Source organism: Hoplias malabaricus, chromosome 4, assembly GCF_029633855.1.
Source record: "Hoplias malabaricus isolate fHopMal1 chromosome 4, fHopMal1.hap1, whole genome shotgun sequence".
NCBI classification, from domain to species: domain Eukaryota; kingdom Metazoa; phylum Chordata; class Actinopteri; order Characiformes; family Erythrinidae; genus Hoplias; species Hoplias malabaricus.
This window is the reverse complement of record NC_089803.1, coordinates 18,341,276-18,403,088: the sequence shown is the minus strand read 5'-3', so window position 1 is coordinate 18,403,088 and position 61,813 is coordinate 18,341,276. Positions and strand designations below refer to the sequence as shown.

At 39.6% G+C, this 61,813-nt stretch overlaps 1 protein-coding gene across 1 annotated transcript; it reads left to right on the top strand.

Annotated features, from left to right (window-relative positions):
• The first annotated feature begins 13,859 nt into the window (after positions 1 to 13,859).
• On the top strand, positions 13,860 to 44,747 carry nr3c1 (nuclear receptor subfamily 3, group C, member 1 (glucocorticoid receptor)). The gene is made up of 9 exons (XM_066667882.1): positions 13,860 to 14,181; positions 17,183 to 18,375; positions 32,961 to 33,115; positions 35,769 to 35,885; positions 36,754 to 37,035; positions 37,279 to 37,423; positions 41,296 to 41,426; positions 41,543 to 41,700; positions 42,628 to 44,747. The coding sequence occupies exons 1-9, from the start codon at positions 14,179 to 14,181 to the stop codon at positions 42,778 to 42,780; spliced, it is 2,337 nt and encodes a 778-aa protein (XP_066523979.1). The 5' UTR covers positions 13,860 to 14,178; the 3' UTR covers positions 42,781 to 44,747.
• The last annotated feature ends 17,066 nt before the right edge of the window (positions 44,748 to 61,813 follow it).

Below are 61,813 nucleotides of genomic sequence, written 5' to 3'. Positions count from 1 at the left end.
ATAATGTAGGTGCTCTCCACTGAAATATTCATCCTCACCTGTCCAGATGATCATAGCAATCCACAGAGTTCAGCAGAGCAGAGAGGAGAAACACCATCCCTAAAAAGTAGAGGAAATGTTCTGAAAACAGAAAGTAATGCATATTCTGTCACAGAAGTTCACGCGGAAATTAACTGTTTACAGGTGAGAAGAACAAAGAAAGCATAAGAAGAAAATCTGGCTGTTGAAAAAAAAAATAAAACTTTACCTTTACTTAGAGTTGGTACTGACAACAACATCATCAATAATGATTTACTGGGTCCAGCTGTGTGGTATACTCCTTCAACACAGATTACAGTTTGGCAGAGGTGAGTAGAGTAACGTTAACCCTCTGTCCATTGAAAACATGGTTGTCTCATAGCTCTGGCTGAATACATGTATTCCATGCAAAAACAACAACTGTAGAAGCAAGAGTACAATTCTGGGCTGACTTTCAGAGGCTTTGAACAGGACCTTTAGGACCTTTAGAACATAATCTTTAGGACCTTTAGAACAGGACATTTAGGACCTTTAGAACATAATCTTTTGGACCTTTAGAAGATAATCTTTTGGACCTTTAGAAGATAATCTTTTGGACCTTTAGAAGATAATCTTTAGGACCTTTAGAACATAATCTTTAGGACCTTTAGAACATAATCTTTTGGACCTTTAGAAGATAATCTTTAGGACCTTTAGAACATAATCTTTTGGACCTTTAGAACATAATCTTTAGGACCTTTAGAACATAATCTTTAGGACCTTTAGAACATAATCTTTTGGACCTTTAGAAGATAATCTTTAGGACCTTTAGAACATAATCTTTAGGACCTTTAGAACATAATCTTTTGGACCTTTAGAACAGGACATTTAGGACCTTTAGAACATAATCTTTTGGACCTTTAGAAGATAATCTTTTGGACCTTTAGAAGATAATCTTTAGGACCTTTAGAACATAATCTTTAGGACCTTTAGAACATAATCTTTTGGACCTTTAGAAGATAATCTTTAGGACCTTTAGAACATAATCTTTTGGACCTTTAGAAGATAATCTTTAGGACCTTTAGAACATAATCTTTAGGACCTTTAGAACATAATCTTTTGGACCTTTAGAAGATAATTTTAGGACCTTTAGAACATAATCTTTAGGACCTTTAGAACATAATCTTTTGGACCTTTAGAACATAATCTTTAGGACCTTTAGAACATAATCTTTAGGACCTTTAGAAGATAATCTTTAGGACCTTTAGAACAGGACATTTAGGACCTTTAGAACATAATATTTCGGACCTTTAGAAGATAATCTTTAGGACCTTTAGAAGATAATTTTTTAGGACCTTTAGAACAGGACATTTAGGGCCTTTAGAACATAATCTTTAGGACCTTTAGAAGATCATCTTTAGGGCCTTTAGAACATTATCTTTAGGACCTTTAGAACAGGACATTTAGGACCTTTAGAACATTATCTTTAGGACCTTTAGAACAGGACATTTAGGACCTTTAGAACATAATATTTAGGACCTTTAGAACATGATGTTTTGGAAAGAAAGAGCAAACGTTATTACACTACTTTTGAGATATAAATAAAGAGATATAATTATCTGACACCAGCCGAACCATATCAAACCCACTGAAATTAAGTCACCAATTGTTTAAATGGTTCCATAAACACAGTTTAAACAAATCCTCTTCCAAGTAAAAGGGTGAAGATATTGACAGTCCTTCAGCATGGTCAGATCATTATTTTTGACAAGAGGCTTTGTTGTTGTTTCAGCCACATACAAGTACACAGCCAAGCGAGACAGCGTTCCTCCAAGACCATGGTGCAACATAAAGCAACACAAGAGAGGAGCAGATGAAGTGAAAAAGTACAAATACAATAACACTACAAAAACAATAAAATAAATCAGATAAATATGAAAAGACAAGGCACAATGGGTGGACAAGGCAGAACAGCACTGACATGACAAACAGCACAGTGTAGTGGATGAAAAATGGGCAAAGATGTGTATCATACTTTCAGCAGTCAGCTCATGACATACATCTCAGCATTTATTGAAGTATGAATACAGTATTCCTTTATCCAAGGGTACTTATGATATTACTGAGAAAATGTGCAAGAAAAGGCAAGTTTGATATCTTTGATCATCATATCTACAGCTTTAGGCATACATACTGATGTCTTCATCACATAGTGGGTGCAACTGGTTTATTAATATTGAGAAGTTATGCTTTAATAAAAAATAATTTATTATGAATATGTGAAGAGAGTGTTATATGACAGGGTCTTCATTAATTGTGAATTTACCCCATTATCCCCCTAATTAATAATTAATTTGTCCTGTAGTAGTATACCAAATTACAAATCTTCTTTAAGAAATAATATGTAAGAAGTGGCTTTTTTGTCTCCTGAGCCCCCCCTACCTGTTGCTGAGTGTAATTCACCAAACATCAAGCCTTACACACACAACACACAAGCCCTCTTCTCTCTCTCTCTCTCTCTCTCTCTCTCTCTCTCTCTCTCTCTCTCTCTCTCCTATGCCATAATGTCCATATTGGGATAATCAAGCTAGGTTCTTCTTGTTGCAAGCTACATTAAAAATATTGCATAGTGTTCTTTAGGTACAGTAGGTAAAGGAGATGTCTAGAATTGTGGGGAAACACTGTTCTCTGATTTGTTTATGTTTGGAAGCTCCATGAAGCAGGTTTTTCTGTTTCTGTAATGTTTCAAATGTGACTACAGCACTAACAAGCTCTTGGTGTTTATTGATGTCAGAGTTGTTCCTTCTTCTGTAGGCACATGTCAATTCAGGGGCTGCATCCTTCGAAGGACATGGTCTAAGGAGGCTGCTGTGTGTTCTTCAAGAGCCAAATTGAAATGGGACAACCTACTCTATGGCAGATTTCCTGTTTGACTGCTGTTGCCGTCACTAAATAATGCTCCTGTTTGCCCCTGCGCCTTAAAAGCGGAGCCAGCAATGTTCCACAATTCAGACCCTGTTTTCACTACACATTAGAGGTATATGTTGTTTTGGTTTAGAATGAAATCAGTCATCATTTGAAACAGATACAACTCTTTTGATTGAAAGCTCTCTTGCATATATTTACTGTTATGACAATTTCTGACAGTAAAATGATCTTATATTAAGCGTGTTGACTTGGCTAAACTTCCTGAATAAGATGGTAGACATTGTTATATTCAGATATTGTGGATCTTTTCAAATCCACAACCATTTAAAACTATTTCCTGTAATCTAGCACATAGATATAATAACAAAGTTCAAAGTGAAATTTAAAAAAATCCCTGACAATAAACATTTGTGATACCAAGTGTGTTGACTTGGCTGCCCTTCCTGAACAACACAGTGATCATTGTAGTCAGAAATTGTGGATGTTTTGAAAACTACAGCCTACATTTAAAAGCCACAAACTACATTTATAGACAGCTAAGTGACTTTTTAGCCTCAGAGAGCTGATTGCTCTTTAGCGTCTGATAGCGATACCAAGAAAATTGAATGTCAGATGGCGTGACCGCAGTAATTAAAACCGCAGGAGATAAATGAGAGATAAAAGCATTCATTCATAGATAAACACTACATTTCCCCACAGTTTAATAAACTGCATGCTCCTTAAACTTGAAATATTTGAGCACATTTTCCTTCTTAATAATTGTATCACTACTAATTTGATGTTAAGTACGGTACGATTAAAACCCTGTTAACTCTTCTGCTGACGCACTATTCTAAAACTATTCTATCCCCACAGAATGCAATGAACCATGGGATATCTCGGCTGAAGAAGTATAGTCCTGTTGCATCCTACGCTTCTCTGGAAAAGAGGGACACATTTGTCTGCCGCATATCAAACAGCCTCCGAAATGGGACAGTCTAGTCGCACTGCTGTGACGTAATCGGCCTACAAATGCATCCTTCAAAGTATGCAGTGCCTGAACTGAGATGCATCGTGTGTCTAGCTCTGGTGTCTACCTGTTTACTTTTCTCTTTCCACATGCATTTTCTGTTTAGGTTTCCTGCATGATTGGCTTAGCTCCCACCCATGCCTCCTAGGCCTCATTATACTCTCCCAGGTGTTCCCCATGTGGCTTTGTTTAAAAGCTGTGCTTTGTCTCAGTGGGATGTCGTAAGTTGCTCCCAGAAAAAAATTAAAACGATTCGACTTCATCGTCCACAATCCTTTCCAAGTGATCTTCCACTTCTTGAAATTCTCAGGCCTCGTTTTGCCTGTGAAGCTGCTGTTGCACACCGTGCCTCCTGTTCCTGCTTGCAAATAAAACTAGTCAGGCCTAGTTTTGAAATTGTCCTGCTCTTAAACATTGCACTTGGCCAATTACATCCATTATCTCTAATGAGATCCTGGCTACCTGATTTTGACATTCTACCTGTCCAGATGCTTGTGGTCTATATGGACAGTGAATCTTCCACTTGACCTGCAGCATTTCCATCTTGAACTACTTTCCCTGTGAAATGTGTTCCCTGGTCTGAGTCTATGGCGTTGGGAAGCCCCCAATGAGGAATGAAATGTTTGACCATCACTTTAGTGGTGTGTATAACAGTCCCTTTTTTACGGGGTTATGCATCAATTCAGCGAGAGTATTTGTCCACCACATCTTGTTTACCTTGACAAGGAGGCCGTGTGATATAATCAACCTGCAGGTGATTAAATAGTCCTGAGGGACTCATTATGTGCACTGCAGGTGTTGGAACAACATTTGATGTTTTGTTGGACTAACAAAGTGCACATCTTCATACTGCGTTTTCTGTTTAGGTTTCCTGCATGATTGGCTTAGCTCCCACCCAAGCCTCCTAGGCCTCATTATACTCTCCCAGGTGTTCCCCATGTGGCTTTGTTTAAAAGCTGTGCTTTGTCTCAGTGGGATGTCGTAAATTGCTCCCAGAAAAAAATTAAAACGATTCGACTTCATCGCCCACGATCCTTTCCAAGTGATCTTCCACTTCTTGAAATTCTCAGGCCTCGTTTTGCCTGTGAAGCTGCTGTTGCACACCGTGCCTCCTGTTCCTGCTTGCAAATAAAACTAGTCAGGCCTAGTTTTCAAATTGTCCTGCTCTTCCACATTGCACTTGGCCAATTACATCCATTATCTCTAATATGATCCTGGCTACCTGCACTGCCACTTTCGGATTCCACTTCCTTCCTGCTTTTGTGACTGGTGCTGCTGCTTTTACCACTGTGTCCTTGGATCCTGATAAATTCAAGTAATCAAGCTGAATGAAATAAAATAATGTATTTGTGGATTTGGCTTTAACATTGAATATGATGCCACCATTCAGTCCCTACATAACCATCATAACCAACTAAGATATTAACTGGTTGTGGAAACACTACTCATTATAGTTGGGGAAAGGGGGTCAACACTTTGAGTTTGGCCCCAGTGGTCTACATACAATCAGATCTTCCCAAAGCTTTTTCAATGAATTTGGCCATTATCAAAGTGCCACAATTTTACAATGTGAAGAATGTGTCCATGTTTTCCAATCTTGACATAAGACTGTTGCATCTGTGATTAACAAAACCTGAAATGAACATTTCCATTTTTCTGCTAAAGGACCACTTGAATGATTTTTAATAATTACCTACTGTCTCGGTACAATTGTGTGTCCCCTCTCTGGCGATTCAGCCCACACCTTTTTCACACATTCTTGTGCAGAGTTAACAGAGTAAGAGGTTAGGTGAACATCTGCCGGTCTTAAGTCATTTGCACCAGGCAGAGACATTGGATAATGATAGGGACTCTGACCGTCTTTTCAGAGGGTGCAGCTCTAATGCTACATGGGACAGCAGGTAGTGAAAAGCCACTTTTATGTAGTTTGGCTAAACGCTGGTTTATGGTCTGGACATTCTACCTGTCCAGATGCTTGTGGTCTATATGGACAGTGAATCTTCCACTTGACCTGCAGCATTTTCATTTTGAACTACTTTCCCTGTGAAATGTGTTTCCTGGTCTGAGTCTATGGCATCGGGAAGCCCCCAATGAGGAATGAAATGTTTGACCATCACTTTAGTGGTGTGTATAGCAGTCCCTTTTTAGGGGGTTATGCATCAATTCAGCGAGAGTATTTGTCCACCACATCTTGTTTACCTTGACAAGGAGGCCGTGTGATATAATCAACCTGCAGGTGAAAAAAATAGTCTAGAGGGACTCATTATGTGCACTGCAGGTGTTGGAACAACAGTTGCTGTTTTGTTGGACTAACAAAGTGCACATCTTCATACTGCTTCTACTGCATATGCATGGAACTTTGGGTTCCACCATACAGAAGAGAAAGGTGTACCATACTGTCAGCTGGGAGCTCACAAGCTGTCATGAGTTCAGAAAGCAAAGAAGTATTCTTAAAGGGGGAACCTGCAGCTGTTAAGAAGCCACGTCTATGCCAGGTATGACCAAAGTCATGTACTACTCCATTGCTATACCTGGATTGTGTATAAATTGTTGCAGTAACATTAGATGCCAGGATTAAAGCTTTAGTAAGGGCCACTGATATTGCAGCTTGAGCTGAGAAATGGTCAGGAAGACTGCCTTGTCCTACCATTGCATAGCATGATAGCAAAAGGTAACCGCATGTGGGCAATGCACTTTGAGAGGTTGTGACAACACTACAAGGGCACAAGCAGACACTGCCAGATATGTAGTTTTAACAGCATGTAAACAGGGATCAAACTAGTGGCATTAATATAGCTTAGCTGAATAATAATATACAACACGTAACTGACCACCATGGTCCTGCGTTTTTTTTTTTTTTTTTTTTTCAATGAGCTGGCGGCGCGCGCGTCAACACGTGTGCAGCGGCCGCTCCGGAACCAAGCGGGTTTTTTGTTTGTTTGTTTGTTTAAAAAACGTTTTTTTTCATTTTATTTATAATATATGGACGCAGGAACACCTGCAGTACGTATATATCACCGCCAGACACTGCTTCAATATCGCAAACAGGAAATTTACAGTATCAGCGATGACCTCCAGGAGACGCTGCGGAACCTCCGCTTGCTTCGGAGGCCTAGCCCTGAAGCCTCGACGTTTCCTGATGCCGGCGGCCGGGGAAGGAGACGACGCAAGCGGTGTGAGAGGAGACAGAAGCGCGGCAAGCGAGGGGGGATCCGTGCTAGGCTAAGAGCTAACCCGAGCCGGCAAGCTATCCCTTCTCTCTTTCTCTCCAATGTCTGCTCGCTGGATAATAAACTGGACTATATCAAACTTCAGCGAACTACACGGCGAGAATACAGAGACTGCTGTGTTTTTGTTTTTACGGAGACATGGCTCAGCGACAGTATTCCCGACGCCGCCATTCAGCTAGATGGGCTAGCCGCATTTCGAGCCGACAGAGACCCAGCGCTATGCGGTAAGACTCGCGGTGGTGGTTTATGTGTCTATATTAACACTGAATGGTGTAAGAATTCTGTGCTAGTCTCTGCTTATTGTTCACCGTTAGTGGAGTTTGTGGCTGTGAGATGTAGACCTTTTTATTTACCTCGAGAATTCTCCGTTGTTTACTTAATCGCAACCTATATCCCTCCCGATTCAAATACAAAACAAGCGCTGTGGGAATTATACGAAGCCATAAGCGACTTCCAAAACACACACCCGGATGGTCTGTTTATTGTTACTGGAGATTTTAATCATGCAAATCTCAAGAAAGTGTTCCCTAAATTCCACCAGTATGTGAACTTTGCTACGAGAGGAGCGAACACGCTGGATCTTGTTTACACAAACGTTCCAGACGCGTACAGGGCAGAGCCCCGCCCCCACCTTGGACACTCAGATCACATGTCTGTTATGCTAATTCCTGCATACAGACCCATCATCAGGCGATCGAAACCTATCCTGAAAGAGGTGAAAATCTGGCCATCAGAAGCAATCTCTACTCTGCAGGACTGTTTCGAGTGCACTGACTGGGACATGTTCAGAGAGGCTGCAACTTACAGCGACAAAATCAACCTGGAGGAGTACGCATCATCAGTGACCAGCTACATAGAGAAGTGCATCGATGATGTGACCATCTCCAAGACCATCACCATCCGCTCCAACCAGAAGCCGTGGATGAATGCAGAGGTGCGTGTGCTGCTGAAGGCTAGAGACGTTGCTTTCAAATCAGGCGATAAGGCGGCCCTGAGAACAGCGAGGGCCAAACTCTCCAGAGCTATCAGAGAGGCAAAGCGTGCACACGGCCAGATCATCCACAGCCACTTCCAGAGCAGTAGAGACACTCGGCGCATGTGGCAGGGCATCCAGAGCATCACCAGCTACAAGACTACACCACCTGTTTGTGACGGAGATGCTTCCCTACCAGACGTGCTGAACCATTTCTACGCACGGTTTGAGGCACAGAACAATGTAACGGCGAGAAAGTCCACCCCTTCTCCCAGCGACCAGGTGCTGTCTTTTACTGTAGCCGACGTGAGGAAAACTCTATGCAGAGTCGACCCGCGGAAAGCTGCTGGACCAGACAACATTCCTGGCAGAGTGCTCAGAGAATGTGCAGCCCAGCTTGCTGATGTCTTCACTGATATCTTCAATATCTCTCTTAGCAGCGCCGTTGTTCCAACATGCTTCAAGAACACCACCATCATCCCGGTGCCTAAGAATTCTTCTGTGTCCTGCCTCAATGACTATCGTCCCGTTGCACTCACACCGGTCATCACAAAGTGCTTCGAGAGGCTCGTCATGAGGCACATCAAAACCCTACTTCCCCCCACACTGGACCCTCTACAGTTCGCGTATCGTCCTAACCGTTCAACGGACGATGCCATATCCACCACGCTGCACCTGGCACTCACCCACTTGGACAAGAAAGACACATATGCCCGAATGCTGTTCATAGACTTCAGCTCAGCATTCAACACCATCATTCCTCAGCATCTGATCGGGAAGCTGAATATACTGGGCCTCAACACTTCTCTCTGCAACTGGATCCTGGACTTCCTGACTGGGAGACCTCAGTCAGTCCGGATCGGTAGGAACACCTCCAGCACCATCACACTGAACACTGGAGCCCCCCAGGGCTGCGTGCTCAGTCCACTGCTGTTCACACTGCTGACCCATGACTGTGCAGCGATGCACAGCTCAAATCATATCATCAAGTTCGCTGATGACACGACTGTGGTGGGTCTCATCAGTAAGAACGACGAGTCAGCATACAGAGAGGAGGTGCAGCGGCTAACTGACTGGTGTGAAGTGAACAACCTGTCTCTGAACGTGGACAAAACCAAAGAGATGGTTGTAGACTTCAGAAAAACAAGGGGTGAGCACTCGCCGCTGAACATCGACAACTCTGCTGTGGAGATTGTCAGGAATACCAAATTCCTTGGTGTTCACCTAGCGGATGATTTCACCTGGTCCACTAACACCAGTAACATCAAAAAGAAAGCCCAGCAACGCCTCTACTTCCTGCGAAGGCTGAAGAAGGTTCATCTCCCCCCTCCAATTCTCACCACTTTCTACAGAGGAGTCATCGAGAGCATCATGACCAGCTGCATCACTGTCTGGTTTGGAAACTGCACTGTGGCAGATCGCAAGTCCCTCCAGCGGATCGTGAGGACAGCTGAGAAGATTATCGGTGTGTCTCTTCCCTCCATTACAGACATCTACACCACTCGCTGCACTCGCAAAGCACTCAGCATTGTGGGAGATCACACACACCCTTCACACACACTCTTCAACCTACTGCCGTCTGGAAAAAGGTATCGAAGCATTCGAGCCCTCACATCCAGACTCCGTAACAGCTTCTTCCCACATGCTATCAGACTCCTGAACACCTAGAGACTAAGACTGGACTGAAAGAAGCACACACACACACACACACACACACACACACACAAACACTGGTCTGTTGGACTGTAAATGTTTTCACATATCCGGTTTACATCATGTTTACATCCAGTTACCGTTTACAGCACAAATACACTTTAAATTGCAGTGTCTCTCTCCCTCATCCCCTCCGTACTTATGGTTTTTGCCTTGTCTTGTATTACATTGTATTGTATTGTACTGTAGGGACATTGTTTTGTATTTTTCTTAGCCATATCTTCTGCACTTTAATGTGTATGCACTGGTTTATGTTGCACTAGATTTGTACTAGTTGCACTTTAATGTTGTGTATTGTTTTGTGTTCTATGTCCTTTGCACTTTAATGCGTGTGCACTGTTTCATGTTGCACTAGCTTTACACTAGTCGCACTTTAATGTTGTGTATTGTCTTATGTAGCACCTTGGTCCTGGAGGAACGCTATTTCGTTTCACTGTGTACTGTAAACACTATATACTGCTGAAATGACAATAAACTTCTTGAACTTGAACTTGAACTTGAACTAGAAAAGCAGTCATTAAATCATAATTTTTATGAGCATTTAGAGTAAGCAGTTGTTCAAGTTGTACAAAACCTAGAGCAGGTGCAGACATCAGAGCAGCTCCTTAAAGGCAATTTCAGCTGTGTCTGTAAAATTAACCCTGTCTGTGTCTTTGGAAGATCCCTACAGCAAATCAAACAATGGCTGGGTTATTTGGGCATAATTTTCTAACCATGGGTGACATGAATTGCACAAACCCATGGAAGGATGAATTCCTTTAGTTGTTGAAGGTTTGGTAAATGAGTGCACAGCTTCAGCACGATCAGGAAGAACAGACTGTTGCCCTGTTGTCACAAACTGACCTAACAACTGTACTGAAGGTCAAGCTAACTGTGCTTTAGCCATGTAAGCTTTAGGCCCATGTGAATTAAAATGTGTCAGTAATGCTAACAATTCAGTGGTGTGCACTCCCCTATTAGGTGATACAAGCAAGATATCATCTATATATTACGGTAAAGTGGACTCTTTGACTGGACATTCTGACCGTTATGCAGTCATTGAGTGAAAAGTGTCCACTGATATTGTTCACCTTCAAACTGAAATGCTGACTATCTTGATGGAAAGGAACAGACCAAAACCTTTTAGCCATTACAGTAAGTGAAAACACAGAATGTGTTCTTGGAACACCATCCAAATGTATGTGTATGTTAACCAACTGTGGGATGCTTTTACACAGGCCAAACTGGAGAGCATGATTTACCCTGCACCTTAGTTTAAATCCCCTTATCCAACAATTAATTAATTTTAGGACATATTCCATTGATTGCTTCACTACAAAGTGGATATTGTGTAGTAGCAACAGGCAGTTTGCCTGTTAGCTGAACAGGATCAATATCCAATAAACCACAATCATCTTTTTCTTTTTTTTGACCAAATGGGATGACTTGTGATGACTGGATTTGATACCTGGGATGCAAGAACAAAAGACTTGGGTGTTTCCATCTCAAAATCCAGTTGCATATTTAACTGAGAAATAGCTTAAATTACTAATATTGGGGGTGTTTTATAGGGGTTACTTCTAAAGGCAGGGAAATAGATTTAATACCGAAGCTCAGACAAATGGCTTCTGTTGTTAAAAGACTCCCTGGCTACAGGTGATAAAAGACTCCCCAGTGATGACAGTCACAGTACTAATTAAGGGTAAACTAAGAACTATGTAACTTGTGCTCCTGTGTCTACCAAAATATCTCATTCTTGATCATTTACTAACGCCTTCACAAACAGTCTATTGTCTTGCTCATGTGTAATCATTTGTCTCACAACAGATATAAATCAGTTTAAAGGCTCATGTGTGTGAGAAGCAGTGGTTAAAATAGGGTTCTAAAATTGCATTGTGTTTATTCTTCAAAAAATCATCAACATAAAATGACTTTCTGTAAAATATAACCATATTAATATTTTTGCCATGTCACCCATCTCCACTGTATGTTACACACTTAAAACAAGATCTACAAATGATCTAAAAATTATAATATTCTACAAGGGTTCTATATGGAACCCTGGACACTTGAAGGACCTTGAGGTTAGAGAAGAGAGCTTGAGGCCAGAGGGTCGCTGGTTCAATTCCCGGGACTGGCAAGGAAAAATTAATTCACGGCTGAAGTGTCCTTGAACAAGGCACCCGAGCCCCGAGGTGGTTGGCAGCCCCCTGCTCGGGTTGTGTGTGTGTTCACTGCCCCTAGTGTGTGTGAAAAATTGCTCACTAGTGTGTGTTTGTGTGTTGACTACGACGGATGGGTCAAATGCAGAAAAGTAATTTCCCTAAGGGGCACAATAAAGATTTCTCTTCTTCTTCTTTGCATCATGAAAGGGCTCCTCAGACGGATGGAGAAGGAGAATGTGCTATAGATGGTTTTAGAAGTGGGTTCTACACAGCACCAAAAACAGTTCCTCTGTTGTTACAAGGTTTTTGAGTGTTTAGGGTTCTATATAGAACCATTTTCTTTACTAAAGGACATTTGTAGATCCATCATTTTAAAATGGTACTTAAATTCTTTTTGATCTCTGCCTTCTCAATAAATACAGTACCTGACTCTCTGTTAGTAAACAGGTTTCCTGAAAGGGTCTTTAAACACCTTTTATACCTGGGCTTTAGGAAAGAGGAACTGTAAAATCTGAGCTCAGCAATGCGCAACTACCTATAGATGCATTCAGTTTTCCAACATGTCAAATGTAATCATTTTACCTCTATAGCAACATTAGCTCTATATGTTGCTGGTTTATAATTAAGTGATTATTTTTAAGGCTTAATGTAACGTCTATAGGACAATGATGTGTTGCACAGTTAAAAGAATACCAAATGAAAGCCTGGAACCACTGAGTGTGAGAATATTTAGACTAATAATATGCGTTTTCTGTGTGTATATATAACATAACAGAAGTAGAAATTTGGGGAGTTATTCCCTTATACACTTTATGCTGAACGACGTGGATGAAATGGCAACCCACAAATTTCTCTATTTTCTGTAATCAACAAGGTATTGCCGTTAAGGTGTGTACACGCTTACATAGTCTCTTTGGTATAGAGATATTGTACTGGTATTGGTGTAAAGTGTTTGTACTTTATTGCTATCCCTGTTTAGATTGTATTGGGTGCAAGGCGGGAATACACCCTGGAGGGAGCGCCAGTCCTTCACAGGGCAACACACACACACACACACACTTTTGAGTCGCCAATCCACCTAACCGGAAACCGGAGCACCCGGAGGAAACCCACATAGACACGGGGAGAACAGACAGTCAACCGGAGCGGGAATCGAACCCACAACCTCCAGGCCTCTGGAGCTGTGTGACTGCGACAACTACCTGCCGCTCCTCACCATATCAGGTACCACTAATTCAGATAGTCAGGTTTACTGTGAGACATTATGTGGTCAGAAATCTGTGGACAACCGCTCATTCAACTGCCCTCCTGCAGTGTAGGCTGTTTGCTCCAACTCCCTTGTGGGAATGAGATATTTAAAAATCACTACTGATTCGTTATTTCATCATTACATTATATTAAATCGACCCTACGCCGCTTTAAGTCATATCCAAGTGTTAATAAATGCGTTCCCGCTCATTTTAAAGTCATCCTCGAGCACTATTAAATCGTTCCCACACCTTATTATTATTATTATTATTATTATTATTATTATTATTATAAGATTAAGACGTGCCAACCACTTACTAATGAAAGGCGGTGAATAGCAGAGTCTTCGGTTTTTGTGTTTCAGTGAAGATTACGAGTTTTGTGTGAACCGTTGAACGTCAAATATTTGTAGAGAGTCTACAAACGTGTGGACACACACACACACACACACACACACTGCTGTATGTGAAAGTAAACAGACTCGACGTTGGGGCTACCTGGGATAATGAAAGTGAGCGAGTCGCTGCTGTTGTGGCGCCGAGTCGCCGGAAGGTGGCGATGTGGCCGGTAAACAGGGCTCTCTACTGTAATCTCCATTTTGAATGTTTTTATGGCAAAGTTAGCGCCTGTTTGCTGGAGGCAGCGACGGATAGAAAGCGCCTGAATGCTCACCCTCGAGTAGCTTTTCCACTCTGAAGGCGTCAATCGGATTTTTATCGAGCCCGGAGTGGTTTCGGTGAGGGGTTGAAGCGTTTTAAACTCGGGGAAATTTGTTGAGACGACCTCACCTCGGCGCTGCGACTTTGACAGAGGAGGAGGAGGAGGAGGGAAAGTGTCTTCGTCTCGCTAAACGGCTAAAGCAGCGGAAAACACACCTTCCAAAACAAAAACAATGCAAGAAGAAGCCACAAATCAAACTGCGGACTTGAATAGCGAATGGTATGTATTTGCTCGGACGTTTAGCAGTTTAATGGGCCGTGTCTGAGGGGCAGAACGGTCGCTTTATTTGGTGAACGTAATCTCCCTCTGTATACTGACGGAGCTCGCCTCGCTGGCCTGTTCGCTAACGGCTCTGCAGTGCGTTGTCAACGGATAGACACCATTAGGACACGGCTGGCGCGTTGCCGTTGAAACGTGCTTGTCTCAAAGCCTACTTTAAGGCTTAAATATCCACATAGCGTTAACGTTTTTTTAAAAAAATCTCTGCACACGTCTCCACAAGGCTCTAAATATAGGCCTCTCTCCACACAGTCCTGCTACACCAGGCTGGTGCAGCCTGGAAGTGTTTCTCCTGGAGGTACCCTGACATTTCAGGGATTTTCCCGCCTCTCACACATGGTTCAAGCCTTCAGAGAATAAACATGACAGAACATGCCCTCACAGGGTTAGACTCGGTGTTAGTGAAGGAGAAACGCGGTCCAGTTGTGTTTATTTACACACAGGGCCATATCAGCACTAAGTTAGACTTGCCAAGCCCACAACTACAGCAAGGTCAGTTGCAGAAGTGCAAAAGTTGTCATCAAAAGCTTTGTTGCATGTTTATATTTATGCACAGACCGCAAGTGTGAGTCCCAGCACAGCTGTGCCCACCTATAACGTTAGGGGTTCCTGTAATGCCACGTATGCCCCACGTGTTTTTGTTTATGGAGATGTCCATACATGTTTATTTACTTTTTTTATAACGTCTCAGTGACTTTCAAAGAGTTCTGTGCTAAGATATTGTTTCTTTTTGTTTGTTTGTTTGTTTAACTCATTATTAATTAGCAATAATAAACAAGTAAAACAAACAGTATATAAGTGCTACTTTTAAAACACGGGTATCAATAATTTGTTAGATTCTAAAGCTTACTTTCTGTTACTTGTATAATACACTCGTTAATGTGTGCAATGGACCTGACCAACCGACAAACTGTGAGTTTTTGTCAGCTGCTCACGTCTGTACACATGGGAGAACATGAGCCAACCTGATTTTGCGCCACTTCCTACAAGTGCCCGCTGATTAGAATTATACCACCCCACCATCTGAGCATCTCCAATCACAGTCCAAGCACAGGACACATGTTCATGTGAGCAAAGGTGGGGTTAAACTGTGAAAAACACATGACCGCATTGGAGAAATGAGAAAATCGAGCAAAAAAAAAAAAGCAGTGTCGTATGAATAGAGCAAAACCTTCAGAAGTTAAGGTGGATAAGAAAGAGAACCTTACAAAACCAGCAAAAACAAGAGCAAGGAAGGAACAGAACAGAGCAAGTCTTATTATCATTTAAAGGAAAGAGCTGTAAAACGAGTCATTCTGAAAATGTTCTCAACTCCACATATTTCAGATCATCATATGTCATAGGTTTTCATGTGAATTGTTTCAGAAGGATAGCTTAGCGGCTCATTTATTTCAGGATTCATTTACTATTTTTGTATACAGTTGATTAGCATTTGGAGGCGTGGCCTTTAATGGTTGAACCTGAATCATATACTTAGAGTAGGCTTGCTTAAATTTGCACAATCATTTAGGATGTCTCATATCATTTCTTCGAACAGAACCAGTGTAATTTAGACAAATATGCTTTTTTCTGCAGACATTTTTTTTATGGGATTCAATTGAGGACATTGCAACGGTCACTCCAACAGATTCATCTTAGTGTCCTTAGCTGTTTTCTCACAACTTTGGGGAAATGCTTAAAATCACAGTCCTGCTGGAAGACCCATTTTTGGCCAGGTTTCAGCATCCTGGCTGATGCCTTGTGGGGCTGCTTCAGTATTCCTCAATAATTCTCCTTTATTATGCATCTGCTTTCTAAAGTGCACCAGTCCGGACATTAAACCAGACCCACAACATGATGCTGTCATTCCTATGCTTCACAATTGGGAAGATGTGCTTTAGATTAAAAGCCTCACCCCTTTTCTTCTTTATATAGTAACGATTAAGGCCAAACAATTCATTTTTTTGTTTGTTTGTTTCATTTGACCAGAAATCACTGCTCCAGAAAGTTAGGTCTTTGTCCTGGTAAGTTGCTTGGTGAGCATGTGCAAGCTTCAGTCTGTGAATTTTTTATTCGTTAATTTTTTTTGCATGGCAGCACTTCATGCTCTGACAGGCTAGTATTCTCTTAATGCTGGATGTAGGTACCTGATGCCTCCTTAATTCTCCTTTGAAAATTCAGTCGGCCCTGGGACTGTATTTGCCTCTCTGAATAATGCAATGTGTGTTGTCTTAATTGTTTTTATATTTTTATACAATTGTTCGTACAGTTCGTATGGTTGAGTTGTCTGGAGTGGCCCAGTGTATCAAGTGTGAAAGAAATACTGTACGGCTGTAGAAGTTAGGCACATAATTATCGCACTTGTGACTGTATTAACTGGCAGTGGGCCAAACAGATACCTCTACAAGCCATTATTTCACTTTCTGAAATCCCTCTGTTTAAAGATATATACAGCTTGGCGTTTTTAAAGGTTTGACAGAGTGAAAATTTGATACTGAAGGAAAAAAGCTGAAGTAAATGTCTTTAATCAGGTTATAAAATGACCTCTGAGGTGAATGAAATAGATTTCCTGACTGTCTTGCAAAATGAATGTATGTTGACAGGAAAGGTGTGGAGTCTAGCCTTTGTAGACTTGGTGTATTTACATTTTGCTTTTACTTCAACAGTAGTTCTTATAAACATGCTCATTTGATACTTCTTTGAACTATTTCTGTATACATTTATGCATTTTCTGCAAAACCTCTGAGCTGAGAAAAAGGTTATATTGGCAACAAAAATAAGGCAAAAGTTCAAAAATTCATAATAAGTCTCAGGCAAATACATGAAAACATAGAAATGTTTAGAAAGTGCATATTGACAGTAATGTGAGAAAGAAAGTATATGTAAATAGAGACAATGTAATAACTTTGCATATTCATGTTTTAAAATGCTTTAATTGAATTTTATCTGCATTCCACGGCAGCATCGAGAGATGGATCAAGGAGGTGTGAGGAACGGAGTGAAGAGAGATGAGCGCCTGATTAACCTGAATTACAGCGACAGCGCAGCTGAAGGAGTTTTGCACAACGGAGCTCACAGCGCCATGTCTATTGCCCCCACTTCTCTAGTCCCTCCACCAAGCCCCTTGATGCAGCCCGTGTCTGGGGACCTTCCCAATGGACTCAGCAGTTCCCCTACTTCAGAGGAGCTCATGACAACATTATCATCCCCACTGGACCTCTATATGGAGGATCCAGATCTGAAAATAGTCGGGAAGGACCTGAGGGCTCAGCAGGCCTTCCAACAGCAATCTTCTCTGGGCCTCTACAGTTTGGGGGACAACTTCTCACGGCTTGAGGCCAGCATTGCAGATCTCAACAGCTCTTCACCATCGGTGGACTCTCTAATTGGAGGAGTGGATCCCACCCTCTTTCCACTAAAAAATGAGGACTTCTCTCCCATAGGCAAAGGGGACATAGACCTGGAATCCGATCCTTTTGGGCATATGGGGAAAGACGTGGATTCAAATAACCCAAAACTGTTCAGTGAGAACACCTTGGACATCCTGCAGGAGTTTGAGTTGACGGGGTCACCTTCGGATTTTTATGTGGGAGACGACGAGTTCCCGCCATTGGGTGAGGACTCTTTGCTGGGAGTCATTGGGCCAGAGAGGGACATTAAGACCACAATTTCATTGAGCACCAACAATGCAACTAGTAACAACATCAACAACATCAGCAGCAGCAGCAACAACAACACAGGTGTCAGTAGTGTCACCAGTTGCTCTTCCACTGGCATAAGCACCACTAGCCCTGTCCCTGTGGTGAAGGTGGAGAAGGAGCATTTAATCCAGCTGTGCACTCCAGGGGCAATAAAGCAGGAAAATGTCAGTGGTCGGAGTTTCTGTCAAATGTCCGGCTCCGAACTCTCAAGTCCAATGGGTGCTACGCCAATCTCCATTTGTGGTGTCAGCACCTCCAGTGGACAAAGCTTCCGCTTTGGAGGCCCTGCCTCCAGCACCACCATCACCATGCAGCAGAAAGATCAGAAACCCATTTTTAACGTCTACACCCCACAGACCACTGCTACCGATGGCTGGGGGAGGAGTCTTGGGCTACAGCAGAGAGCCAATGACAGTTTCACCAACACCCAGAGCTATACAGCCAGCTATGCCGGGTAGGAGAACACAGAGTTACATGCACAGACATGATTCATGCCTCACTGATTATGATTTCTTCTAATAGGGATTTATGATGTTATGTAGGTTATTTTGGTGTATTTTAGGTGATGTTTTCTTTATAAAAATCTGCACTGGACAGATTTTGCTGCTATTTTAAGCCAGTATTAAAATGACGTAATTCTTGCATTCAGGAAGTGCACATTGAACCGATGATGAAATGTTCTCAGCTTATTTATTTTACTGCATTTTCAACTCTAATCAAGGTTGATGTAGCCCACGTTTATATAAACATTTATTTATCTGCATTAGTTTTATCATTTAGTATAAACCAGTGCACAGTAGTGGATTTCAGTCACAGCCTGCAATTCTCCTAATCCCTTCGCACTAATGTGCACAATGAAAATACAAGAGAGATTATAAATTGAACTCTAGCTCTTGTTGATTTCAGCAAGGTTGAAGAGACAAGTTCACGCCCACTCACACGTTTTACAGATGCAAACAGGACTAAACCGGTCACGTATGATGGCATCTGTGGTAGATGGTAGACAAATGAAAAACGCAGTGCATTTCCTCCACATGCACAGCCAGGAAATAATAGGTCATGCAACAGACAAAACCCCGGACACAGTGCAAACTAACACTGCCAACTGCATTAACTGTAAAAGCCCTTTGGCCCATCGCTTTCCAAATTCTACTCCTACGACGCAAGCTGTGATCGCTTTCATGCGGCTGTAATCTAGGTTGAGATGCTGTTATTTATGTCATTGATGGGTGCAGACTGCCTGACTCATTCTGGTCAAACAGCAGCTGTGCTGTTTGCCCTGGTATGATGATCATGCTCTCTCTAGTATGCAGATACATTGCTCATCACCTGGAAGAGGAATAAACTGAACAGACTGCTACCTGCAAACTGAGATAGTAACCACCGCTGGTATGAAAAGGCAGGGCAATGATTCTGCAATTACTTGTAAATGACTGTGGTCAGTATTTTAGAAATGCCAAGGATGGCAGCTCCTGTGGATGATTAAAAGTTATGCAACTGATGCACAGAATCATTTAGTCTTACCTAAATGCTCAGTCGTGTTACTGCTCTCAAGTTACAGTTCACTCTTTCTGAGCTGATTCATTTTATAATCTGGGGAAGACAAAAATAAGTTCACTACACTAAACACACGGTTATTCTGTATTTTAAGGAAATAGTAGTTGCATCTGGCATAAGGAAGTGTCTGTGAGCATGCATTTTGTGACACGCCCTCTTTCTGCGTTACGCTGAAAATAACATGAAAGCAGCTCTGTGAAAGTGCAGATCAGGAAGGAGACCAGGAGTTCTGTAACATTGCCAATTAGGAAACGAGTAGGACAAAAACACTGACCCGTTTGTTAATAACTCTCCAGAACTTTTTCAGGAGTTAATATGGGTCCATAAAGTCCAGTTTAACCCCTAACCTCATCCAGCTAATAGCACTCTGGTAAATATCCCAGCTGAATCAGCTGACAGCTGAATCACAACCAACACTAGCACAGCAGAAAGTGTGCCACTAGAGCAACATGTAAAGTATTCTGTGGTTTGGGGTATAAACCAGTCATTTCACATTTACAGTATTTAGCAAAACAATCAAAATTGGATTGGTGCCTGTATTTAGGTATTGTGTATGTCATAGAGTGTGTATATGCTTTCAGTCATTTCCACATGTCAGTATTTGATTTATAAAAGTCATAATTATCACCAGCCTGGTTTAATTCAGAGATGAAATATGTATATATATTACAGCTAGCATGGAAAATTTACTGGAACTGCCTTTATGATGTCCTAAATAAGCTGTAAGTGGAGAATTTCAGCCTAATCTCACAGAGCCTGGAAACTCTATAGGAGAGTTAAACTAACACAAAGCAACCAAACCTCCCTATCTTGTGTATATACACAGTGAAATCATAACAATCTGGCATGCTATGGTCAGTACTCAAGCCTGAAGGTTTCATTGTCAAAAAGAAGTTTGGACTTTAAAAGTCTCAAATATGTTATTCATGTTTCAGTCACATAATTTGGCAAATAGTACAATATTCTGTGTGTGTTGGTGTGTGTTTGCCGTTCAGAAAGTCTGCGTCCGACGCCTGCTGTAAAATCTTGAGTCACACACTAACGCTAACTCACACACACACACACTGTGCGGCTAAGGGTACAGAGTACACAAGTTGACCAGAGCTTCGTGGAGGTGGTCTGGTCTAATTCGAGGCATAAAGCTGACATAATGAACTGTAGCTTTGCCACACTTCATTGTAAGTAGATTGTTGTAGGGTGGTAGGCTCTTTTAGGCTTCATTTGGGATGTTTATGTTGACGAGGCTGAATACAGGTGGAGTGCTGGTTGAGCAGAGTGTTTTCTTTTTCTGCTGGAGAGCCTGAATAAAGATGGAGTGGAGCATTGCCTTTATCGATAGCTACATTTATCCGAAATAAAAATAACAAATACCCAAATCTCAAAAAAAAAACAAAAAAACAAATACCTACCCAATGAATGAATATCTGAACAGCTGAATATTTGCGGCCATCCCAAATACATTCACAGTTAAATGTTTGGTGCATTTCTTTTTCCAAAATGTGCGTACATGTACATTAGTTGTTTCTAATTCCAACCTTTCAGTGAATCTCCCTCAATGACACAGTTCCACCAGCATCAGAAGGGTGGAGGTGTACACTTGCCTCCTCATCCACTTTGTTTAAAACTGCTGCTGGTGCATTGTTTATTATCAGTTTAGTTCACTGTAGGAAAATGCAAATGATCCTGACCTGTTATATCAGCTGACAGACACCCATACTCACTAGAACCATGGCCAGTAATGGTTGACACCCCCCACAGAAAGAATATTATAGAATATTTTAAGTACATAAATCAAATATTGCCTTGAGTGGGTCAGATTTCATTTCTCATTTCATTAGTGCTACACAGTAAATTCACCAGTATTAAGTAACCCCTATTAGTGTTAACTTAACACAGAGTGTTAAATTATTACACTAACAGTGTTAATTTAACACTAGTACTGTTGATTTAACAACGGAGAAATTAGTGTGTAGTTAACATATATTGATAAAAGTTGTTTAGCTGATATCATCCATACCTGCTTTAGGTTACTACTACTGTAAAGGAAAGATTTAATTAAGTTTATTAAGAGTCTTTCTTTGATGGAAAGTCATTTTTGTGATGTCATAGTGTGACACTGAAGTTTATGAAGAAAGCTGTTACATCATATAAAACAAACAGTGTAATCATGTAAAACTAATTATGTAATTACTTTGGACTAATTGTGTCATATAAATTAAGTGATTTGAAACATGACAACAGCAGATTAGACAGGGATAAATGGATGAATTCTGAACTTTAGGAGGTCTTTGTAAGAGCTTTTAAAGGACTATTCAGACCTGCTGTCCACCATAAGGTCATAGTAGCTGGTAGATTGTGGAAGGAAGGGCCAGTTAGTGGCTTACAGCCAGCAGCAACAGATGGCAGAACAGAAAAGAGGGCTCATCTTAAGTTTTCATGTGGGCTCAGTTATCTGGCCTTTGTGGTGCGCAGGTTTTGAGTGGGAGTCAGGTTTAGGTTTGTTTTTGTGTTGGTGCGTCTCGGCTAGCGTGACATTTACCGTTGTGGTTGGAGCTCTCCTTCAACAGAGAGAGCAACTCTGTGGTTAACCGGGTTGGCGCCGGGTAAGCTGCCACTCAGCTCTCACGCAAACACACCCCAATCACGGCTCAACTGGTTTTTTGTGTGTGTGTGTGCGCGTATTGGTGTCGGTGCGCTCCAAGGTATTGTTTTTATCTCCTTTACAGTCTATCAGTCTGTTTCAATCAGAAACAGGCTCCAGTTTAAAGGCTTTCCTCCCCCACTTTGATGAGTTCACTCTCATACTAATATGTGACTCAAGATGGCCAGGGCCTGCCCGTGCTTCTCACACAGATGTGAATAAGTAGCTTGTTTTCATTTTTTTCCATTCCTCTCCCTCATTCTTTCCCCCTCACTCACTCCTCAGCCAAGCACACGCCCACATGTGTATTTTTAACTCTGTCTAACCAAATCCCGAATGAAGAACTTTGGGCTGGTTAAAATATAGGTTGCCTGAGAACGGAGAGCTCTGTAGCCAGGATGGTTCACCTCACACTTAAAATAAAAATGTTGAATGAATGGGTGGTATTTTTGTGTAATGTTGCAGAGATACTGAATACAAATATAAATACCGAAACTAGGACTCCAACAAACAGCTAATTTTAAAAATCCATAAAACGTTTTGGCAAATACAGCTAATTTCATTATTGAGTAGTTGGTGTATTGTATGGTTACACACAATAATTTAGTCCACAGCTGTTTGGTTGTGGTAGCCTCTGTGAGATATAAACAGACAGCATTTGCAAGATGGGCTTGCCCCTTCTAAATATTCAAGTCTGTCACTTGAATTATGAATTGTTAATATGTCATCACTGGCCAGTCAAAAACATCTCCATTTTTGTCAATTTTTAGTTCACTCTCTGCACACTTTAACGCTTCGCTTTCAACTGTGGGCTAATAAAAGACACAAAAAATGGCTTTGATGAGCAGAGTTTACAGAAGAGGACACAATCTGAATTTTTGTGCTTGTTTTAGACACAATCAGGTTTTTACTTTCGTTATAAAGTGCAGTGTTCATTAGCCCTGTCTTTGCTTGTCTTCCAAATTAACTCTATGGGGAATAGACCCCAAAAGAGCAGACTCTTCCACTCAGGACATGTCTAGGTCCGCTTATGTATCCTTCTTCTACAGCAGGCAAAATGGCTTCAGAACAGATAGCCAGCCTTACCCCAGAACATGTGACATGTTAACATTTTTGCTCTGCAGTGAAAATTCCTGTAGAAAGAGGAAGGTGTGGTGAGTTTAGGTGTTAAGTAAGGGCATTGTTCATTACATTTCACTGAAATGTTGTTATAAATGTTTATTATTGTCTTCAACTAATTGATTAAATTAAAATTGACAGATTAATAAGTTATAAAATAATGTAGTTGCAGACTGCAGACCCTGAGGTAAATGACACTCCGCGTTTCTTCTTACATTTAGACCTGAATAGATAAAATAATAAAAAATAAAAATAGAAAGAGTACAGGAATATATATAAAAATTAGACTCACTTACAGTTCTTGAATGGTTATGAGAACATCTACCAACATCTGTTATTCTTCATTGCTGAGCAGCTGCATTGTAAAAAAATGGATATACATGGAGAATTTTTGTAAGGCATTCAACGATGCTTTGAGCAAGTCTACATCAGTGCAAGAATCGTTAGCTTGACTGACCCAGAGGAGCAGAGCTTACGCAGAAATGTGCTAACTAGACCGTAATGCTGAAAAAATCCTTTTTAATCTCAGTGGCAAGGTCCCTACAGAGTAGAAAATAATCATTGCCTTCACTGAAATTCAGGGGAAGTTAAACACAAGTGGATTCAGAAGAATCTCTCAGCACTAGAATATCAACAGCAGAAAACATTTGAGCTAAAATGAGCTAACTCAGAAGATTAAACTTAAAAACCAAAAAGGGTGTTGATAATACACTGAAGATACATTAATTTAAATGTTAAATTCATACGTAATATAATGTCTCTTGCATCTCTGTAGAGAGAGACGTGTTTAGTGGTTAGCATTTTCATTTTTTCAGGTCAAATTTGGTAGCTGAAGAGATGCACTGTTTTATTATTGCAATAGTACCTTTATTCACACATTTTATTATAACATTAATCCTGATACTCATTTTTGCCACTCCTCTGGGCAACAAAAACAGCAGTTATATCTGAGGCTGGATTCTCAGCTGGTTTAAAAATGTTCAGTGCAGTTGAAAGCTGAAACCAGTGGCATAATTGATAATACACACAATATATTTGATACATTATTTAGTTTGTTCATAGAATAAAATGTGGTAAACAGTTCAGTGTAATGGAGTTAAAACTCAAGTAACTAATGTACATAAGCCTAGAATAAAATGGACACAGCTGTTCAGAAACAGTGTTGAATTTGTTTGTCGGTGATTTGACAGATTGTCTCCTCTACTTATTAAACTGGGTGTGTCCTATGCTTGCAAACCGCTAATATTCCCACTCTTATTGATGATTCCTGTTCTACTCACAGCACGAAACACTGCTGACTCTTAGTAATCGGAATTTGCCTGAATAGTGCCAAAGATATATTAGAAGCTAACCAACTTGTAACTAGAGAGTAATTATGTTACAGTCTTTGAAAGTGCAAGCTGTAGGGTAAATTTGCTTTGAATCCATTAAGCTCCACATCTTTTGAGGTTGAACGATGTGTTTGAGGGAAAATAACTGCTGTTTGTACGTGGCTGAAGTTTAACTTGTCTGCGAGTTCTTATTCACCGTTTGAATTACCACAGAAACTCATTTGTAATTCGAGTTTTTTAGTTTTGTAGCACTTTCAATAAAGCAGTTGGTCGTCTCCCAATTTTGGAGACATTTCCACCTTAAGCGATTTGAAACAGCCAAATTAGTCAATATTACCCATGTATGGAGCAGGAATAGAGCAATCCTTATTTCAGTTCATGCTTTTTATGGAGTTCTCTCCATTGTCTAAAAAGCTCAAGATGCCTTCTCTATGAGCAGAGAGAGAGAGAGACTAACATACCGGGCTAAGCTAGTTTGTTTTCTCAATCAGTTACAGACACTGGGGCTTCGTAAATACACAAACAGAGCGAATGGTGAGGAAGCATTTTCTGAATTTTATCAAAAGTTTTTTTCTAATTACAATTGTGAACTATGCATTTAATGTAATGTAAATGTTGTGATTTCTTTCTTAAACATTTTTAATTAGGGCTTAATGATAAAATTGACCAAAATGAATTATAAAAAGAAGTTGGTAACAAGTTTCATTATTGATTAGTTTGTTTTTTATTCCATAGTAGCACAGTCTGTTTGTCATATTTGGCATGTACAGCTGTTTTGGTGCGGTAGTCTAAACGGATCTATAAACAAACAGAGAGAGGGGTTGCAAAATAGACACCCCTACCCCTCTCAAAATATTCCTGTCTAGTCACTGTAAATACAGATTGTTTATATTTTTACATCGTTTTATCTCCAAACCATGAGGGAGCAGGGGAGCAGTGCTAACCGTCAACAATCCTAACGCTTCTCTCTCAACTTTCAAATAAGCAGCTGCTTTAAAATCTGAGGACTATCATTATAGTTTACAGAAAAGGGTACAGTCTGTGTGTTTCAGTTACACCACTGGTCTCAATGTGTGGAGTCAGTTTCCGAAGAGAAAAATTCTTTGATAGCTGAGTCCGAGGCTCTAAAGTAACTGTTATAAGTAATTATTTATAGTTATGGAACAACTTTTTAGCCCTATTTAAAATATACACTAGTTGTTTAATGTCTTGTGACTACTTGTGAGAAATGCTGGCCAACCGGAAACGGAGCAGCATTCCAGTATCAGTATCCTCACGATTTTACTGTAGAGTGAAATACACAACAAAGACGCAAACAAAGACACATTGCTTCTGTATTTCTTGGACCGACTGCTTGCTTGCAGTGCTGACACACTTTTTAATCTTGATCATGTCCCACATTAGGACATCGACCTTTGATTCCCGCCTGCATGTTTTTTTTTTCTCCAGTTTGTGTCAGCTTCAAATTGTTCTACTTTAAAAGGGGTTTAAGTTTTAATGAAGACGTCTGTATTCCACTGCTCTATTTTGGCAGGGAGGCTGTTTTTGTTTGTCATTTTTATTTAGTGTTATAGACTTCCTTTTAGGAATGTCCTGCATCTAGTTATCATGAATATTTGACTCAGTGGCAATCCTGAGCTGTTAATGGGGTCTTCGCCCCCCACCCTCCCTCTTTTTTATTTACCCCTGCTGCGTTGTGGAGTGCTGTCGAAATCTAGACAGTCAGCAGAAGTGTATAATAGATGAAGATCAGTTCAGTGGTGTAAGTGCTTTAGCGGGCGGCCATTGGCCTGACCTACTTTTCCTTCTGCTGCACAGCTGGACAGCTTAGTAGGACAGCAGCAGCCCTTTTGGAATTGTTTTACGATTATGAACACACCTCGGTGATATTTTTTTCTCCTCCTGTTTCTGTCCTCTCTATGGCTTCACTCATTCTCTTCTCGCCCACACTCTCTTTCTCTCATTTTCTCTCACTTTTTCTATCCCTTTGTTTCTTTGTATCATGTCTCTCTCTTTCCTCTCACCCCATCCACGGTCTTTTATTTTTAACAGTCTTAATGTCATTGTTTCCCTTTACTTGCACTCTTTTCTCTCTGCTTTTTATTACTCTACCAGTCTGTTTCTGTTCTGCTCTCTCTGAGTGTTTGTGTAGGTGTGTGTACATGCTGCATGTGTATTCTTGTATTGGTTTGCCAAACATTTCTTTGGCAGTGTGAAACCACAGTGTGAGGCGTCTTAAGGCAGTACAGTATTCACAACTCAGAACCATACTGGTGAGAAGGAGCTGTTTGCTCTGTAAACCTGACCTACATTTCTCTCTCTTTGACTTGAAAACCTGACTCATTAGTTGCATTTTCAACTGTTAATGAGACAGTAGCATTACAGAAAATGTTTGAACATTAGCTCAAATTACTGTTTGTTAGAAAGGCTGATAGCGAATCCTGCATTAATAACAAATTTAACAAATAACAAACCTCCCACCAAAGTTAAACCGTGTGGAATGGTTTGGATTCCACTGTTACACTTTACAGTAATAATTTCCTAAATCTCATCTCACAGTTGCAATGAAAAAAACAGACTGAGCAGCTGTGAATGGGGTGTGGGGATAAAAGTTTTATTGTTTTGTAACAAACTGCAGTTAGAACCAGAAGGCAACACATGGAGCATGGCTGCACATTTGAAGCCACGTCAGTTTTGGTGTGCCGTGGAGAACAGAGTTCCATCTGCATGATGCAAGGGAGTCTCATATGGCCACGGGCTGAGTGTAAAAAGGCTAATTCTTCAGGTTACTCAACCTCAGAATCAATGGATTCCACTGTTAATTTTTAATGTGTAACATTATGAAAGAAAAGAAAATGCAGCATGAAACAGTGGCAATCTCTCCACTCAACAAGGCCATGGCAAAATTAAAGTCACTAATACAAACAAAACAGGAACAGCAAATATTTTCAAACTGAAATATATTTTGGTGATCTGAAAAACAATCAGATCCATGACTCAATCTGTGGTCCTGTCTGAACCTTGAGTTTTGTGATCTGTTATGAACCGTGAATTCTGTTATTCATTATACCACTTCTACCAGGTTAATATAAAAGTAGGCTTCTGCAATATTGATTTTCCCTGATTGTTATTCACCAATAAAATCCTGAATAATGATTTAATTCACCAACACAGATGATCAGGATTAAGCCATAAGAGTAGAGCTGTTGCAGTTAGTCGACTCCTTTGTGGCCAGGTAATACATATTGGTTCTCCAGCATTATAACTTTGACTTTGCTCACGACTCATAATAATTGTATGTATTTGTAGCATTCAAAAAAGCATTAGCTTTTTGTGTTTGTTTTTATCGTAGCCAAATCGAATATGAAATCTGCATTACCTGTTGCCTTTTCTTTTTGGAATAACACTTATGTTAATAAGTGTTGCTAATCTTTATGTTAAATCCAGTCTGTAACTCTAGATTTCTTTTAATAAATACTAACATTGGTTCCCAAGCATTTTCTGCAGTTCCCCCGTACATGGATGAGAATATTTGAGCCCCCAACTCTGACACACACAGAAGTTTCTTTTGCTTCCATTTATTTTAAACATTGTAATTTATATATAACTGCAATATCTTATTGAACTAAATAATGCATCTCATTTGCTTTGCTTTTTTCTCCTTCTTGTAATGGAATAGAGCATCTGTTAAACATTTGTTATTGAAAGGCCCTCTGGAATTCAGATATTTCCTTTTTATTTGAAACATACTGTTATCAAATGAGGATAAGCAGTTTTTGAGAAACTAACTGGCATATAATCAATTATCTAATTTATTTAATTCTTTGATTTTGACTGCTTGAATATGTAAACAGTCTGACATCTTTTAATATTTATTTGCTATGTATGCAAATGCTGTGTGTTGCAAAGAATTAAATCATTACTCAGCCTAGTTTTAGACATCAGACCAATTACCATCATGTTGATGTCCAACTGTCATGAATCCTCTGGAGTTTTGGAAGGAATGCAGAAAGTGATGGCTTGCTCGACTTCCCTTTTCTATTTTTTGCGGTTTTTACCTCAGGGAAAAACAATTTCCTTCTATTCTGCTGCACTCAGTCTTGCAGAGATATTTCACAGAAGAAACTGCAGACTGCAAATATATATGACAGGTTTTTCTTTTTTTGTTAAAATGAGTTATGGTCTGTCCCGGAAGCTTTCAAACTCAAGATGGCTTCTTCAAATGTCTGTTACCCTGAGTCACGTAACACAATGTGAAACTGAAAGTGAGGTGTAATGTTATGAAATAAACTGAATGGCAAGGTTGCAGTCAGGCAGTGCTGTGTTTAAATGTGATCTATGTGCATTGCCTGCAGAGAACGAGAAAGGGCATGTATGTGCACAGGGTATGTGGCATATACAGCCTATAAATCCACAGGCTTACAGCAGGTGTGCGGTAGAAAGGTCTCACAGTGTTCGTTGTGGTTATATGGCACTGTAAAGGCATAAGATAATTCACAACAGACTTGAGTGCTTTTTTCCTCTGCAAGGTCATACTGTTGTGCTAAAAGAGCTTGGCTCTCAGCTGTTTAATTTCTCACTGCCTGTTTTTTAAAACCACCCCCTCAATGAGACAGTGATATGAACCACCAAATGTTTGGCACTTGGGTGAAAATTAAGGCAACTGCTGTTAAAGAATAAGAGACTGAGTGTCTTTTAAAGGTGAGGGTGGGCTATATGGCAAAATATCATATATCTTTTACAAACATGGCCGTTTTTCCAGTGCCCAGTTTAACTTTACCTTGAAATATTCTGTTTATCATGACATTTTCAGGTGTCTCAAGGTTGTATTTTTGTGTTTTTTCAATTTTTGTTCAGGATAAAGTTGATTTGCATAGCTATTCTCGTGTATCGCCGCAAAAATGCAGCATCTCCTTACATTTTGGGGAAAGGGGAGTGTTGTTCATTTACATCTCAGTTATTCACCTTTAACGAATGATATCAACACACAAGACAAGACACGACAAGATTCAGGGCTGTGAGTCAAACATTTCCCTACTGGACATGCTGTTGGCAAACCCATCCGTCTTGCCACATTCAGTTCCAGAATCATAATGTTAATTGGTCTAAAAACGCATGCAAGCTGGCATGGTTGTTTGGCTATTTGCTCACAGACATGCTAAAGCCATGACATCTTCCACTGGACCATGTGATCAGACAGATGGTGCAGGAAGCTGTTCTTAGGCTATATTTTAAAGCACCCTTATGAGTTAGATTTAGTTGGATTTATACTACATTTGTATTTAACTACGGGACTAGAATATTATGCATATCCTGTTGTATGCTGAACTTGAAATTGTTTTTATTCTTATTATGAGGTTTCTAATAGGTCAGATGTACAGTAACAAAGTTTTGACACATATTCTCATTAGTCATTGGTGGGATAGGGCTATTCACTGTACAGAACTATGTACCAGCCCCTACCTCTACACAAACCATGTTATGGTCTCAAACACATTAAGGCGGTGAGCAGTTCTACAAATTAACTCTTGACGAGGCCACAGCTGTTCACTGAAAACCATTCCAGGTGACGACCTCATGAAGCTGATTGAGAGAATACCAAGAGTGTGAGAAGCTGTCATCAAAACAAAAGGGGGCTACTTTGAAGAATCTAAAGTATAAAACTTATTCTGGTTTGTTTAACACTTTTTGGTTTACTACATAATTCCATGTGTTCCTTCATAGTTTTAAAGTCTTCCATATTCATTTACAACGTAGAAAATAATTAAATAAAAAACAATAATAATAAAAAACAAACAAAAATCATTGAATGAGAAGATGTTCAAACTTTTGACTGATACTGTACATTCACAACATGTGGAAAATAGCCCAAAACAAAGGAAACCCACCCTGAGTGGGTGTGTCCAAACATTGGACTGGTACTGTATATAGATGTAAAGAAATAGTAGAGAGAGATTTATTCTATGACTAGCATTTGTTTTCATTTACTGTACCACACCATTATTCTTGATATTCATTTGGATTTGACAGAATTAAGTGTTTGGTTTTGGTCAGCACTGTGGTATCTCACTACAATGCCCAGCATGCATTGTGCAAATGCAACACAGCCATTGGGAATTGTTCTCGTATTGATAAAGAAATCCATTCGTGTAGAGAGTAAAACTTGATATTCAGATTCTTAAGTACTATAATGTTAACTAAATAGCATTTCAATTATTCAGCGGTTATGTAAACCCCCCCCAAACATAGTGATTATTGATACAAAAGTTCCTCTCACTTTCAAGATACATCATCAAATGGAGCTTTTTCCTTTTCTCTGCATCAGATGAGCGCTGAACACTAAAATGGTTCCTCTGTAGAACATGAGTAGGCATGTTTTTTAACAGATGTTGCATGTAAACATGTTCGTTTTGGCAGGAGTGTCCCTTTTTAAGTGGAAGAACAGTCATATTTTAAAACAACTTACGGCACATTGGCAATATATTTAGACGATGCACAAAATGTGGTTTTATTTTGAAAAATGTTCTGATCTTTAAGGACTGCTGTGATATCTCTATGTATAATTATGTAGGCTAAGTCTTAAGCCTATTTATAAACAGGTTTATGTCATAAAATTAACCTGCAACAGCAAAACTCTACACACTGGCATGATTGTTATCGCTGTTGTCTTTTTGGCACCTCATAAGGGTTCAGTGTTTACTGACAGAGACTCACATCTAAACTGTTATAACATGTCTGAGGATTGTTCTTTGGTATGGTCTGTGTGACCTAGTTATTTGTGACTGGAATCAAAATGATGGGAACAGTTTTGTGGACCAGGTACCATTTGGCACTGGATTAGTTAAGGAGTACTGGGAGATAGAAAAGTACAAGAATGTGGACTGGCTTTGCCAAAACTGGTTTAAGCATTTTTGATAAAGGATTACTATTTTGAGGCAGTGTTCTTTGAAACTCTGATGACAATTTAGTACACTTCAGATGAAGTTGCATAGGTTACTAGATTGAGTTGTCATTGTATGTATATTAACATACATATAAAATACTTAAACAGAACCTGAGAGAAACTCAAATTAATTTGTATTTTTCAGTTCTTTAGTTTTTTTTGGTCCAGATTTTTAAAAAATGTTGTATATTGTTGAAAGTATATCCATAGTTTATTTTCAGTCGAGTCCATTTTTTATGTAACTAATTGTCAGTATTTAAAAAATGGATTATTTCATTAGATTTTTGTTTGTCCAAACTGTTAAAAGGTACAACTGTCTGAATCATCTCTGGATTATTCAATTACCAAAATAACAGAGTGGCATCCCTGTTGTCAGGGGATTTTTTATTCTTTTGTTGCTCCAGTTCTGCCAGGTTGTTTATTTACTTGTTTTATATTAGGACATTTTCAAAAGGGATTTTAGTTTAGCTTGAGGGGCGTAAAAGGTCATCAATGTTGCCAACTGCTGGCCTCCTTTCATGACCCACAGAGAGCATACTGCAGCATTGGCTCAGGCCCAGGGTTTGTGAATGAAAGTGAACCTGCGGTTATGTAAGGGCATATAAACAGATTTGAGAATAGAAACATAATATAGGAGCAGAGCTTCTGCTACTGGACTTCAGTAATGATCAGCCTTAAACAAGACGGGCAGCTTTTTTCCTTCATTCTTCTTCTGCTTCGTTTAGTAAATTTGCATGTAGGCCAGTAGATGGTAGTTGGTTCACACGCTGTGTGCTCTCTCTCTCTCTCTTGCTCTCTCCCTCTGTGGGGGCGTAGCTGATATGGCTCCATGCAGTCCATGTGCTTCTCTGGTAAATGTAGGGCAGGGCATACAGCTCCGGCCATGGTCAATAGTTGCCCCCTGGTGGCTAAATTCACGTCCTTCATTTAAAGCACGTTCATTAGGATTCGACATCCCCTGTGTTAACAGATTTCAGTGCTGTGTCCCAGGACCTACACACTCAGAACAAATAAGGGGTGGGGGCATTAAAAAGGGGAACAGAGAAGAAAAGAGGGGAAATGTTAAATTCATAACGTTTAACGTTAATGCAAATACAAATGATGCCTATTTGCCACACACTGACTTGTTTCAGCCTGAAAACACAGAGTTTTAAAAACAAGCAAAAGGTTATTCAATTTCAGAAAAGGTGACTGGAAAACAGGAATTATTTTGACATGAAAAAAGAGGATTTAGGAATTTGAGGAATATGCTGAATTGTTATTTTTTTCCTCTGCATAATAAACTTTGATTTTGCTCAATACAGTATACTATTGATGTTGACAAAAATGTCCATGACCCTAAGAGGCCTCTGATGATCACTAATGCCCAAGGCTCTTCTCCTGTCACATTTGTCTTACAAGCAGATGGTGGCATAGTACCGTTCTGATTTGTGTGTGTGTTTGTGTAGCTCCATAAACAGGCCTGAGATCAACTCTGGTGCAGGGAAGTCCAGCAGCACCACGCACAAAATCTGTCTGGTGTGTTCAGACGAGGCATCGGGCTGTCATTATGGCGTTCTGACCTGTGGCAGTTGCAAGGTCTTCTTCAAAAGAGCTGTAGAAGGTGAGCAATACACACCTGCTTTACACTTATGAATATTGTTAAACCCCTTATTCCACAGATATGTTACAGTCATAAAAATGTAGCTGATTAATTGCCATAATATGTAATTTTTAGACTCTTTTTCCTTTTTTTTAATTGTTAAAAGTCTAAAGTGGCCAGATTTACTGCGTGTCCATCCTATTATTTCTTAGCTGTTAGTACGTAGATAAGAATCTGAGTTCAAACAAACTATCGCTTCTATTCGCTGTCCTCTATTGGATGTACTATTTCAATATATATTGGATATACGTTTTGAAAAGTGCATTTTAGGTTTTATTTAAATGTACATGCCCAAACCCAGTGAGTGAAAACAGACCCAGTTTACAATGTTCGTTGTAGGATTGTGAAAACTAACAGCTGTGGACCTGCAATTTGCACTGCCCACTCTTTGATTGAATTATTGGCATGTTTCTATTTTTGGATGTTGTTTAAACATGAGATGCATTGTATCAATGCTACTTGTGTTACACACTAGAAATGGCACAGCCCCCCCCTTCCCCACCCCATTTCGCAAAAAAGCAAATAGAGGCCTTAAAACACAAATGCCAGCTACCTTTTCAGTGCAGATTTGTTTTGGGTCAGATTAATTATTTTTTGCTCAAACCATATAAACATGGATCCCGTCTTCTGACATTCTGGGGTTCTTAATGATACAACCTATATATATATATATATATATTGAACTGCTGAGATGTTCACAGTGTGAATAGAACGACACACTGATTGAAATGTTGGTCTAAAGACATTGGGGATTTAGGAAATGATTGAAATATAAAAATAAATAATAGATTACACCACATTTTCGTTAGGTTGTGGGCGAGACAGAATGGGAAATTAATGTTAATAACCAGTATAGAGATTTCAAATTGATATTTGTGTCTTGGGTTTTTGGCTTAATTGTTGTTCTTAGCAACCATTCGTTTCTCATAGCAGAGAGACAGAGAAAGACAGGGAAGAAGGAGGGAGCATGATGATGAAGATAGGGAGAGAACAAAAGTAAGAAAATGAGAGAAAATCTGAATAAAATGAAATAGAGGCTAAAAAGAGACTGGCTGGGTGAGTATTGAGTATGGAGTAGGGTGAGCAATAGAATGAGAGAGAGGGAGAACCCCTCCCCCCTCCCACCCATCTCAAATGACACATGCTTACATTATAAACTGTTTTAGATAATCAGTTAAGTTGAATAACTGCACCCATCCTTGCTTCATGCCCTCACACAGTAAAACGTTTGTGATTGTTGTATTTCCCTTTGTTTTCTGTGCATTGGTGAAGGATGGCGGTCGAGGCAAAATACAGATGGTAACTAAACTCCACAAATACTACTGCTGTCCACCTCCTGTCACTCCCTTTTGACTCTCTGTGTCACCTCATGTAAAGACCAGATTATAAGCATGGTGCAAACGCTGGACGCATGTGTCTGACTGCTGATTCAAACAATATGGTTCTGCACAACTTTGAGGTGCAAAATTGACTTAGTAAATGAGTTTTCATGTTTTTAAAAATTGAAAAAAAAAAAACAGAAAATACTAATACTTTCTGCTATTGTGCTGCTCAGAGTAACAGATTTGATTAAGTTAATAAAAACACACTTGAATCATTGTGTGTTTACTCCGTTTAGTTAGTGTACACTGTCATTTTGCATGGAATTTTCCCAGACACAGATTAGTGCTGGCCATAATGTTTTTTCAGTGAAGAATCAACATTGACAAAAGAAACAAATCTGTGTTTGGGAGTCTACATTGCTGTGGTTAAGTGCTTAGTTAGAGGACATTCATAGACTTCATAATGGTTTCAAGCTGCAGCTTGCTTGTGTTATTGGCCAGCCATTCTTCTTCAAAGGGCATCTAGGAGCTTTGCTATGTAATGTAGCAGCAACACATAGAATACAAGCACAGATTAGCAAATGGAAAATCCTTAGTTGGTTCAAAGAAAGCTTTTTGGGAGAGTTGCTCTCTGCCATGTCCTGGGGACCACAGCTCTTAGTGCTTTAGTTTTATCTCTGCCTCAGCACATCTGATTGATACACATCCTTAGCTCATTTTCATAGCATTACAAAAAGGGTCCACAAAATAAAATAAACAAATTTTACTGTGTTTTAAAAAAAATCTTACGTTCACATCAGTAGTCTGTATATGGAAATCAACCTGTTTTTAATTCAATTTTTGTGATGTCAAGACTATACCCCTTTAAACTGACATGAGAAGAGTGTTTTGAAAGTAACTTGATATAATTCAGACAATCACAAAGCATGTAACCTTCATAGATTACTCTTAAAGGCTCAGAGGGCAAAATAATAGTTTTTAAAATCTGACCATCTTAAGTGGACCTCAGGAGGAAAACCGTACAATTGTTAAGGGCAAGGATAAGCCCCAGGACACAAGAGGAGAACAGCTGATCTACAGCAGTCAATCATCATGGCAAAGTTAAACCCTTTCTCCAAAGATTTAATACATAGCTTTTCCTTTAACTATATTTGTTGTAATCATAAAGTCATTTTAAAATCAGATCATCCCTTTTTTGTCATGACTTTTGACTTTGACAGTTTTTACTAAAAGCATACCCCAGCTTTGTTGTCAAATTAAAATGTAATTTGCTGTGTCTTGACCTCTCACAGGGCAACACAATTACCTGTGCGCGGGGCGAAACGACTGCATCATCGATAAAATCCGCAGGAAAAACTGTCCTGCCTGCCGCTTCCGCAAGTGCCTGATGGCTGGCATGAACCTAGAAGGTAAAAATGAAATATATTGGTTTTTTTTTTGTTTTGTTTGTTTTTAAGCACCATTGGAGAGTTCTGGCTGTGTGATGTATTATGTAAACATTTCATTTTAAATGAAAATTTAGCATGTGGGGCATGGTGGTGCAGCAGGTAGTCACACAGCTCCAGGGACCTGGAGGTTGTGGGTTCGATTCCTGCTCCGGGTGACTGTCTGTGAGGAGTGTGGTGTGCTCTCCCTGTGTCTGCGTGGGTTTCCTCCGTGTGACTGTCTGTGAGGAGTTTGGTGTGTTCTCCCTGTGTCTGCATGGGTTTCCTCCAGGTGACTGTCTGTGAGGAGTGTGGTGTGTTCTCCCTGTGTCTGTGTGGGCCTCCATTGGGTGCTCTGGTTTCCTCCCACAGTCCAAAAACACACGTTGGTAGGTGGATTGGTGACTCAAAAGTGTCCGTAGTTGTGAGTGTGTGAGTGAATGTGTGAGTGTGTGTTTTGCCCTGTGAAGGACTGGCGCCCTCCAGGGTGTATTCCCTGTATTGCCTTGCGCCCAATGATTCCAGGTAGGCTCTGGACCCACCAAGACCCTGAATTGGATAAGTGTTACAGATAATGAATGGATGAATTTAGCATGTGTTTTTAATTCTCAGAATGTTTGAAAATTAGCTCATGATTTCCAGATTTTCTTATAATTTATTTGATTGAAGTTTTAAAGAGGACTACTCCACCGGCCTTTAGAGACAGATTCACTTTTCATTTTCTTATGAAATGGATGTCTTTAAGCAAGCACATAGCATAAGATTAAGGCATAAATATAAAAGACTTGTAATAAAAGTTCATCATGCATGGCTCCTGACCTACTTACAAATCCAATGAATCTATCTACTGCAGCACGAAAAGTGAAGAAGATGAAGGGCTTAAAGGGTGTGCAGCAGGAGAACCCGGTTGAGCTGAGTCCAGCTCCAGTACAGGAGATTCGGGCGCTGGTGCCCAAGGCCATGCCCCAGATAGCACCCACCATGCTTTCCCTGCTGAAAGCCATCGAGCCAGAGACCATTTACGCTGGCTACGACAGCACACTGACCGACACTTCCACTCGCCTCATGACCACCCTCAACAGGCTGGGTGGGCGCCAGTTCATCTCTGCCGTCAAGTGGGCCAAAGCTCTGCCAGGTAATAAATACCCCCATTTAATCATGTAGCTGGTACTTCTGATTCATGCAGCTTGAGTTTAAATTCAAAATACTTTTCACCACTCGGCTGAATCTTCTAACTTTGTGGTTGATTTCATACATTTTTCCTTAACAAAGAATGTGCTTTATTAAAATCAAGAACAAAGGTTTACCTGATGTTTGTCTGTTATCGTATTTGACAGTGTATTGTAGGCTGCTAAACTACTATCTTTTTTGCATGTAGGATTCCGGAGCCTTCACCTGGATGATCAGATGACCCTGCTACAGTCCTCCTGGCTCTTCCTTATGTCTTTTAGTCTCGGCTGGAGATCCTACCAGCAGTGCAATGGCAACATGCTCTGCTTTGCCCCAGACCTGGTTATTAATGAGTAAGCAATACTCTGATCTCTTCCATTATCCCTATAGTTCCCTATGGGCAGCCGTGGCCTAATGGTTAGAGGCTTGGTACTGGAAGGTTGCCAGTTCAATCCCCAAGACCGATGGGAACATACATGGCTGAGGGTCCCTTGAGCAAACCCACAACTGCCCCCCAGACACTGGGGATGTCTGACCCCTGCTCTGTGTCTGTGTGTGTGTGTGTGTGTTCACTGCCACAGATGGATTAAATGAAGAAGACACATTTTGCTGTATGTTGTACAATGACAAAAAATTGCAGATTATCATTATTATTAGTTCTGGTGTTTGCATCTTCTATCTATTTTCACACTGATTTGACACCTGTTTTATTTGAGGTCTGAGACGTTTTTGTAACAAAGGCCCATGTTTTAAAGTGAGCCTAGGACTGATAACTAAAATTTCCAAATTTACAGTCGACTTGCTGTATGCCAAATGTTTTAGGAGACATTAATGCTGCTGTTTCATCAGGGCTCTTTATGCAAAAGCAGAGTAGTTAGAACAATGCTACAAACACTTGTCCAAGGTCTGTCCATATATTTCAGTGCTATGCAACAGGCATAAGGTAACCCCAGATCCACACTTTTACTAAAATGTGATAAATATGAGCCAATGAACTAAGAGCCACCAGTTTAAAATCATATTAAAACCCGAAACCTCAACAGTAGAAGCAAAAGCATTACAGACGCATTTTTCCCTCCCAGTGGCACTGTACTGTTTTGCACAGTACTAGCCGTGTATGCTTGAAGGGGCAGTTTCTGCACCACTAGAATCTTAAACATTACAGGTAATAGAATAGCGGTTTCTATGAGAGTTTTATAATTTGTGCCTCCTGTTTGTTATACATTGCAACGCGTTCATTAGTGAGGATTTGCTGGACAAATTAACAATGAGAAAGAAATGTTATGCAGAGACGTTCCTGTAGATGAACTAAAATACTGTATAAAAATGCATTAGAATATAAAATGAAGCCCAGTATTGTATTTAAATAAAAACAGACGGAACTCAGTATTAGATACAAGATTTTCTCTTTTCAGTATATTTGTTGTTATACATGAGCCAGTTGTAATGGGCTCACTTGTTTCTAGGGCCTTTATTTCTGTTTTGCAAACAAGGAACTCAAGAGAAAATGAGCAGGGTTTTTTTTTTTGTTGTTTTTGTTTTGCAAAAGCTTCAGATAAACCTCAGGAGGTATGGTCTTAGGCAAGAGAAAACCTGAGAGAAAAGGGAAACTCTAAAGATAAACCTAAGTGTTTTTACCAAATTACCAGCCAATCTTTATTTTTTGTTTGTTTATCTATTGTTAGAGCACTCAACACGGAGAACTCAAGACCAAATGCAGACAAACTTCATGGAGCTGTTTAATTACACCCCAGCCAGGTGTTTTTTATTACTTTGATTATGACTAGGAGGCTACGGTCTGCCTCCCTCTGGTGGAGGATCCAGATTTAACAAGCCTCAATCTGACAGAATTAATTGTTTATTTTTTACAGGTGTATCTCAAAAAATTGGAATTACTGAAAAAAAAATTAGTTTGTACATAATTTATTTAAAAAAGTAAACTGTCATTTTAAACGCATTAAATGTAAAGTAATATATTTCAAGCTTTTTTTGTTGTTTGTTTATTTTTGAGCAGCATGGTGTATATTCATTCATTCATTATCTGTAACTGCTTATCCAGTTCAGGGTCACGGTGGGTCCAGAGCCTACCTGGAATCATTGGGTGAAAGACGGGAATACACACTGAAGGGGGCAATGTGGTGTATAGCTCGTGAAAATGAGAAATTTAGTATCTCAACTTTTTAGAATATTTCATAAGTAGGTTAATGTATACAGTCAGTAATGGTTTGGGACTCCTTTACCCCAGTTGGACTGGAATGGAGTCAATCAGCTTGTGGCACTGCTGTTCACTTTGGTGTTGAGTGTTCTTTATCTCTGTGGGATTCAGCTCTGGAGAGTTTTATGGCCATTCAAGCACAGAAATATTATGTTCAGCAAACAATTTGGTACTAGTTTTAGGCACTGTGGGCAGGTGCTAGGTCCTGCTGGAAAAGGAAATTAGGATCTTGATTTCCAAATTTGCTTCAATTTGAAAAGAGGATTTTGGACCACTGAGCTAGAGTCCAGCCTCAGTCCACTCCTTTTGAAGCTCTGCCAAGTTCTTGAATCAGATATTCTTGAGAATTCTCTCAAGGCTGTGGTATTCGCTCATGCATATTTTCCTACTGTATTTTCTCCTTCAAATCAACTTTCCTTTAATATGCTTTTGTACAGCAAACTGCAAACAGCCAGCCTTTTCAGCAATGACTTTTTGTGGCTTATTCTTCTGGTGAATGACTGTCTTCTGGACAACTGTCAAGTCAGCAGTCTTCCCCATGACTGTGGTTGCATGTGAACTACACTGAGAAAAAGGGAGAGAGATTTTCACAATTTTTTTTTTTTTTTACAGTTTTCACATATTTTTCCGGTTTGAATAACAATTCACTCAAACTTAAAATATTCCGCTGATCTAAATGTTATTCATATTGATTTTTCCTTTTCGAATTGAGCACTAAAATGAAATATTTCACAATATATTTTTTTTAAGATGCACATGTACTTTATCTGTGCTTTATTTCAGAAAGATAAGAAAATAATATGGAAAATCTTATGGTTAAACAGGTGGAAGGGTCAGAATTTTGCTGAGAAAAGTAGCACTACTGTGTAACTTGGGAATGGACACTTAGCAGAGGGGTGTTCAGTGCAGGCTCCCTCATGGTTGTAAAGCTGATCTGTGGGGGAAAAAAAACACTTAAAACCCTGCTGTTACTTTAGTCTCCCCTTCCAAAGGTGTATTCCTGCCTTGCGCCCAATGATTCCAGGTAGGCTCTGGACCCACCTTGCCCCTGAACTGGATAAGCGCTTACAGATAATGAATGAATGAGTGAATGAATGAATGTCGCTGTCCAGTTAAAAACAATCCATCCATCCATTCATTATCTGTAACTGCTTATCCAGTTCAGGGTCGCGGTGGGTCCAGAGCCTACCTGGAATCATTGGGTGCAAGGCGGGAATACACCCTGGAGGGGGCGCCAGTCCTTCACAGGGCAACACAGACACACACATTCACTCACACCTATGGACACTTTTGAGTCACCATTCCACCTACCAATGTGTGTTTTGGGACTGTGGGAGGAAACCGGAGCACCCGGAGGAAACCCACGTGGATACAGGGAGAACACACATCAAAAACTTTTTCAATTTTTAGTTTAGTGCATCATTTGAACTCATCAAGCTGTCCCTCGCATAGTGTGAAAATTTCCAATAGAAATTCTCCAGAATTACTTCAAAAGAAATCTGTTTACATTGACTTCAGTTGAAAGTTAAGGGTTTTTTTCTTCTCCTGTAAAGTGACTGTTTTTGAGATACAGGTTTTTGATTGGAGAGGCATCCTGAAATGCGGGTTGGACTTAGTAAACCTGTTGGCTTCTGTCCTTGATCATATTATGTACAATCAATGATATTATTTAAATGACAGTAGTCTTGTTTTACTCTAATCTTAAAGAAAATGATGTGAAATGTTGCCATTCTGGCAGTGGGTGGAGAAAAATATTAACTAATAAAATAATGTTTAATTCCCACCTCTCACCACTCTGACCTGTCAGCAGTAGAAAACCCTCAGCTAGGGCCCAGCTGTCCCAATTTACCTGATACTCAGAAATACATTAGAGTATGAAACAAAAAGATTTGTGATGTCCTAGTAATACACAATACCACTACATTGTAATTGTTGCTAGGGAACGACAGTGTGATCTAAGTGTTTTGTATCAGACTCAGATGAGTAACAGGTTAATGTGTGTTTGTGCAGGGAGAGGATGAAGTTGCCCTACATGGGTGACCAGTGTGCACAGATGTTGAAAATCTCCAATGAGTTTGTCAGACTACAGGTGTCGAATGAGGAGTATCTGTGCATGAAGGTCCTACTGCTTCTCAGCACAGGTGAGACACTGACAGTATGCTCCATTTAACCTTGTTTGCACACAAATCAAGCCTACATGTGGGATTCAGGGCCTTCTTTTTTTGTGCTAAATGTTTACGCCTTGGTCTTCTTTCAGTGCCAAAGGACGGTCTGAAGAGCCAGGCTGTGTTTGATGAGATCAGGATGTCCTACATTAAAGAACTGGGAAAAGCCATTGTCAGGAGAGAGGAGAACTCCAGCCAGAACTGGCAACGATTCTACCAGCTCACTAAGCTACTGGACTCCATGCACGACGTGAGTTCCCCAACTTTCCCTTTTAGTAAAAGAACAGAGATGGGTAGTCACAGCACCTCATCCTAGAACACCATTCCGTGTTAGATGACCTGTCAATACCACACATCTGTGCATATCTACCAAAATGGACTAGATTATTACTAAAATTGGTGTTTGTATTAAAAGTTCTCTGTGGAGCCAAACTTCAGTGATGCCCACACTTTTTTTTTTGACTGGAGCTCTTCCATTTCCAGAGAACAAGTCATCACAAGCTACCTGTGAAAGTTGTGACGTAGTAAATGTGCTGCCTTTTTCATTTCAAACGTTTTGATTTCCCGGACCAATTTTCAAGCATTTTTTCATTTGTTTTATTGGACGTTTTTCCAGTTGGGCTTTCAAGTAATCATCAGTGGGCATGAAGGAGAATTTTGACCTAATTATTTCATATGGGAAATAAGTTACTTATTCACAGTGCAACCAACTGGTTGTTCATGATCGATCCAATGGGCAGCCCTGTTTGAATAGATCGTTTCTGTCTGAGCATTTTACAGATATTGTCAGTACTCAAAAAGAACACAACCGCATGTCTCATTACTATTTTTCGCAGCTTATCAGACCTGAGAAAATAGTTCACCCTGAGGAAAGAGACAGGTTAGGGTCTCCCCCTCTTGAACACACCTGTTTCGGTTCATCGTGTGACTGTTGAGCTGGAGCAGGTGTGGTAAACCAGAAAAGCTTAACATGATGCAGTCAAGTGACCTGGAAACACTGCCGTGGGATTCTCTCATGGTCTAAGCCAGAGCAGTGTCCAGTGTGTGAGGCATGTTGCATAATGAGGCCCTTCCCTTTCCGTTATTCTCCAAGACTGACTGCAGTACAGCAGTATTCCCCAGAGAAATGCATGAATCTCTCTCACTCTCAGTCGTATTTCTTCACTCTTCTCTACAGTTGGTGGGTGGACTGATGAACTTCTGTGTCTACACATTCGTCAACAAGTCGCTGAGTGTGGAGTTCCCAGAGATGCTCGCCGAAGTCATCAGCAACCAGTTACCAAAAATCAAAGCCGGGAGTGTCAAACCGCTGCTCTTTCATCAGAAATAAAAAAAAGAGAAAAAGAAAAAAAAGAACCCTTCCGCCGGCAGCGGGACACCATGCCTTAAATCTACACTGCATCACCAAGCGTTCCTCACTGAACATTCAGAGGGACAGTGAGACACAAACCGAGAGAAACAGGGAGAAAATGAGACATGAGTTTGTCATTGTGTGGCCAAGGATGGGGAACGGTATGCAACCAAGCCAGCAGAGAACTACGGTGGGCGGGTGTTGAGTTGAAGACGGGTAAAGAAAGCAAAAGAGTGATCACAGCAAATAGCTATACAGTTGGAAAGATATATAATATTCTATAGTGGAGTGGATAAAAAAAGATAATACCATAAATGTTGTCTCAGGTGTTTGATTCTCAAAAGTAAAATTTAAAATATAAAGTAAAATGAAAACTATTTCTCGAAGATCATTTGTAAAGGTTTCACACATTGTTTTCTGTTGTCTTTTTTTTTCTTTTCTTTTCTTTTTTTTTTTGGAGCAAAGGCAACACCATTAGCACTTACTGTTAAATATGCTAAACCTATACAGTGCGTTTTAGATTTTCAGAAATTCACTTTTTATGTCAGAAATAACAGAGTTTATTACTTCATTTGATTCTCTGATACGCATCTTTGAAATAATCATTTCAATAATATGTACAGTGATACAGCTTTGGCATTGTTAGAGGTTGTTTGAAGAAAATTTAATATTTACACATGACATATCTTTACTATTTTGATGCTCACATTTTTTGCTAACTGCTAACAGGATTACGGAATTATAGCAAAAGGGAAAATATGTGCCTTTTTTAGCTCGTCCCATTTTAAGCCATGTTCTGTAAACGTGCATACTGAACGTTTTGCAACCATCATGTTAGATATTGTATTTGATTGTATTTTTATACCCACTTGCACTGGCAATTTTCCTTTTTAATATGGCTGTGTATTTTGTTCTTGGCAGCTCCATGACTTGCTAGTGTGAACTAAAGTGGTCCTTATTGCTCTGGTGTTGAAATTAGGAGCCTCATCTGTAATCCGCATACTTTCCCACCTTGTTCTATTGGACATTCGACTGAAATGCAATTTGAGCACTTTCACTCCAGTTAAATGCTTTAAAGAAAATGTCCCAAGAACGAAGCCTGTTTACGCACGAGGAGCTGAACTTGTGTCGAGTTGTTTTTCTGAGAGAAGCGTTTTCAAGTTGTTTATATCTTGTGCCGAATGGTAAAGAAATGAATTATGCAATGTGAAACATGGTTCGGATCCGATCGCAATGTGGTCTTTGTGTTTTTGTGTGTGTCTTTGCTCACCGTGGCTTTAAAAGCCAGCCGTCTAATCTACAGCCATAACATTGGGTACAGCATCCATCCCTTTTACCAGACTAGTTCTAGGACCTGAATGTCAGTGGCCAAGGTTCCCTAAAAGCATAACAAGTCCGTTAAAAGGAAGAATGGAATTCAGTACAATCAGATTTACCTATTAAGCTCTAAGAGAAAATAAAAGTAAACTCTTGTCTTCAGTGCTCAGGCCCAGGACCTCTACGTTTTGCAGCCACAGATGGTTTCTCCTTTTTAATGGGTGTATGTGTACTTGTTCATTTTAGCTGATGCTCCTCTATTTAATCGGCGCACCCTAAACGTATTAGACATCCAAAATGCTAATAAACTTCCTCCCACCATCTGTCAGATAAACTGTATAAGAATAAGCAACATGCTAGCCTCTACTCACTTCTCTGGGAATTTCTACAAGCCTGTATTTTAATCTATACTTTCTGTGCCAAATGTGTTTTCATTTCTGATTTTCAGAATCTCAAAACTGTGCTTGTCTTAACAACGTCAGAATTATGTTGAAAAGAAATGGAGAAAGACATGTAATATTTTCGTTTTCCTCTGTTAAAACCTTATTACATGTTTAATACATGAATAAAATTACCAGATTATATCTGCTCTCTGTCTCCAAAAGTTGACTGACTTTACACTGGCATCAGGGTTCTTAATAGCAACAACGTCGTCTACGATGTGTCAACATACACCACACAATACACACTAGTACAAGCTTAAACCTGTAAATGGTGTTGCAGAAACAAGCAAATCCTTCGTTTTGCTTTTATCAAAAGACAAACCAAATCAAGACACATTGATTGAATTAAATTTAAACATTTTCTTGACATAATTCAATGTGGTGTCTAGATTTGTTTCTATTTGTTTTTATTCTATTTATCACTATTTTTGAGATAAAAGCAAAAATATATATATATGTAAAAACAGTTACTGAAAATACACCATGAGTTTATATATTAAAGAGGGCAAGCAACACAAATCTAGGCATTTTCTTTAATATCTGAAATATTATTATATATTTTTGGCTGATAGGAATTCCCGGAGTACTAGAAAATACTCCTAAAGTCAAGTAGAACGAAAAAGTGGTTGGAAAAGGTGCCCAAACAACAGATTATTGTTAATAAATATGAAATTATAGGCTAGCTAAGCAAAGCTTGAAGACAAATGCCTTGGTAAGTTTGTTAGCTTTATCAAATAAATGTAGATTTACATTTAATTATTTATTTATTTATTTGCTCTGTTCTGTGAAGTCATGCTCACAGATGGACTGCTCTGTGATCATTGAAACTAGTAGGGCATACTCTTATTATTCATCTGAATTTCAGGATATTTCATGTAGGAGAAAAATAAATACATGTACACCGAATTGTAAATGTTTATGACCAATAACTTTATGAACAGGATTACAAATAAGTGGTAATGAAAGTTAAATTACAAAGGAAAATAGAGGTGGGAAAATTATATTATATTTTTAGTGATTACAGTTTTGTTGGCATATTTGAACAATATGCATTGTCAGTATAAAAAGAACACTCAAAGACTGCATTTGTGCAGTGCAGTATGAGAAATGTTGATTTTTTTCATTCATTTCAGTTGAACAAGCATCAAGTTGTTGAGGCAGTCAGAGGCAGTGATGTTAGGTACCATGTCTATGGGGAGGTACTCGAGAGCTGTGATTTCAAGACGCTGGAGCATCCAGAGTGGGTTAATAACAAGGTACAGTTAGGGCAAGACTGTCAGATGTGAGGCACTTTTAGATAACCCTACCGAAACATTCATTTTCTCTTTTCTTCTTACTTTTTACAGGTAATAAATAGCTATTTGGCTGTCCTGAAACATGAAGTCAACAGTGAGCCCGCTCAACAGAACCACATTTTTAATATTCCCTCATACAGGGTTTTGTGGGAAATGGATAGATGTGACTCTTGGATGTTTAAAAATGTAAAATAAATATAGTTGTTTTATTGATTTTTTTTCCCCCATCAACATCAACTCAAATCACTGGGTCCTTCTGGCAGCAGATGTTACCAGAATGGAAGTATCCATTCTGGACTCTGGAGGCAGTTGTGTGAGAAATGACAAATACCTGGCCCTGTGGATGTATGCTTTATTATCTTTGGGAAATAATGTGATAATTCTGCTAAAATATTGAGATTAATGTTGGCCTATTGTTTAAATTGGTAATGCTTTTGTTGTTTGATAGTGATGTTAACCTCTGTATTATTCATTGGATTTTGTGTTCACACAGAAGTTACATGAATGCACGGAGCAAAGTCACAAATGAGCTTGCAGGGGAGTGGAGAGTCGGTAACCTCGTGTCAAGGTTGTGGGGCTTTTGTAATGCTGGTAAGATATGCAGTGATGGGCAACCATTAATATATTTATTTTGATGGGCCTCTCAAAGTACCTTCACCAACAGCAAAACTGTTAAATGAGACAACACTACAAAAGATGTTAAATCCTAAATCTAGTCAACTATTTAACCCGGTTTCCCAAAAAATTGGAATGCTGTGCAAGTGAGTGACTGGTTAAAAACTGCAGGCAGGCCAGTTTAGCACCTGGATCCTTTTTTTTTCATGCAGAATGTCTAGGCATTGTCTTGGTGACATGAGCTAGGCCTTCCCTGGAAAAGATCATCCGGCAGCATGTTTCTCCGAAACATGTATATTTTGAATGCTGCCTTCACAGGTGTGCATGTTATCCGTGCTATGTGCACTAATGCACCCCCATACAGTAAATGATTCTCACTTTTGAACTGTCATGCTTGGAACTTGTAGGACATGGCAGTCATTCATTCATTATCTGTAACCCTTATCCAGTTCAGGGTCGCGGTGGGTCCAGAGCCTACCTGGAATCATTGTGTGCAAAACGGTAATACACCCTGGAGGGGGCGCCAGTCCTTCACACGGCACACAGATTATGTATGTCCACTCTGCAAAGCCCAGTATATTTAAAGTGAATACCATCATTCTAAATCTATACTTAATGTCCTGTTTACTTTGCACGTATGAACAAAATTAGCCATTTAATTATGCTCATTAACCTTTTTACCAGGTACACCTCCCATACAGGTGCGCTTTGCAGGTTTACAGATACTGACTGTAACCCATTTGCTGCTGCATTTAGATCAGTTCCCATCTTTTCTGCCCATATCTACCTGTGCAATACACACCAATTCCTACAAACATGTGGCTGTTACTGTTGTTCTGAGAGTTATCCATTACCCAAATATCTGATCCCTGTGTCTATATATGTAAATCAAAAAATTTAAAGTCACTTTTGTTTGTACTCAAAACTATAGAAAAAACGTGCAACCTGTCTAGCAAAAACAATTAAAATATGCAAAGTGAAGATACAAACTGTGGGTGTATTAATGACAAAACACAATACAGATAACTCAAATGTCCAATAATGTTGTTTAGGCAAGTTTATTCAATGAATTCATTCTTTCATCATCTGTAAGCGCTTATCCAGTTGAGGATCGCGGTGGGTCCAGAGCCTACCTGGAATCATTGGGCGCAAGGCAGGAATACACCCAGGAGGGGGCGCCAGTCCTTCACAGGGCAACACACACACACACATTCACGCCTATGGTCACTTTTGAGTAGCCAATCCACCTACCAACATGTGTTTTTGGACTGTGGGAGGAAACCCACGCGGACATGGGGAGAACACACCAACTCCTCACAGACAGTCACCCGGAGTGGGAAACAAACCCACAACCTCCAGGTCCCTGGAGCTGTGTGACTGAGACACTACCTGCCGCCCTCAATGAATTCATCTAGCAAGAAAGTTTTGTAAATGTTCATGAATAGTAAAAATCATGGCTGGATCATCAAAAAGTAGTACAAAGACAAAACAGATTGATGTCTTGATTGATAATGTCAAAAAACAAAGTACAAAAGTAAGTCAAAAAAAAATGGTCTTCATTGTTCATCAATGCATATCACAGTCTATGGTATGTATAGTCCCATATAAAACAACCAAATAATTCCCTTTATAGATGACCTCTGCAGAGTTTAAACTGCAGATAAAGCTGGGTCACGCTAATAGGTTTTAGACAGTAGTATTCTACCAAGTAGAATGTTCTGTTATGTAGGCAAAAAAAATACATATGCATTCTGAGCCTACGGACTACACAAAAAATAACCCGCTCAGATGCTCTGCCTTCACACCAGGATCTCCACTCAGACGCTCCGCCGTCACGCGAAGAACTCCGCTCAGACTCTCCGCCGTAACGCAAGGAACTCCACTCACATGGTCCGAGGCCACGGGAGGAACTGCGCTCAGGCGTTGCGCCTTCACGTCAGGACCTCCACGCAGGCGCTCCGCCAATTACCGCCAATACCAGTTGCGTGAGGGACTCCTTACACGGTCCGAGGTCATGCGAGGTACTCCGCTCAGACGCTCCGCCTGAGAACTTATTTTGAGACATTCCCGTTGCACCGTCAGCTCCTCTCTCTCTCTGTCTCTCTCATCTGAAAGACATTGATTTATAACTTAATAATGCAGCCACTTTCTTTTATAACCTTGTTTCAACTCTGATTGGCTGAGCACACAAGCCCCGCCCACTTCTACATGATTCCTAAAGTTCTACAATTTCACAGACCAACAGAATATTCTAGTAAACTAATGCTGAATTAAATATGGAATAAATAATGTCTTATTCAGAAATATATAGCTGTGTTTACTTCCACCTGCACACACACTAAACACACCCCACCCTCTCAGAAAAGTCCAATTGAAAAGCTACATCTCACACTCAAAAGATTTCAAAACAGAAATTGTATTCTTCTTATTCCCACCATCCTCCCAACTCTTCGGAGGACTGTATACACTTTAAGACATTTTAAACATTCAGTTTGGTATTGACCCACCTCCACCCCCTCTCTCTGGAGGACTGTAATAACTTCAACACTCAACAGCTAGAGAAAATTAGTAAACACTACTTACCTACAGGACCACTCAGACGCTCCGCCATCACACGAAGAACTCCACTCAGACGCTCCGCCCTCACGCGAAGAACTCCATTCTGATGCTCAGCCGTCACGCGAGGGAATCCACTTTTCACTGCATTGACCCACCACCATCCCCTTGCTCCGGAGGACTGTTATCCATCCATGCGAGGAACTCCACTCAGACGCTCCGCCATCACGCGAATTCTATTCACACACTCCACTTTCAAGCGAAGAATTACACTCACAGTGTGTCTCTGTTTTTACTCTCTTTATCTTGGTCTTTATGAATCATTCCTGGTCTGGACTCAGAAGCTTTGCTGTCAGACGAAGAATTCCACCCACACGTCACGCGAAGAACTATACTCAGAAGCTCCGTGTCACGAGAGGAAATCCACTCTGCACAGTAATGAGCATCATCCCCTCGCTCCGGAGGCCACTAAGACACTCCGCTGTTGCGCAAAGAACTCAGCTCCGACGCTCCACCGTATCGCAAGGAACTCCACTCACGGTACGAGGTCACGCGAGAAATTCCGCTCAGACTCTCTTGATGTAACGCGAGGGACTACACTTACACGGTTCGAGGTCAGGCGAGAACTCTGCTGACACTCCGCCGTCATGTGAGGGACCACACTCACGCGGTCCGAGGTCACGCGAGGGAACTCCACTCATACGCTCCGCCGTCACACAGACAACTACTCAGACGCTCCGCTGTCACGCGGAGAGTTCTATTCACACACTCTGCCGTCATGTGAAGAATTCCACTCCCACACTCCACTTTTAAGCAAAGAATTACACTCACGCCATGCCTTGGGAGACCCTACCAGGGGCTATTGCCCCCAAAACATAGCTCCTAGGCTCACGCAGGCACGCAAACCCCTCCACCACCACTCTCTTCATCTGGGTCTTTACAGCTTCAGCTCTGTTTACTACAGGACCACTCAGACGCTCCGCCGTCACGTGAGGAACTCCACTCAGACGCTCCGCCGTCACGTGAGGAACTCCACTCACATGCTAGAGGTCACTCCGCTGTTGCACAAAGAACTCAGCTCCGACGCTCCGCCGTATCGCAAGGAACTCCACTCACGGTACGAGGTCACGCGAGAAATTCCGCTCAGACTCTCTTGATGTAACGCGAGGGACTACACTTACACGGTTCGAGGTCAGGCGAGAACTCTGCTGACACTCCGCCGTCATGTGAGGGACCACACTCACGCGGTCCGAGGTCACGTGAGGGAACTCCACTCATACGCTCCGCCGTCACACAGACAACTACTCAGACGCTCCGCCGTCACGCGGAGAGTTCTATTCACACACTCTGCCTTCAAGCGAAGAATTCCACTCACACACTCTGCCGTCATGTGAAGAATTTCACTCCCACACTCCACTTTTAAGCAAAGAATTACACTCACACCATGCCTTGGGAGACCCTACCAGGGGCTATTGCCCCCAAAACATAGCTCCTAGGCTCACGCAGGCACGCAAACCCCTCCACCACCACTCTCTTCATCTGGGTCTTTACAGCTTCAGCTCTGTTTACTACAGGACCACTCAGACGCTCCGCCGTCACGTGAGGAACTCCACTCAGACGCTCCGCCGTCACGTGAGGAACTCCACTCACATGCTAGAGGTCACTCCGCTGTTGCACAAAGAACTCAGCTCCGACGCTCCGCCGTATCGCAAGGAACTCCACTCACGGTACGAGGTCACGCGAGAAATTCCGCTCAGACTCTCTTGATGTAACGCGAGGGACTACACTTACACGGTTCGAGGTCAGGCGAGAACTCTGCTGACACTCCGCCGTCATGTGAGGGACCACACTCACGCGGTCCGAGGTCACGCGAGGGAACTCCACTCATACGCTCCGCCGTCACACAGACAACTACTCAGACGCTCCGCCGTCACGCAGAGAGTTCTATTCACACACTCTGCCTTCAAGCGAAGAATTCCACTCACACACTCTGCCGTCATGTGAAGAATTCCACTCCCACACTCCACTTTTAAGCAAAGAATTACACTCACGCCATGCCTTGGGAGACCCTACCAGGGGCTATTGCCCCCAACAACATAGCTCCTAGGCTCACGCAGACACGCAAACCCCTCCACAACCACTCTCTTCATCTGGGTCTTTATGAATCACTCTTTGTCTGGCCCATCACCTAGGACCAGTTTGCCTTGGGAGACCCTACCAGAGGCTATTGCCCCGGACAACATTGCTCCTAGGCTCACGCAGGCACGCAAACCCCTCCACCACGTTAAGGTGGTGATCCAGGAAGGGGGAGGACTGTTATAACTTCAGATTTAAACGTTCACTGAAAACATCCTGAAAAACAAACCTACAACACTTACAGAAGAACATCCAGCGCCTGTCAAATGACAATCAACACTTAGAGAAAGATACTCAGCTCAGCACCAAGAAAATAACACTAAACACTTCGCCCGTGCACCCACCTTCCACCCGCTCAGAACTCCACTCACACACACTCTGCCTTCACGCGAAGAATCCCACTTTATATTATTCTAAGAGTTCAGCCTTATTTTGAGACATTCCCTAATACTGAATAAATAATTAAGGGTTTATTCAGAAATATAAAGCTGTGTTTACTACCACCTGCACACACACATTAAACACCCCCCTCCCCCACCTCTGTCTCAGAAAAGTCCAATTGAAAAGCTACATCTCACACGCAAAAGATTTCATACCAAACTTTTTATAACCCTAACCCCTCTCTCAGGAGGGCTGTAATAACTTCAACACTCAACAGAGAAAATTAGTAAACACTACTTACCAAAAGATAACACCTACAGGACCACTCAGACGCGCCGCCGTCACGCGAAGAACTCCACTCACACGGTCCGAGGTCACGCGAGGGACTCCGCTCAGTCGTTCCGGCGAAGAACATAATTTGAGACATTCTTTCCCGTTGCACCGTCAGCTCCTCTCTCTCTCATCTGCGAAACATTGATTTATAACTTAATAATGCAGCCATTTTCTTTTATAACCTTGGTTCGATGCTGATTGGCTGAGCACACAAGCCCCGCCCACTTATACATGATTCCTGAAGTTCTATAATTTTACAGACCAACAGAATATTCTAGTAAACTAATGCTTAATTAATTAATACCGAATACATAATTAATGGCTTATACAGAAATATACAGCTGTGTTTACTACAGGACCACTCAGACGCTCCGCCGTCACGCGAGGAACTCCGCTCAGACGCTCCGCTGTAATGCGAGGAACTCCGCTCAGACGCTCCGCCTTCACGCGAGGATCTCCGCTCAGACGCTCCGCTGTAATGCGAGGAACTCCGCTCAGACGCTCCGCCTTCACGCGAGGATCTCCGCTCAGACGCTCCGCCTTCACGCGAGGATCTCCGCTCAGACGCTCCGCCTTCACGCGAGGAACTCCGCTCAGACGCTCCGCCTTCACGCGAGGAACTCCGCTCAGACGCTCCGCCGACACTGTTTCTTAATAAAACGGCCACGTTCTTTTATAACCCCGGTTCGACTCTGATAGGCTGAGGACACACAAGCCCCGCCCACTTCTACATCATTCCTAAAAGTTCAAGAATTCTACAGACCAACAGAAGATTCCTGAATGTTCTAGTAAACTAGTAAACGACCCAATCAGAACAGAGTAATTTTCCAGGTAGCAAGCATATATCGGTCCACCGGCTTAATAAGGTCTGCGCCCCGCAGACTATAGGCCACTGCTGATCCACTATTGGACCGCACATTTTACTGTCCCGTCTACAGTATCGAACTAGTTCTTAATATCCTCTGACAGACTTTACAATAACAAATACTGTTTATCTGGAAATTAACGAATACTAACTAGTGATGGGAATTTCGGCTCTTTTTGGGGAGCCGGCTCTTTTGACTCCTAAATGGCTCTTTGTTTTACCATTTTTTCCCACTGGTACAGAACAATATTACCTACATTTTACATGACTATATGGACAAAATATTATTGTTCAATATTAAAAATAATAAATAGTGTTGCAATGGCCAATTGTTTTATGGCTGCCTTGTAATAACTCACTGATTGCACTCACACATTCAATTGTATAAATAACTTTTTATTTAAACACCTTAATAAAAAATCACTTGTAAACTCTGAAGTAAGGCCAATGGAACCCAAAAGGTAGGTATTACAAAATAGCTTATTAAATTAAATAATCATCCATTTCTGGGTAATACAAAATAAACAAATACTCTGCAAAGTGCAAAACAGCAGCATTCAACGGTAGTGATTAAAACAACCACAACTGTCAACAAACATTTAACTGATTTTACATTTTCTTCAACTATTTTTTGGAAGGCAGATTGGCATTCAGGAAAACCAAGTGTCTCAGCTCGGAGGGGTTGGAGGGTTGGAGCTTGCTTGTTGTTCTCTGATTGGTTGATTGACAAGCCTTAGAAAAAAATGGCTCGGTCTTAGACGGGAATCGGCTCTCATAGTTCACTTACAAGAGCCGGCTCTTTGAACCGGTTCGTTCGCGACGCCCGAGGCTACCTCTCCAGTGGTACCTATCTGAGGCGCCAGAGAAGAGGTGGCGCCGTTTCAAATATCGCCATCTAGTGTCATAGGGTGGTTTTGCCAGTGGACCCAGAATTGAAACGCCGTTTGTGTGGGAGCGTGTTTGTATGTGACAAAATTTTGGACGGACAGGTCTGGAGTTTTTTTGACGGTACGTTACGAGATGTCTTTGTTTAATTAACGAGGATATTGGGTCGCTGGGATAACTTTTTTTTCCAAATTAATGAACTCACGTTAGTTCTGCATGCATCTACCTTGCTAATTTATATATATATATATATGTGTGTGTGTGTGTGTGTGTGTTTGTTAAATACATTTTTTGACTTATAAAAATAATAAAGTATTTTTGTTTTGGCATGAAGTAGATTAACCAGATGGCTAAATGTGTTTGGTTCTTAGTTATGTAGCATATTGTATGATCTTTATATATATATCAATTATTTATTTATACATTCATCTATCTATCGTTGTGTCTGTATGTCTATGTCTGTTGTTATATGTGTGTATACTGTCCAGGTACAAGGCAATTGCATACACAGATCAACCAAAAACAATGTATACAAGAGAACAACAGATGGACTCAAGTCTGTAATGTTATAACTACAAGGTGCTCCTGTGGACAGTGGAGCTGAGAGAATATACAGTGAGTGTAGAAACAAGGAATTGGTCACAATATCATGGTTGATCCGTGTATAACTGTACAAAACTTCCATTAATGCTATTATTAATGTATGTTTTTAAATTTTTACTTAGATGCACTCTTCAGTCTGGCTTTGTGGTTCAGCCCCATCTTTAAACAGATGCACAACATGCTGCAAAATGTTTCATTGTCCTTTGTGCCCTGTGAAGTTGTTTAAGCCTACCGACTTGGCAAGAGTTAAGAAGCACATTGAACTTCATTGGAAAAATGCCATACCGTTTAAAGGTATTGTAACCTTGCTATTTTTATTTTTGGTAGGACAAAGTTCATGTTGATTCATGTGTTTTATTTTTAATTTATTTTTACATTTTTCACAGAATATCGAATTCACAGAAGTCATCTGAATTGCCGATCAGAAGGACACTGTCACTGCCCTCTGTGCTCAAAAACTATTTTGAGGAGAGATAATATGGAAAGCCATCTTCAGGCATGTCAGGTTACTTCCTCTGTGGTGCACACACCTTCACCTACAGAAGTACTTTGCATATCTGCTATATTCACTTCAAATTCCTTAAAGGACGCACCACCTCATTTAAAGTCAACCACACCCCAAGCACCTACTTTAACAGTTGGTGCTTCTAAGATTTCATCATCTGCTCCTGTACTTTCCTCTACATCATCCATTCCTCTGTCACTTCCTTCTCCGAAAAAGGCTCAAACGACATCACCGCAAAGAATAAAGTGCCCTCACTGCATTACAATAGTACATGGGAAGAATTTGCCTGGTCACGTTTCCAGAAAACATTCAGAAGCAAAACCAGATATAACCAGCACATCACATTTGAAACGTGTTTGTGTGGAAAAAATAATTTAATGTCACAAGCTTCATTTGTCTGTTCATATATATGTCCAATAGTGTATAAATAAAACTTTATATTTCTCATAGACTGAAGCCATCATAGAGAGGACGTTTGAGGTGATAAAATGCAACAGAGCAAGTCTGAAGAGTACATTGTTCGTTTTAGATGTCATGACTCCAGAGGTAATAAATTATATTTAAAAATTTTGTTTATTAACATTGCATTATCCTGTCTAATCAATAATTTATCTCACTTTAAGATCACCATCCTTCTGTTGAGAAAACTGGAAGGATTCAACAGATATGAAGCTGAAAATGTTTTTTCATGTGTAGCCTTTGAATGACTCAAACTGATGGCTTTTTTTCATTCTCTAGTTTGTCGAATTTTTATTATTATTATTATTATTTTGTTTGCATTTTGCTGTTACATAGTATTGCTGTTTTTTGCGTAGTGGCAGTTTGTTTTATTAGTAAAAACCTGTTCTTGCCTGTCACTTATTTTCTCTGTACAGATTTCTTTTAAATTCTGTAGGATTTATTCATTTATAACTACTTTCTTTTATTACATTTGTCTCTGTTCATTTTTGTGTTTTATTCCATATGTTTTATAAATAATTAAAGAAGGAATGCTGTCATTAAATGCAAGATTTATCTGTTCAGAATATTCTTTGTATTTATTCTGTAGTTTGTTTTTGTTTTTAGTTTGTTTGATTTAAATTTGTTTTAAACTGTAAAATTGAATGTGTGCTTTTCTTAATTGTTGTTTATTCACATTTTGCATTGTTTTTTATTATTATTTAATTATTTTAATAATTTTGGAATACAAATAAATACTTTGTTTCCAGTGTAATTTAGTTAACAAATAATTTTGAAAATGTGCTTTTATAAGGTGTCATTAAAATACAAATTAGCATTTTATTAAAGGAAATGCAATAAGGATGGCTAAAAATAAAAGGATGCCTAAAAATATGATTGAGAAAATGTCGAGACACATTGTTAGAGATCACAACAATTAGTCTTTATTTTTAGTCACTGACTCCTTCATATTAGAACATAAACATATCGCTTATATCCCAATCAAATTTAGTGGAGATTCTGAGACTAACCTCAATATTAGCATGGCAAATATTTCACTAACCAACCATATACTATAATTCCAGGAATATGTTTGACTTAAATTTTGTGTACATCATTATATGTTACAGAATCGTATAAAATGCAAAAAGACGGCAAAAACATTGAGTTTATTTACAACTATTTCCACTTGCCAGAGATTCGCACACTGCGTATTCCGCCATGTTCACTTTATCAATCATGTGACTTTCAGAAACAGTGATGTCATTTCCCGGACTCAGTGATGAGATAGGTCTCGGAGGAGAGGAGGACTGACAAATGAGATTCACGGCCTGACCCTGTTGTTGCGACCGACACATCGGTAATACACCGCGGTCACGCCATCTGCACTTCGCGAAAACGCAGTCACGCATTCTACACTAGGATTTCTTGTGCGCTTCTACATCACAGTTTACGGTAGAAGGTGTGTGAGCGAGAGGGGGGGGGCTCGCAGAAAAGCGCAGATATTGAAAATTCATAAGAAATGGAATTTAAAGCATAATTCAATACAGTTAATATTAAAAACAGGCCTGATTGGCTAAAGAACGGTTTGCAATCCTTAAAAAGTCCATAAAGGTCCATAAAATGGAGGGAATACAGTTTCACTGAAATAAAAAAAAATAAAAATCAAATTGTTACCAGAATATCTCACTGTTGTATTGAAAAACATGTCCTCAGGCACACAGGGTATAATATTTATGTGTATTTACTGTAAGAAGAAATAATAGGCTTGAAAAAAACTCAGATATTAAATTCCATAAAATGGTTAAATCAAACTGTTACCAGACCACTCCACTGCAGTCTTGAAGAGCATGTTCTCAGGTACCCAGAGAATAATTTTTATACATTTTTACTGTAGGAAGTTGGAGTAATATCATTTCAAACTCATAAATATGCTGTTTAATTTACAAATATTGCAAAATTTTGAGAGCTATTAAAGGGTTAAATCAAACTGTTACCAAACCATTCCACTGCAGCCTTGAAGGACATGTTCTCAGGTACCAAGAGAATAATTTTTATACATTTTTACTGTAGGAAGTTGGAGTAATAGCATTACAAACTTCATAAGAATAACAACACAATTCCACAAATTGCAGAATGCTGAAGGCCATAAAATGTTTAAATCAAACTGTTACCAGAGCACTCCACTGCAGTCTTGAAGAGCATGTTCTCAGGTACCCAGAGAATAATTTTTATACAATTTTACTGTAGGAATTTGGAGAAATATCATTTCAAACTTATAAATATGCTGTTTAATTTACAAATATTGCAAAATTGTGAGAGCTATTAAAGGGTTAAATCAAACTGTTACCAAACATCTTCACTGCAGCCTTAAAGAATATGTTCTCAGGTACTCAGAGAATAATATTTATACATTTTTACTGTAGGAATTTGGAGTAAGAGCATTTCAAAATTCAGTAAAAATTGTTTAATTTGCCAATATTGCATAATTCTGAGAGCTATTAAAGGGTTAAATCAAACTGTTACCAGACCATTCCACTGCAGCCTTAAAGAACATGTTCTAGAGTACCCAGAGAATAATTTTTACTGTAGGAATTAGCATTGCAAAATTCACTACAATATTATGTTTAATTTGCACATATTACAAAATTGAGTGCTAATAATGGGTTAAATCAAAATGTTACCAGATAATTTACCAGAAACTGTCCACTGTAGTCTTGAAGTACATATTTTCAGTTTCCCTGGGTATGATTCTCATAACTTTTTACTCTAGGAATTTGGAGGAATAGTATGGTAAAATTCAGAAAAAAATATAATTTAATTTTATGAATCTCGTAATGTTTAAGACCATAAAAAGTTTATAGTACTAGGTACTAATTACCAGGGATATGTACTGCATTTACAAAGAACATGGTCTCAGGTAAGTATATGTTTTTTTTTTGTTTGTTTGTTTTTTTGTGTGTGTTTGGAATAGTAATATTTAAAATTTCCCTAAAAATTATGGTTAAATATAATTGCAGTGTTACCAGGGAGCCAAGTGCAGTCTTTAAAACCTTTTTTCTTAGGTACAATGTGCATACGATTTCATTATCGTTTAGTTCTGGTATTGTGGGTAAAAGCAGTTAATGATTGAAAATCATTGAAAAACAATAAGACAATAACTTTCAAACTTTAAAAACTCTTTTCAAGACTACAGACATGATCTCTAGCATTTTTTGAATTTAACATTTTTAAACATTTTTAAAATTCTATTATAACTGTCATTTTCAGTAAATATGAATTACTAGCAGGAGATAATCATTAACTGCTTTTACCCACAATACCAAAACTAAACGATAATGAAATCGTATGCACATTGTACCTAAGAAAAAAGGTTTTAAAGACTGCACTTTGCTCCCTGGTAACACTGCAATTATATTTAACCATAATTTTTAGGTAAATTTTAAATATTACTATTCCAAACACACACAAAAAAACCATATACTTACCTGAGACCATGTTCTTTGTAAATGCAGTACATATCCCTGGTAATTAGTACCTAGTACTATAAACTTTTTATGGTCTTAAACATTACGAGATTCATAAAATTAAATTATATTTTTTTCTGAATTTTACCATACTATTCCTCCAAATTCCTAGAGTAAAAAGTTATGAGAATCATACCCAGGGAAACTGAAAATATGTACTTCAAGACTACAGTGGACAGTTTCTGGTAAATTATCTGGTAACATTTTGATTTAACCCATTATTAGCACTCAATTTTGTAATATGTGCAAATTAAACATAATATTGTAGTGAATTTTGCAATGCTATTACTCCAAATTCCTACAGTAAAAATTATTCTCTGGGTACTCTAGAACATGTTCTTCAAGGCTGCATTGGAATAGTCTGGTAACAGTATGATTTAACGTTTTAATAGCACTCAAAAATGCTATATATGTAAATCAAACATCTTTTTTTATGAGAATTAAAATAATATTACTCCAAATTCCTACTGTAAATATGTATGAAAAGTATAATCTGGGTACTCTAGAACATGTTCTTCAAGGCTGCAGTGGAGTAGTCTGGTAACAGTTCGATTTAACCCGTTAATAGCATTCACAATATTGCAATATGTGCAAATTAAAAAGTTTTACTGAATTTGCAATGTTATTACTCCAAATTCCTACAGTAAAAATCTATGACGATTGTACCCTGGGTACTCTAGAACATGTTCTTCAAGGCTGACGTGGAGTGGTTTGGTAACAGTTTGATTTAACCATTTTATGGCCGTCAGCATTCTGTAATTTGTGGAATTGTGTTGTTATTCTAATGAAGTTTGTAATGCTATTACTCCACATTCTTACAGTAAAAATTTATCAACATTATAATCTGGGTACTCTAGAACATGTTCTTTAAGGCTGCAGTGGAATGGTCTGGTTACAGTTTGATTTAACCCTTTAATAGCTCTCAGAATTATGCAATATTGGCAAATTAAACAATTTTTACTGAATTTTGAAATTATATTACTCCAAATTCCTACAGTAAAAATGTATAAAAATTATTCTCTGGGTACCTGAGAACATATTCTTTAAGGCTGCAGTGAAGATGTTTGGTAACAATTTGATTTAACCCTTTAATAGCTCTCACAATTTTACAATATTTGTAAATTAAGCAGCATATTTATAAGTTTGAAATGATATTTCTCCAAATTCCTACAGTAAAATTGTACAAAAATTATTCTCTGGGTACCTGAGAACATGCTCTTCAAGACTGCAGTGGAGTGGTCTGGTAACAGTTTGATTTAACCATTTTATGGCCTTCAGCATTCTGCAATTTGTGGAATTGTGTTGTTATTTATATGAAGTTTGTAATGCTATTACTCCAAATTTCTACAGTAAAAATGTATAAAAAGTATTCTCTGGGTACCTGAGAACATGTCCTTCAAGGCTGCAGTGGAATGGTTTGGTAACAGTTTGATTTAACCCTTTAATAGCTCTCAAAATTTTGCAATATTTGTAAATTAAACAGCATATTTATGAGTTTGAAATGATATTACTCCAAATTCCTACAGTAAAAATGTATGACAATTATTCTCTGGGTACTTTAGCACATGTTCTTCAAGGCTGCTGTGGAATGGTTTAGTAACAGTTTGACTTAACCCTTTAATAGAACTCAAAATTGCCCATATATGTAAATTAAACATCATCAAATAATATTACTTCATATTCTCACAGTAAAAATGTATGAAAATTATACCACGAGTACCTGAGAACATGCTCTTCAAGAATGCAGTGGAGTGGTCTGGTAACAGTTTGATTTAACCATTTTATGGAATTTAATATCCATAGGGTTTTTTGAGGTTTTTTTTTCAAGCCTATTACGTCTAATTCTTACAGTAAATACACATAAATATTATACCCTGTGTAGCTGAGGACATGTTTTTCAATACAACAGTGAGATATTCTGGTAACAATTTGATTTTTAATTTTAATTTCAGTGAAACTGTATTCCCTCCATTTTATGGATCTTTATGGACTTTTTAAGGGTTGCAAACCGTTCTTTAGCCAATCAGGTCTGTTTTTAATATTAACTGTATTGAATTATGTTTTAAATTAATTTCTTATGAATTTTCAATATCTGCGCTTTTCTGCGATTCCCCCCTCTCGCTCACACACCTTCTACCGTAAACTGTGATGTAGAAGCGCACAAGAAATCCTAGTGTAGAATGCGTGACTGCATTTTCGAGAAGTGCAGATGGCGTGACCGCGGTGTTTTGTACGTCTTACACAATGCAACGTCCTTAACTGAGAACAGACATATTCAAGGAATAAAACATTCTATTTTAGGAGCTAGATTCTGAATTTGAGTTTTCCACTGCACCTTAAACAATGCAGCAGAAACGTTCTGACACCTAAATCTTAATTCCACTTCAAGTGGCAGCTAACATTCGGGTACATATCATTTACTTTTGTGAAACCCTTCACCTCCATCATAACGGGGCCAAAACTCAAAAGTAACAGGTTTTTGAACTGAAAGTGAGACAGAGAAACGCAACTGAGAAAACGCACAATTAAAAGCAGTAAATAATTATTTATGAAAGTGAAATTCAAACCTGACAGTTAAATGACAGATATTAGAACGAGCGGACATTTGTAGCACTACAGAAGCCCTGAAGGGCCTGATAACTTCTTTCATTTACTTTTTGCTGCACTGATCAAGAATCCAATCAATGCTCTCACTAATGAAGGTGCTACTAAAGGAAAATAAAAGTTTAAAGCACGTTCCTGAGACTAACTTCCACATCATTTATTGATTTCTGCCTGTTATACGCACACCAAATACAGTTTAAATATTTATAGCATCACATGTACAAATTTAGCCATCAAAGCTTTAAATAAACAAAGACAACAACAAATACAAAAACATTTAAAGAACGTCCTACTGGTGAGTTGAGCCCAAATGGTTCAAAAATATGTTTAAATGGCTAAAATTGTACAAGTCATGCTAGAAATATGTTTTAGTGTATTTAACATCCAGAAAAAAATAGATAATGTGGAAGCAACATATATGAAACTTTTACTATCCTTTTGTAGCACCTTCATTTAAAAGAGCATTGATTGAATTCTTGAACAGTACATTCATTTATTTGTTCACTGTC

Excerpts from the sequence above, each read along its gene's own strand:
- nr3c1 (XM_066667882.1), top strand. Across the intron at positions 37,424-41,295 it reads CCAGACCTGGTTATTAATGA|GGAGAGGATGAAGTTGCCCT; the intron begins GTAAGCAATACT and ends GTGTTTGTGCAG. Across the intron at positions 41,427-41,542 it reads CCTACTGCTTCTCAGCACAG|TGCCAAAGGACGGTCTGAAG; the intron begins GTGAGACACTGA and ends GTCTTCTTTCAG.